Source organism: Aegilops tauschii, chromosome 3 (genome assembly GCF_002575655.3).
Source record: "Aegilops tauschii subsp. strangulata cultivar AL8/78 chromosome 3, Aet v6.0, whole genome shotgun sequence".
Classification (NCBI taxonomy): domain Eukaryota; kingdom Viridiplantae; phylum Streptophyta; class Magnoliopsida; order Poales; family Poaceae; genus Aegilops; species Aegilops tauschii.
In genome coordinates, this window is record NC_053037.3 from 494,352,175 (window position 1) to 494,424,263 (window position 72,089).

Here is a 72,089-nt window from a genome sequence, read left to right on the forward strand (position 1 = left end):
GCCAACCCGAGTGACGAAAGGACTCAAGTGATCCAGATGTGTGGGGGTCTTGGTATTTAGATGAGGGGTAAGAGCTCTTTCCCATCCATAATTCTTCCTGAGTCAGTACGAGGGTTGCAGTCGACCTGGTTTTACTGCAAAGACCAGCCGACTCTAGGTCAGTCGACTGGACTTCCTCCTTTTTCTATGGTTCGCGTAGAGAAGCCCTCCGCCTTGAAAGTGACTTCAGGGGAGAAAGCGGAGGTGAAAGTGCTGGTTGAGCAAGTGGTCTATCTCATCCGTGAGGGTGTAACTGGAATGGATCTGCTGGAAGTCTTCCTCAAACGACGCATTCAGCCACTTCAAGCCCACGACCATCCGACGTGGATGTATTCGGGCATTGAAGATTCCACTCGGGTGCACCCAGAAGAAGTCGACGAGGATACAATGGAGAAGTGGTTGAGGAGTATCACTGGCAACAAGGACAACCCCAGAGGAGCCAGGAGAATCCCTCCACTTGACCAATCCTACGAACCAGACAAGGTCCGATTCCGAATTACTGAGTGTCATCTTGATTTAACATGCAACTGTTTATGCTTCACCGACTAACTTTGTCTTGCTTGTTTTCTTCTAGGCCCTTACTGAAATGTATTCGATGCCCAACGGAGAGCAGGAGTAGGACCCGGAGGGGGAGGCAAGCGGAGGTGAAAGCAGCGAGTGGCATTCCGACGGAGAGGGGGACGAGGAGAGCAACGACCCGAGTGACGAAGAAGAGGTCGACTCTCCTCCCCGCAGGGAAAGGCGATCCAAACTTACTCACGACCCGGCGAGCGCCCGTGACAAGGCGACTGTTCAGACCGGGCAGTCGTCAAAGCGTCCTCGGATGTCCTCTTCGGCACCAACTGAAAAAGCTCCAAAGCAGTCCAAGGTTGTAGTGCAGAAGACTCGGAAGGCGCTGCCGAGAATCAAGATTGACGTTCCCGTTGCTTCTGCGTGAGTGTTCTTCTTTCGCTTTTACTTGACGTTCTATGCTGTTTATTTTTCCCTTGGTTTGACCGAATGAATCTTGAAACTGGCAGTGCCGCTACCTCTGGGACCTCTGCTTATAAGAACGAGGATGAGGAAATGGAAGATGCGGTGACCTCCAATCCGGGTACAATCCTCGTGATTTTATCTTCGATTTGTCGATTGAACTGTGATATATCCAATCGGGTGATGAAACTTTGGCGACTGATCTTTTTATAGCCCTCAACATCATTGACCTCCCCGACGACGACGAGGACGAGCCACAGAGGCCCTTGGGGAGAAGAAACAGGAAAACGTCCGCTGGCAAGACGCTTCAATCGACACCGGTGGCGGAACCGGTAATTCAGGATGCCGGCGATGCCAATCGGACTTCCGTCTCCTTCGCCATACCGCTGTCGAGTGCTCGGCCTTCCTCGTCAGCTGCACAGACTCCCACCGATCCACCTTCACTTTTTGCTACACATCACGTCCCAGAGGACCAAGTGGGTGCTGCAAAAGAGGCTATACGCCAGGCGGGCATTATGATGGAGAAGATGAAGATGGTGCGGGAAGCCAGCCAAGCTGCTTATGATGCCAGCTCCGCTCTCCAGAGCAACGTCCAGGTTAGTAGATCGTCGACTGACTCCTCTGGCTTGTTCTGTTAGGATATGGTACCTGAAAACTTTCTTTCCAAGAATCTTTGCATCTGTCTGCGCCTTGCATCTGTACACCCACTGGGTGTTTTGATTTGTCACTGAACAGATTCGCACTTTGAGTTGATAATGTTGTTGTCGATTGAATCTTTTGACCAGTGGGGGCACGCTGAGTGCACCCACTGGGTGTAGTCCCCGAGACCATAATTGACTGCGGGCAGTCGACTATGGTCTGAGCATCAGAATTTGAATTTCTTCACTCGGTCTGGTCGGGCCATGTCGAGTGGAACTTTGAACCAGTGGGGGCACACTGAGTGCACCCAGTGGGTGTAGTCCTCGAGACCGTGGTCGGCTGCTGGCAGTCGACTATGGTCTGAAGACTGTTTTTTTTTTGCACTCATGCTGGACAGGACTTGTCGAGTGTAAACTGAACCAGTGGGGGCACGCTAAGTGCACCCACTGGGTGTAGTCCCCGAGACTACTGTTGGATGTTTGATTCGGTAGTAGTCTTAGAATTTGTTGGCTTTATCCTTTTACCTCTCCGAAATAACTAATCTTTTCACCAGTCGACTGACCTGTTCTTTGGTTGCAGAAATCTTGTGATCTTGGAGCTCGTTTTGCTGACCTGGAGAAGCAGCAGATTCAGCTCAACCTCGATCTGGAGCTGGCCAAGACAGAACTACAGAAAGCCAAGGATGACGCCGCTGGTAAGGAAGACCTGTCGACGGAGTTTTCCCTGAACCGGATTTCATTCTGCTTTTTCTGAATCCAACATTATTTCTTTCAGAGAAACTAAACCAAGGTCTGGCGAAAAAGGATCAAGATCTGGCGGCCGCGCAGAAAAAAGCTGATGGGAAAACCGCGCTCGCTGAACAGAAGTTGGCTTCAGTCGGCAAATTGGAGGAAGAAAACTCCAGGCTGAAAACTGCCCTTGACGAAGCCAATAAGGAAGCGACTCGCCTGAAGAAGGACAAGGAAAATCTGAACGAGAAGATGGAAGGTATTGCCCGCAGGAGGAACGATCTGGAGAATTATCTGGGAAGCCTTGCTAAGAAGTTGTTCGTCATGCTTGAAGGTGTTTCCTTTGATCCGACTAGTTTGTTCTTGTTGACTTGACATATGATCATTGGCTTACCCTTTGTGTATGCAGAGTTTTGCCGGGACTTCGAGGAAGAGACCGAGCGAATTGAACCAAGCTTGGACCCCATCAACTCTCCAGTGAAGGATGAAGCTGCCATGAACGTGCTCCGACTGGAATCCCGCATCACTGGTGTTGTCGATTATCTCGCCCGACTGAAAGTCGCAATGTCGCGGATTGACACAACTCTCTGGCCCATGGCAACACTTCAGAATGACCTCGAGTCTATGATGGCTCGGCTCAATGAAGCTCCCAGTCGAATTCAAGAATGGAAGAAGTCTTTTGCCCGGTGCGGCGCTGATGTGGCTCTATCTCTGGTTCGCGTCCACTGTCGAGAAGCTCGGGAAGAGAAGCTGACGGCGATTAAAGTTGCTAACACCAAGAGGCACGACTTCCAGTCCTTCATGGAGACTTTCATTGCTGCCGCCACTCGGATCGCTGACGGGATCGACCTGGACGAATTCATCGAGCCTGCCAGCCCTCCTCCTGCGGAGTGAACAAACTTTTATGCTCTGCCTTAAATTTGCCTCGGAATGCCGAGTGATTTTGTAACCGTTAAACTCCTTCGGGCTGAATGCCCGAGTACTTTGATCCGTGGTCTTGGACTTTAGGATTTATCTGAACTTGATTTATTTCTGAATATGCTTGTATTTGTCTTCGAGTGGAATTTGTTCTTCACACGGAATAATCTTTGTGCTTGAGATGTAGCTCTGAGGTTGATGCTCCAGTCGACCCGCACCTCGTCGTCCTTGCGGATAAGGGTGGAGCGCATGTTGTACTTGTGGCGCAGCTCCGAAGGAGAAAGTTGCAGTCGACCTGCACCTCGTCGTCCTTGCGGATAGGGATGGACTTCGAACTTAGGCGAGTACTAGACTGCAGCTAAGCCACCGAGTGGGAGGGTTGCTCACCACTCGGTAGGATTTTTCAAACTTACGCGAGCACTGGACCGCAGCTAAGCCCCCGAGTGGGAGGGTTGCTCACCACTCTGTAGGATTTTTCAAACTTAGGCGAGTACTGGACTGCAGCTAAGCCCCCGAGTGGGAGGGTTGCTCACCACTCGGTAGGATTTTTCAAACTTAGGCGAGTACTGGACTGCTGCTAAGCCCCCGAGTGGGAGGGTTGCTCACCACTCGGTAGGATTTTTCAAACTTAGGCGAGTACTGGACTGCAGCTAAGCCCCCGAGTGGGAGGGTTGCTCACCACTCGGTAGGATTTTTCAAACTTAGGCGAGACGGATTCGCGGCTAAGCCCCCGAGTGAGAGGGTTGCTCACCACTCGGTAGGATTTTACAAACTTAGGCGAGTACTGGACTGTAGCTAAGCCCCCGAGTGGGAGGGTTGCTCACCACTCGGTAGGATTTTACAAACTTAGGCGAAACGGATTCGCGGCTAAGCCCCCGAGTGAGAGGCTTGCTCATCACTTGGTAGGTTTTTTCAGACTTAGGCGAAATGGATTCGCGGCTAAGCCCCCGAGTGAGAGGCTTGCTCATCACTCGGTAGGTTTTTTCAAACTTAGGCGAAACGGATTCACGGCTAAGCCCCCGAGTGAGAGGCTTGCTCATCACTCGGTAGGTTTTTTCAGACTTAGGCGAAATGGATTCACGGCTAAGCCCCCGAGTGAGAGGCTTGCTCATCACTCGGTAGGTTTTTTCAAACTTAGGCGAAACGGATTCACGGCTAAGCCCCCGAGTGAGAGGCTTGCTCATCACTCGGTAGGATTTTTCAAACTTTAGGTGAAACGGATTCGCGGCAAAGTCACCCACTGGGGGATTTCAGACGCAAACAAAAGCAACAACAACCATTTAGGAAGACTGTAAAGCTCTTGTCTTTGATAAACAAACTACAAAGGTATTTCTTATTACATCTCATCCGAATGAGTACTTAAGTATAAAAGGGGCGGAGCAGCTCCGCGTTCCAAGCCCGTGGCTCGTCTCTCTGATGCTCGACATTGTAAAGATGGTATGCTCCATTGTGGAGAACTCTGGTGACAATGAAGGGACCTTCCCAAGAAGGGTCGAGCTTGTGTGGTTTCTGCTGATCCACTCGAAGAACCAAGTCTCCCTCTTGAAAGGCTCGGCCCCTCACGTTTCTGGCGTGGAATCGACGCAAGTCTTGCTGATAAATGGTCGACCGGATTAAGGCCATTTCTCTTTCATCCTCTAGGAGATCGACTGCGTCCTGTCGGGCCTGTTCTGCTTCATCTTCAAAGAAGAGCTCGACTCGGGGTGCATTGTGAAGCAAGTCACTCGTTAGAACAGCTTCAGCTCCATAAACCAAGAAGAATGGAGTTCGGCCAGTCGACCGATTGGGAGTTGTCCTCAATCCCCAAAGAACTGATGGAAGTTCATCGACCCAGGCGCCTGCTGCGTGCTTGAGATCACGCATCAGTCGGGGTTTCAGTCCTTTGAGAATCAAGCCATTTGCTCTTTTTGCTTGTCCATTCGACTGGGGATGGGCGACTGAAGCATAGTCGACTCGTGTGCCTTGGGAAGCACAGAAGGCTCTGAACTCATCAGAATCAAAGTTAGACCCATTGTCAGTGATGATGTTGTGCAGAACTCCATATCTGAATGTCAATTCTCTGATGAAGCTGACGGCAATACTGGCTTCAAGATTCTTGATAGGCTTGGCTTCAATCCATTTGGTAAACTTGTCGACTGCTACAAGCACATGAGTGAAGCCACTCCTACCAGTCCTCAAGGGTCCAACCATATCCAATTCCCAAATAGCAAAGGGCCAGACGAGTGGAATAGTCTTCAGGGCTGACGCAGGCTTGTGGGACATATTGGAGTAAAACTGGCAGCCTTCACATTTGTCGACTATATCTTTCGCCATTTCATTTGCTAGTGGCCAATAAAATCCAGCTCGGTATGCTTTGGCCACAATGGTCCGAGAGGACACATGGTGACCACATGTCCCCGAGTGGATGTCGTTGAGGATCACTCGACCTTCTTCTGGTGTTATGCATTTCTGGCTGACTCCGGTTACGCTTTCCCTGAACAATTGTCCTCTTATCATAGTAAAGGCTTTGGATCGACGGACGATCTGTCGAGCCTCTTCTTCATCCTCTAGGAGTTCCTTCCTAAGGATATACGCAATGTATGGCACTGTCTAGTCGGGAGTGATGACCAAAACCTACGTGATCAGGTCGACCACGGCTGGGACTTCGACTTCAGTCGGATCTGTGGCACTCTTAGGCTGCGGGGGCTCTTCGGTGAAAGGATCTTCTTGAACTGAAGGTGTATGAATGTGTTCCAAAAACACGTTTCTGGGAATGGCTTCCCTCTTGGAGCCTATCTTTGCCAAATCATCGGCTGCTTGATTTTTCAGTCGGGGTATATGATGGAGCTCTAACCCCTCAAACTTCTTTTCCAACTTCCTCACCGCATTGCAGTAACCAGTCATAGCTGGGCTTCTGACATCCCACTCCTTCATCACTTGATTGACTACCAAATCTGAGTCACCGTAGACCGTGAGGTGACGGACACCAAGCGAGATGGCCATACGTAACCCATATAAGAGTGCTTCATATTCCGCTTCATTATTGGAGGAATCAAAGTGAATCTGGAGAACATATCTGAGCTTGTCTCCTAGGAGGGATACCAGTACCACCCCAGCACCGGAACCATTCAGCATCTTGGAACCATCAAAGAACATGGTCCAGTGCTTCGAGTGGACTTGAGTCGGCAGTTGCTGTTCGATCCACTCGGCGAGGAAATCTGCTATTGCTTGGGACTTGATAGCTTTCTTTGCCTCAAACTTAATATCCAAGGGAAGGAGTTCAATCGCCCACTTTGCCACTCGACCGATTGCATCTCTGTTGTTCAGAATCTCTGATAATGGAGCGTCGCTGACGACTGTAATGGAGTGGTCAGAGAAATAATGTGCAACCTTCTTCGTGGTCATATAAATCCCATAAACAAGCTTCTGATAATGTGGATATCTTTGCTTTGATGGAGTCAAAACTTCAGAAACATAGTATACTGGGCGCTGAACTTTATAGGCTTTTCCTTCTTCTTCCCGCTCGACCGTAAGTATTGTACTGACGACTTGTCCAGTGGCTGCAATGTAAAGCAGTAAAGGCTCTTTGCTGATTGGGGCAGCAAGCACCGGCTGGGTGGAAAGCAGGGCTTTGAGCTCTGCAAATGCTGCATCAGCTTCAGGAGTTCACTCGAACTTATCAGACTTCTTCATCAGTCGGTAAAGAGTCAATGCCTTTCCACCGAGGCGAGAAATGAATCGACTTAAGGCGGCCAAACAACCTGTAAGCTTCTGGACATCGTGCACACGCACAGGGCGTTTCATTCGGAGAATGGCACCAACTTTCTCTGGGTTAGCGTCGATCCCCCGTTCGGAAATGAGGAATCCGAGTAACTTTCCGCCCGGAACTCCGAATGTGCACTTTGATGGATTAAGCTTGATATCATACCTTCTGAGGTTGGCAAAAGTTTCAGCAAGGTCAGCCAACAGGTTGGAACCTTTACATGACTTGACCACAATGCCATCCATGTATGCTTCCACATTCCGATTGATTTGAGTGAGTAAACACTTCTGAATCATCCTCATGAATGTGGCTCCAGCATTCTTCAGGCCGAATGGCATGGTGACATAACAGAAGCACCCAAATGGAGTGATGAAAGCTGTTTTTATCTCATCGGGTCCATACAGTCGGATCTAATGATACCCGGAATAAGTGTCCAAAAAGGACAAGCGCTCACACCCTGCAGTCGAGTCGACTATTTGATCGATGCGGGGGAGAGGAAAGTGATCTTTCGGGCAGGCCCGATTGATATGCTTGAAGTCAATGCACATGCGAAGTGAGTCGTCCTTCTTGGGGACCATGACAACATTGCGTAGCCACTCGGAGTGGTAAATCTCTCGGATAAACTCAGCTGCTAGGAGCCGAGCCACTTCTTCACCGATTGCTTTTCTCTTCTGTACGGCGGACCGTCGAAGATGTTCTTTGACTGCTTTCACTTTTGGGTCGACTCGCAAACGGTGCTCAGCCAGCCCCCTGGGAACACCCGGCATGTCAGAAGGTTTCCATGCAAAGATGTCCCAGTTCTCACGGAGGAACTGGATGAGCGCTTCTTCCTATTTGGAGTCGAGTGTTGTCGAAATGTGAGTCAGAGCAGCATTGGGATCGGTCGGGTGAATATGAATCGGCTTCGTTTCACCAGACTACTGAAATGCTGAATCCGTGGCAGGCTTCTTAGCTCGCAAAAAATCACTCGGATCTGCATTTTTTTGATACTCCTGCAATTCCACTACTGCCATTTGCGCATCGGCGATCTTTGAGCCCTTCTGGAAGCACTCTTCTGCCTTCTTCCGATTGCCAGTGATAGTGATCACTCCTTTAGGACCAGGCATCTTCAATTTGAGGTAAACGTAACATGGTCGAGCCATGAAACGTGCATAAGCCGGCCTGCCCAGAATAGCATGATAAGCACTCTGGAAATCGACGACTTCAAACGTCAACTTTTCTTTGCGGTAATTCTTGGAATCACCGAAAACCACATCGAGGGCGATCTGGCCGAGTGACTCAGCCTTCTTGCCAGGAATAACCCCATGGAAACTCATATTGCTTTCACTGAGTCTGGACATCGGAATGCCCATTCCTTTCAAGGTCTCTGCATAAAGTATATTCAGGCCACTGCCACCATCCATCAGAACCTTAGTCAACCGAGTGCCTTCGACGACTGGGTCGACCACCAACACTTGCCTCCCAGGGGTGGCTATGTGTGTCGGGTGATCAGACTGGTCAAATGTAATGGCAGTCTGAGACCACTTCAAATAACTGGGCGTCGCCGGAGCGACCATGTTCACTTCTCTGTTGATGACTTTCAGTCGACTCTTGCTCTCAACATCAGCAAAAATCATCAGAGTGGAATTGACGTGGGGGTAACCATCATCGTCCTCTTCCTTATCCTCAACTTTGTCTGATTCTTTCTCCTTTTCTTTGGGTTGTTTCTCTCGGAACTGCTGGATTAGGAGCCGACATTGTCGAGTGGTATGTTTCGGATAAATGAGATTACCCTCCTCATCCTTTTTGGTGTGAATGTGGCATGGTAAATCCAACACATCATTTCCATCTTGATCTTTTACTTTCTTGGGGTTCCATGGCCCTTTGGGCTTCCCCTTGAACTTTCCTTGAGTCACGGCTAAGGCTTCTCCGTGAACAGTGGCTCGGCTTTACGCTTCTGCTTCCGACTGGAGTTCCCTCCCCCAGTTTCGTGGGCGACTGTTTTGTGCTTGCCACTCCGGAGCCGATCCTCCTCTTCACCATTAGCATACTTGGTGGCAATTTCCATCATTCGACTCAGAGACATATCTCCGGTCCGACCGAACTTCAGATTCAATTCTCGATACTTGACGCCTTCCTTGAAGGCACAAACTGCTTGGTGATCAGACACATTCTCCACCGTGTGGTGCAACGTGATCCATCTCTGGATATAATCTCTCAAAGTTTCATTCGACTTCTGCACATAGGACTGTAGCTCTGTTAGCCCTGCTTGCCGTTTGCATGTACCTTCGAATGTTCTGACAAACACTCGGGCAAGCTCTTCCCAGCTATAAATACTGCTAGGTGCTAACTGATTCAACCACGCTCTGGCCGAGCCCTCTAACATCAGAGGAAGGTGCTTCATGGCCACTTCATCATTGCCACCACCAATCTGCACAGCCACTCGGTAGTCCTCAAGTCAAGTGTCAGGCTTGGACTCACCAGTGAACTTGCTGACTCCAGTCGCCAACCTGAAGTTGGGAGGAATCACTGCTGTTCTGATGGCTCTGCTGAAACACTCGGGACCTGAAACATGCACCCTGCTGGCGGTCGGGTAATCTCTATCGTGGCCATCTCTGTGTGCTCTGTTCCTGTCAACCAGACCTTGAACGAGAATGGATCTCGCGTCAAAGCCCGGCTCCCGGGGTCGACTGGAATCCTTCGCCCACCACTGTGAGGGCGCCTGTCATCGTGTTGCCAAGGCGCGTATGACCCACTCCTTGGGGGAGGCGTGGGTACTCGACGACGATCATACTGCTCACGGTTTCTGTACTGATCCTGTCGATCTCCACGTCCCTCACGCCTTGGAGGTGATCTTGGGCTGTGAGCCGACTGAACTCTGTCTGCCATTACAGATCTACTATGAATCCTATTCTGAGATTGTGACACTGCTGTGTTCTGCTCCCCCGCCGCCCGGAGCAAAGCCCGGATCTGCATCAAACCCCTACCAGCCTCCGACTGGGAAGGCTGAATCGACTCTGCTATTCGGGCAGCAGCTGTGAGATTCTGGATCGTCGTCGACTGGATTGGAGGCGGAAAAAGTTGTCGTCGACTGGATTCAGGAACTCGCTACCGAGCACGCTCGTCGAGTGCGTGCTGGAGATTCTCCGGTCGAGTGCGCTCAGCCAAGTTGGCCAGGCGCACCTCCTCCAAGGCCCGGGCCTCGGGGGTTTCTCCAACGATAGGAGTGTGAAGTGCATCCATGTTACGGCGGCGAAGCTCTTCCCTCTGCTGCGAAGAGAGGGGCTCGGGGCGGTACTCCTCGTGGACACGCGACGGATCGCCTCCGCCATCACCACCGTAGTCGCGGGGGAAGCCAGGAGGACTGCGCGGTCCGTTGACCATCAGGACTTCTGCCGCGGGGTCACTGCTGTCGCACTCGGATACGGTCTCAACGGAGCCAGTCGAACAGGCCGTAGTGAGTTTCGTCGGGCTCGATTGCCGCAACTTGGGGGTGGCCGACTGGCGAGCCACCGCGTGCCTCACCCACCGCTGGAGCCTCGACCGACCGGAACGCTTGTGCCGGCGGGCAGCAGGGAGTGAAGACGCCACCGGAGCCGACCGATACTAGGTCGACGGCTGCCGCAGGAGGACGCCGCGGACGCACGCGCGAAAGTGCATTGCCCCGCGGACGGGGAGCGCCTCGACGTCGAGTGGAGCTTCTTGGAGCCAAGCGGAGTCGTCGGCGACGAACACGAGCGCGCTGAGACGGATCTCGCGGCCCTCGGCCAATCCTCCGCTTGAAACCATGCTGATTGGGGTCGGAAAAATTGCAACTTCTCCAACAAGTCGCTAAGACACCTGCCCCATGGTGCGCGCCAACTGTCGTGGTTCTAAGTCTGACAGTAGAATGGGGGTAGGGATGTAGAGGCAAGATCCTAGCTATGGAGAAGTTGTACGCACGAGTTTTACGAGTTCAGGCCCTTCTCGGAGGAAGTAACAGCCCTACGTCTTGGAGCCCGAAGGCGGTCGACTGGATTATATGCGTGTGTGTTACAGGGGGTGCGAACCCTTGTGCATGTGGAGGGGGGTGGCTTATATAGAGTGCGCCAGGACCCCGGCCAGCCCATGTTACAAGGGATTTAAGGTACATCAAGAGGGGGGCGTTACTGGTAACGTCTGTAATAAAGTGTTATAAATGGCTATTAAGTCTAGGAGTTAATGCTCGACCGTTGCTGTGTAGAGTGACTTTAGGTCTTCTGTCCGTCGAGTGTTTCTTGTTACAGTCGAGTGATCTTGATTCCTCCGAGTGGAAATGTTTCTGGTCGAGTGGGTGATGGTACCCCTCGAATGCTTCTGGCTTTAGAGTGATGTCCTTGGGGGGGTATTTAGGTCAGGCCTATGACCCTACCCTAGGTACATGTCCTCGTCACATAGTTCCTATTTGCAACAATAAGAACATCATTAATTCTTCCCATAGGTTTCTTAATGGTGGAATCCGCAAGGTGCAAGTTTAAAGAGCAATCATCAAAATCACGGAAACCTAACAAATCGCACAAAGTTTTGGGAATAGTGGAAACACTAGCACCCAAATCACACAAAGCATAGCATTCATGATCTTTAATTTTAATTTTAATAGTAGGTTCCCACTCATCATAAAGTTTTCTAGGGATAGAGACTTCCAACTCAAGCTTTTCTTCATAAGATTGCATCAAAGCATCAACGATATGTTTGGTAAAAGCTTTATTTTGACTATAAGCATGAGGAGAATTTAGCACGGATTGCAACAAGGAAATACAATCTATCAAAGAGCAATTATCATAATTAAATTCCTTGAAATCCAAAATAGTGGGTTTATTAACATCTAATGTTTTGATTTCTTCAATCCCACTTTTATCAATTTTAGCATCAAGATCTAAAAACTCCGAATTTTTGGAACGCCTTCTAGGTAAAGGTGGATCATATTCAGTCCCATCATTATCAAGATTCATATTGCAAAACAAAGATTTAATAGGGGACACATCAATAACTTTTAGACCTTCATCTTTATTTTCATAGGAACTAGAAGAACACGCTTTCATAAAGCAATCTTTCTTAGCACGTATCCTAGCGGTTCTTTCCTTGCACTCATCAATGGAAATTCTCATGGCTTTGAGAGACTCGTTGATACCATGCTTAGGAGGAATAGATCTAAGTTTTAAAGAATCAACATCAAGAGAAATTCTATCAACGCTCCTAGCCAATTCATCAACTTTAAGCAATTTCTCTTCAAGCAAAGCATTGAAATTCTTTTGCGAATTCATAAACTCTTTAACACTAGTCTCAAATTCAGAGGGCATCTTATTAAAATTTCCATAAGAATTGTTGTAGGAATTACCATAATTATTAGAGGAATTGCTAGGATAAGGCCTAGGATTAAAGTTTCCTCTATACGCGTTGTTACCAAAATTATTCCTACCAACAAAATTCACATCCATAGATTCATTATTATTCTCAATCAAAGTAGACAAAGGCATATCATTAGGATCAGAAGAAACACTCTTACTAGCAAATAATTTCATAAGTTCATCCATCTTTCCACTCAAAACATTAATTTCTTCCATCGCATGCACTTTTTTATTAGTAGATCTTTCAGTGTGCCATTGAGAATAATTAACCATAATATTATCTAGCAGTTTAGTAGCTTCTCCTAAAGTGATTTCCATAAAAGTGCCTCCCGCGGCCGAATCTAAAAGATTTCTAGAAGCAAAATTCAATCCGGCATAAATTTTTTGTATAATCATCCACAAATTCAAACCATGCTTGGGGCAATTACGTATCATTAATTTCATCCTCTCCCAAGATTGTGCAACATGTTCATGATCAAGTTGCTTAAAATTCATAATATCGTTTCTAAGAGAGATAATCTTAGCGGGAGGAAAATACTTAGAGATAAAAGCATCTTTGCACTTATTCCAAGAATCAATACTATTTTTAGGCAAAGACGAAAACCAAGCTTTAGCACGATCTCTAAGCGAAAAAGGAAATAGCTTCAATTTAACAATATCATTGTAAACATCTTTCTTCTTTTGCATATCACACAAATCAACGAAGCTATTTAGATGAGTAGCGGCATCTTCACTAGGAAGGCCAGCGAATTGATCTTTCATGACAAGATTCAACAAAGCAGCATTGATTTCACAAGATTCGGTATCGGTAAGAGGAGCAATCGGAGTGCTAAGGAAATCATTATTGTTGGTATTGGTAAAGTCACATAATTTGGTATTATCTTGAGCCATCGTGACAAACAAGCAATCCAACACACGAGCAAACAAGAGACGGGCAAAAAGAGGCAAACGGAAAAGAGAGGGCGAATAAAACGGCAAGGGTGAAGTGGGGAGAGGAAAACGAAAGGCAAATGGCAAATAATGTAATGCGGGAGATAAGGGTTTGTGATGGGTACTTGGTGTGTTTGACTTTTGCGTAGACCTCCCCAGCAACGGCGCCAGAAATCCTTCTTGCTACCTCTTGAGCACTGCGTTGGTTTTCCCTTGAAGAGGAAAGGGTGATGCAGCAAAGTAGCGTAAGTATTTCCCTCAGTTTTTGAGAACCAAGGTATCAATCCAGTAGGAGGCTACGTGCGAGTCCCTCGCACCTACACAAACAAATAAATCCTCGCAACCAACGTGATAAGGGGTTGTCAATCCCTACACGGTCACTTACGAGAGTGAGATCTGATAGATATGATAGGATAATATTTTTGGTATTTTTATGATAAAGATGCAAAGTAAAATAAAAGCAACAGAAATAACTAAGTGTTGAAAGATTAATATGATGGAAAATAGACCCGGGGGCCATATGTTTCACTAGTGGCTTCTCTCAAGAGCATAAGTATTTTACGGTGGGTGAACAAATTACTGTTGAGCAATTGACAGAATTGAGCATAGTTATGAGAATATCTAGGTATGATCATGTATATAGGCATCACGTCCGAGACAAGTAGACCGACTGAAAGAACATGCGGTGCCCCCATGTTTGGTTTTGGTAATTGATGACAATCTCTATGGACTAATGGTTGCCTTGAGTTATATTTGAAGGATTTGTCCATAGGCATTTCTTGAAGTCCATGTGTTAGTTTCAAGGAGTTTATGTGGTGACCAAGGTGTTATTAAGGAATTATCCAAATGAAGATTGGTCATGTGAGAGTTGAGCTTATTGCAAGCATGTCTTGGAGAAGAAGATTGTGTGATCATTCATGTATATCTTCAAGACATCATCCAAATGAAGAGAGTTGAAAAGATTCAAGGTTGATCAAGACTAAGTCAAGAGTGAATCAACTTGATCAACTCACAAAGCGTAGAAGATGTACCGAGAGGGATCAAGCGATCCCATGGTGTGGTAAGCATTGTCAATTACGCTTTGTGTACTAACCCATGATCTTCGTGAGAGTTCTTTGTGGGGTTAGGTGGCGGTGTGCGTGTGCAAGTTCAAGTGAAGCATCATGAAGAGATCAAATGCTTGAAGCTTGCCGTCCATTGTGGTGACAATGGACTTGTGAAGATGTGCGGAAGGGTGGCTCACCTATAGTGGAGTATGGGGGAGCAATCAACTAGTCTTCATCGAGCCAACGCAATCAAGAAAGGTGGTACATCTTTAGGGAGTCAAGATCGTCATCATCTAGCTCAAGTGAACCATGTGCAAGGCAAAGGTTTGCCCTTGATAGGTTTTATATTTTACCGGTCTCATGATGGTAGTTGGGAGACCGGGTTATAGGATCGATTGCCGTACTATCAAGGGGGGCTCTCGATGAGTAGCTTGATCGTATCATTCGTAGAGAGCTCAAACCATTGCATCCTTGCATCATCTTTATTGGTTCTTGTTTGGTTCTTCTCTTTGTGAGTTTTGGAGCTTATGGTCATCTTGATGACAAGCTCGAGTTCATCGAAAACGGAGTTCACTCGCATCTTCTATGATGTTTTCGATGTTGGAGGTTATGCCGGTTCTTCTCGGTTGGAGGTTTCACTCCTCTATTTGTTGGCATACCTCCCTGCCTCTTCTTACTATAACCAGTCGCTGTTTTGATGCTACTCGTCTTCCTCTATCCAACAAGCTTGAGTTTGCTCAATTCGGACCTCATATGCAGAAGTTATGGCAGTTTTGGTGTCCTAGAGGTAGTACCGCGGGCCGGAGCGGTAGTACCGCTTGGGTGCTACAAGCGGTAGTACCGCTCCAGAGCGGTAGTACTGCTGGTAGCCCCCAACCGTAGTACCGCTGCGGTTTCATACTAGTACCGCCTCGATTCAAGGGGTCTTTTTTCGTGTCGGGTTTTACAGTACTAGCCGCGGCTGTGGGGGCCGTAGTACCGCTCGTTTGCGGTAGTATCGCCCTGCCACCGCGGTAGTACCGCTCTGGGCCCAGCGGCAGTACCGCGAAGGGGAGCGGTAGTACCGCTTATAGGGGCAAGCGGTAGTACGCTGGCCAAGCGGTAGTACCGCTCTCTGCGGGGCTGAAGTGGGGGTAACGGTTGGATTGTTCCCCCCACTATATAAGGAGGTCTTCTTACCCAATGAACCTTATCTCTTGAGCTCGTGTTCTTCCCCCATTCTTGACCTTCTTCGAGCTTGCTAACTCTCAATCCCTCCATGGATTCTTCCTAGTTTTTGAGGGAAAAGAGAGAGGAGATCTAGATCCACATTTCCACCAATCACTTTCTCCTCTATGTGAGGGGAACCCCTTGGATCTAGATCTTGGAGTTCTTGGTGTTCTCCATCTTGTTCTTCCTCTCTTTTTCCTCCCTAGCATTAGTTGCTTCGGTGGGATTTGAGAGAGAAGGACTTGGGCACTCCGTGTGCCCTTGCCATTGCATTTGGTGCATCGGTTTGAGTTCTCCACGGTGATACGTGGAAGTTACAAGTTGAGAAGCTTATTACTCTTGGGTGCTTGGTACCCTTGAGCTTGTTCCTCTTGGGTGCTTGGGCGCCCTAGACGGTTGGTGGTGTTCGGAGCTCAATCATTGTGGTGTAAAGCTCCGGGCAAGCGTCGGGGTCTCCAATTAGGTTGTGGAGATCGCCCCGAGCAATTTGACGGGTACCGGTGACCGCCCCCAAGGGTTGCCAAAGTGTACGGGTTCGGTGACCGCCCCCAAGGGTTGCCATTTGTACGGGTTCGGTGACCTCCCTCAAGGGTCCCTTAGTGGAATCACGGCATCTTGCATTGTGCGAGGGCGTGAGGAGATTACGGTGGCCCTAGTGGCTTCTTGGGGAGCATTGTGCCTCCACACCGCTCCAAACGGAGATTAGCATCCGCAAGGGTGTGAACTTCGGGATACATCGTCGTCTCCGCGTGCCTCGGTTATCTCTTCCCGAACCCTTTACTTATGCACTTTACTTTGTGATAGCCATTTTGTTTCTTGTCATATATCTTGCTATCACTTAGTTGTTTATCTTGCTTAGCATTAGTTGTTGGTGCACATAGGTGAGCCTAGTTGTTGTAGGTTTTGTGCTTGTCAAATTAACCGCTAGGTTTATTCCGCATTTGTTCAAGCCTAAACCGTAATTATTTTAAAGCGCCTATTCACCCCCCTCTAGGCGACATCCACGATCTTTCACCGACTCCTGCCTGCATCTACTACTATTACTCCACACATCGACCGCTATCCAGCATGCATCTAGAGTATTAAGTTCATAAGAACAGAGTAACGCTTTAAGCAAGATGACATGATGTAGAGGGATAAATTCATGCAATATGATAAAAACCCCATCTTGTTATCCTCGATGGCAACAATACAATACGTGCCTTGCTGCCCCTACTGTCACTGGGAAAGGACACCGCAAGATTGAACCCAAAGCTAAGCACTTCTCCCATTGCAAGAAAGATCAATCTAGTAGGCCAAACCAAACTGATAATTCGAAGAGACTTGCAAAGATAACCAATCATACATAAAAGAATTCAGAAGATTCAAATATTGTTCATAGATAAACTTGATCATAAACCCACAATTCATCGGTCTCAACAAACACACCGCAAAAGAAGATTACATCGAATAGATCTCCACAAGAGAGGGGGGGAACATTGTATTGAGATCCAAAAAGAGAGAGGAAGCCATCTAGCTAATAACTATGGACCCGAAGGTCTGAGGTAAACTACTCACACTTCATCGGAGAAGCTATGGTGTTGATGTAGAAGCCCTCCGTGATCGATGCCCCCTCCGGCGGAGCTCCGGAACAGGCCCCAAGATGGGATCTCGTGGGTACAAAAGGTTGCGGCGGTGGAATTAGGTTTTTGGCTCCGTATCTGATCGTTTGGGGGTACGTAGGTATATATGGGAGGAAGGAGTACGTCGATGGAGCAACGTGGGGCCCACGAGGGTGGAGGGCGCGCCTGGGGGGGGGTAGGCGCGCCCCCTACCTCGTGGCTTCCTGGTAGCTTTCTTGACGTAGGGTCCAAGTCCTCTGGATCATGTTCGTTTCGAAAATCACGTTCCCGAAGGTTTCATTCCGTTTGGACTCCGTTTGATATTCTTTTTCTGCGAAACTCTGAAATAGGCAAAAAAACAGCAATTTTGGGTTGGGCCTGCGATTAATAGGTTAGTCCCAAAAATAATGTAAAAGTGAATAATAAAGCCCAATAATGTCCAAAACAGAAGATAATATAGCATGGAGCAATCAAAAATTATAGATACGTTGGAGACGTATCATATGCTAGTTGATTATTGTTCCCATAAATTGTTCGCTCACAAAATCCCTATGCATAGGAAGTGGGTTAGGCTTAAATGTGCTAGTCATATTCTTCATGATGCTCTCTTTATGTTTCAATTCTTATCTTTTATGTGAGCATCATTGAAATCATCATGCCTAGCTAAAAGGCATTAAAGAAAAGCAGTTGTTGGGAGACAACCCAATATTTACCCCTACTTTTTTTGTGTGTTCACATGATTAAGCTACTGTAGTAATCATGTTTTATAGCTTTTTTTTCAATAAAGTGCTAAGTAAAACCTATAGGATCTTCTTGGATGATAATTATTTGATCTTGCTGAAAAAGACAGAAACTTTCTGCTCGCGAAAACAATTGTTAAAAATCACCAGAAAGTGATAAAATACTGATTCTAATTGCAGTAGATCAATAAACAAATTATCTAGGTCGTCCTATTTTGGTAGAAGTTTTGGAGTTCTAGAAGTATACGTTTGATACAGATTACTGCAGACTGTTCTGTTTTTGACAGATTCTGTTTTCTATGTGTTGTTTGCTTATTTTGATGAATCTATGAGTAGTATCGGAGGGTATGAACCATAGAGAAGTTGGAATACAGTAGATATTACACCAATAAAATAAATAATGTGTTCATTACAGTACCTTGAAGTGGTGTTTTGTTTTCTTTCGCTAACGGAGCTCATGAGATTTTCTGTTAAGTTTTGTGTCGTGAAGTTTTCAAGTTTTGGGTAAAGATTCGATGGACTATGGAATAAGGAGTGGCAAGAGCCTAATATTGGGGATGCCCAAGGCACCCCAAGGTAATATTCAAGGACAACCAAGAGCCTAAGCTTGGGGATGCCCCGGAAGGCATCCCCTCTTTCGTCTTCGTTCATCGGTAACTTTACTTGGAGCTATATTTTTATTCACCACATGATATGTGTTTTGCTTGGAGCATCATTTTATTTTCTTTTGTTTTTCTTGCTGTATGAATAAAATAATAAGATCTGAAATTATTAAATGGGAGAGTCTTCACATAGCTACATAATTATTTTACTACTCATTGATCTTCACTTATATCTTTTTGGAGTAGTTTGTCATTTACTCGTGTGCTTCACTTATATCCTATGAGTAAATGGTTGAATGAATTGAATATCATAAATCTGAAACTATATATGTTTTATATGCTTATCCCATGGGGAGTAATGACTTTACATATAGGAAGTAGAGGTGGTAAATTTATTGAAGGTTAGCAAACATTGTATTGGTCACTTGAACAATTCATGAAAGAATATTAAAGGAAGAGAGATTTCACATATAAATATACTATCTTGGACATCTTTTGTAATTGTGAGCACTCATTAAGATATGACATGATAAAAGGTTGATGTTGGACAAGGAAGACAACGTAATCGGTTATGTTTTCTTATATTCGAAATAAAGTATATTGTCATGGATCGCCCAACGCGTTGAGCTTGCCTTTCCCCCTCATGCTAGCCAAATTCCTTGCACCAAGTAGAGATACTACTTGTGCTTCCAAACATCCCTTAAACCAGTATTGCCATGAGAGTCCATCATACCTACCTATGGATTGAGTAAGATCCTTCAAGTAAGTTGTCATCGGTGCATGCAATAAAAATTGCTCTCTAAATATGTATGATCTTTTAGTGTGGAGAAAATAAGCTTTATACGATCTTGTGATATGGAAGAAATAAAAGCGACGGACTGCATAATAAAGGTCCCTATCACAAGTGGCAATATAAAGTGACGTTCCCTCGCATTAAGATTTTGTGCATCCAACTATAAAAGCGCATGGCAACCTCTGCTTCCCTCTGCGAAGGGCCTATCTTTTACTTTTATGCAAGAGTCATGGTGATCTTCACCTTTTCTTTTTACATTTTATCCTTTGGCAAGCACCTCGTGTTGGAAAGATTCTGATATATATATATATATATATATATATATATATATATATATATATATATATATATATATATATATATCCAATTGGATGTAAGGCATCATGAACTATTATTGTTAACATTACCCTTGAGGTAAAAGGTTGGGAGGCGAATCTATAAGCCCCTATCTTTCTCTGTGTCTGATTAAAACTTTGAACCCATAAATATCGCGTGAGTGTTAGCAATTGTGAAAGACTAAATGATAGTTGAGTATGTGGAGTTTGCTAAATCAAAGCTCTGATATAGACTCTTCCTGAAAATAAGATGAATTGTAATTGTTTGATGACTAATAACACGGTTTGTTAGTTTTCAAGAAAGTTTATGATCTATACTTTAACATGTGAATAGCTTGTTACTTGATCATGAGAAGTTTTATGAGATGAGCTACTGTTATGATATATAATGATGCTAGAAAAGGTGATTGAAATTATCATTGATCAAACTTATGCACCTGCTAGCATTCACACTTCATAAATTATTTCTTTTATCATTTGCCTACTCGAGGACGAGCATGAATTAAGCTTGGGGATGCTGATACGTCTCCAACGTATCTATAATTTATGAAGTATTCATGCTATTATATTATCTGTTTTGGATGTTTATGGGCTTTATTAAACACTTTTATATTATTTTTGGGACTAACCTATTAACCCAGAGCCCAGTGCCAGTTCCTGTTTTTTCCCCTTGTTTCAGTGTTTCGAAGAAAAGGAATATCAAATGGAGTCCAAACGGAATGAAACCTTCGGGAGAAGTTATTTTTGGAAAGAAAGCAATCCAGGAGACTTGGAGTGCACGTTAGGGGATCAACGAGGAGAGCACGAGGCAGGGGGCGCGCCCTCCACCCTCGTGGGCCCCTCGTGGCTCCCTTGACCGACTTCTTTCGCCTATTGTTGGGGAACGTAGTAATTTCAAAAAATTTCCTACGCACACGCAAGATCATGGTGATGCATAGCAACGAGAGGGAAGAGTGTTGTCCACGTACCCTCGTAGACCGAAAGCGGAATCGTTATCACAACGCGGTTGATGTAGTCGTACGTCTTCACGATCCGACCGATCAAGTACCGAACGTACGGCACCTCCGAGTTCTACACCCGTTCAGCTCGATGACGTCCCTCGAACTCCGATCCAGCCGAGTGTTGAGGGAGAGTTTCGTCAGCACGACGGCGTGGTGACGATGATGATGTTCCACCGACGCAGGGCTTCGCCTAAGCTCCGCAACGGTATTATCGAGGTGTAATATGATGGAGAGGGGCACCGCACACGGCTAAGAGATCTCAAGGATCAATTGTTGTGTCTTTGGGGTGCCCCCTGCCCCCGTATATAAAGGAGCAAGGGGGAGGCCGCCGGCCAAGGGGAGAGGCGCGCCATAGGGGGGAGTGGGAGTAGGACTCCTCCTTTCCTTGTGGGAGTAGGAGAAGGGAAGGGGGAAGGAGAAAGGAGGAAGGGTGCGCCCCCCTTCCCTAGTCCAATTCGGACCAGACCAAGGGGAGGGGTGCGGCCACCCTTGAGGCCCTTTTTCTTCTTTCCCGTATGGCCCAATAAGGCCCAATACGTATTCCCGTAACTCTCCGGTACTCCGAAAAATACCCGAATCACTCGGAACCTTTCCGAAGTCCGAATATAGTCGTCCAATATATCGATCTTTACGTCTCGACCATTTCGAAACTCCTCGTCATATCCCCGATCTCATCCGGGACTCCGAACTCCTTCGGTACATCAAAACTCAATAAAACTGTCATCGTAACGTTAAGCGTGCGGACCCTACGGGTTCGAGAACTATGTAGACATGACCGAGACACGTCTCCGGTCAATAACCAATAGCGGGACCTGGATGCCCATATTGGCTCCCACATATTCTATGAAGATCTTTATCGGTCAGACCGCATAACAACATACGTTGTTCCCTTTGTCACCGGTATGTTACTTGCCCAAGATTTGATCGTCCAATCTCGTTACCGGCAAGTCTCTTTACTCGTTCCGTAACACATCATCCCGCAACTAACTCATTAGTCACAATGCTTGCAAGGCTTATAGTGATGTGCATTACCGAGTGGGCCCAGAGATACCTCTCCGACAATTGGAGTGACAAATCCTAATCTCGAAATACGCCAACCCCACAAGTACCTTTGGAGACACCTGTAGAGTACCTTTATAATCACCCATTTACGTTGTGACGTTTGGTAGCACACAAAGTGTTCCTCCGGTAAACGGGAGTTGCATAATCTCATAGTCATAGGAACATGTATAAGTCATGAAGAAAGCAATAGCAACATACTAAACGATCGAGTGCTAAGCTAACGGAATGGGTCAAGTCAATCACGTCATTCTCCTAATGAGGTGATCTCGTTAATCAAATGACAACTTATGTCTATGGCTAGGAAACATAACCATCTTTGATTAACGAGCTAGTCAAGTATAAGCATACTAGTGACACTCTGTTTGTCTATATATTCACACATGTATTATGTTTCCGGTTAATACAATTCTAGCATGAATAATAAACATTTATCATGATATAAGGAAATAACTAATACTTTATTATTGCCTCTAGGGCATATTTCCTTCACCTATATATGTCCATATACCCTGAAACCATCGGGGAACAGAATAGATCGGGAGTTCCGCCGCCACAAGCCTCTATAGCCACCAAAAACCAATCGGGACCCTGTTCCGGCACCCTGCCGGAGGGGGGAACCCTCACCGGTGGCCATCTTCATCATCCCGGCGCTCTCCATGACGAGGAGGGAGTAGTTCACCCTCGGGGCTGAGGGTATGTACCAGTAGCAATGTGTTTGATCTCTCTCTCTCGTGTTCTTGAGGTGATACGATCTTGATGTATCACGAGCTTTGCTATTGTAGTTGGATCTTATGATGTTTCTCCCCCTCTACTCTCTTGTAATGGATTGAGTTTTCCCTTTGAAATGATCTTATCGTATTGAGTCTTTAAGGACTTGAGAACACTTTATGTATGTCTTGCATGTGCTTATCTGTGGTGACAATGGGATATCACGTGATCCACTTGATGTATGTTTTGGTGATCAACTTGCGGGTTCCGTCCATGAACCTATGCATAGGGGTTGGCACACGTTTTTGTCTTGACTCTCCGGTAGAAACTTTGGGGCACTCTTTGAAGTTCTTTGTGTTGGTTGAATAGATGAATTTGAGATTGTGTGATGCATATCGTATAATCATACCCACGGATACTTGAGGTGACATTGGAGTATCTAGGTGACATTAGGGTTTTGGTTGATATGTGTCTTAAGGTGTTATTCTAGTACGAACTCTTGAATAGATCGATCCGAAAGAATAACTTTGAGGTGGTTTCGTACCCTACCATAATCTCTTCGTTTGTTCTCCGCTGTTAGTGACTTTGAGTGACTCTTTGTTCCATATTGAGGGATAGTTATATGATCCAATTATGTTATTATTGTTGAGAGAACTTGCACTAGTGAAAGTATGAACCCTAGGCCTTGTTTCCTAGCATTGCAATACCGTTTGTGCTCACTTTTAGCATTAGTTACCTTGCTGTTTTTATATTTTCAGATTACAAAAACCTATATCTATCATCCATATTGCACTCGTATCACCATCTCTTCGCCGAACTAGTGCACCTATACAATTTACCATTGTATTGGGTGTGTTGGGGACACAAGAGACTCTTTGTTATTTGGTTGCAGGGTTGTTTGAGAGAGACCATCTTCATCCTACGCCTCCCACGTATTGATAAACCTTAGGTCATCCACTTGAGGGAAATTTGCTACTGTTCTACAAACCTCTGCACTTGGAGGCCCAACAACGTCTACAAGAAGAAGGTTGCGTAGTAGACATCATTGTTGTCCCCTTAATATCTCCCCTGATTTTTGTTACAGGACCACCCCCTGGATTAAGCACGGGCTTCCACCCAGAGCATAGCTATCTTCGTAAAAACACCCTATAGGTGTAGCATTACTCTTGTCCATATTATGCAAGCTGCGAATAACGCTGATATGCATTTCTTATTCAAGAGACAACTCATGGTCTATAGTCTTGAAGGGCTATTTGTATCGTAGTACTCCCTCCATTCCCAAATATGAGATGTTCTAATGTTTTTCTGAATCGAATGTATACATGCACGTTTTAGTGTGTTTGTTCACTTATTTCAGTTTGTATATAGTCCATGTTGAAATATGCAAAAGACAAATCATCTCCTATGGTGCTGAATCTATGTTCATATTTACTATGGCGTTGTTTGCACCACATGACATGTTTAGCATACTTTCTACTTTACCGGAAATGATCAGCTAGTGCCATCTATAGCCGGAGTCACCATCTGTTCTCTGGTGGCATGCCCACATACTTATGTAGCTGGTAAAATCAGAATTCCAAAAATTTAGAAAGAACCAAATGCTGATAATGAAAAGAACAAGATTGCATAATCTAAAAAAACAGAAACTCAAGGATATGAAAAATTTATTGTTGTATAGATGTGCCTCACAAGACGTTTATAGGAATTTGAAGAGAAAAATGCTCTGGCCAATGTAGAGCGAAAGAGAATCAGTGCTACTAGGCATCACCCCATTTAGGTGCTACGTGCTATCAACCCACGGGAGCACCACCGAGAGGTTTTTTCAAAAAAAATAAATTAGTACCCCCTCGGATCTTTGGGGCCATCTCAACAAATTATCTTCTATCTGGGTACATTTTTTTATATAAAAAAATATAGATTGGAACTAAACAATCGAATCTCTTCTTTACCCTTTCAAAAAATCTCAACTCTCCTCTTAATTATGCCAACCCTTCTGGTTTTAATGCCTAGAGGAATGATCAACAAACTAGATAGAGCGAGATGCCCATACGGCTTACAAGTCAATTAATGGTAGTATGTGTTGCTCTTATTCAAAACTTCTATTTTGTTGACACGCTCTTATAGAAAATATTGGATGTGGTAGTTTGTGGTTGTGTGCGCGCATGTTGTTTTAAGAGGTGTGTGTTAAATTGTATGTGGGTTGCGTTGATGTTTTCTCAGCCGAAAACAAGAACACTATTAGTAGGTATAAAGAACATAAATGCCATGATATTGGCGTATAAAAAATTAGCTCGCCAACACTAACTTACCAAAAAAAATGTCATTTATCACCCGTATCATTTAGAAATAGTTGCCAACCATATGATAGGTAACTATGTATACTATGATGTATCTAGTTATACAATGTATACACTAACAAAAACATAATAGGGAAAATAATCATAAATTCTATTTGTTTTTGTGAGAGCCATAATGTAGGGAAGTGATCCACAAAAATTCTATTCAAGAGTACCAAAATAAATAAAAATATAAATTTTAGTGAACAATGTCTTCTTATTTTCTTGTAGTTACATAAATTCGCACGGGCATGCGTGCATGCGACCACACATTTTATTTAAGATTGGTGGAGTTGTTTATGTCATTAGCCCTTAATTGTTGCGCTGGTTCCATGCATGCCAACTTTTCACAGAGTTGCATGCGTCATCCACCCCACCTCCCATATTTTTTCATTTTATCTCCAAATTTGAATCTATTGTATCTTTTGAATCGAAAGTCCAAATTAAGTTCCATTTGCAATTCTTGTTTCTTTCTTTTGAACACAGTACAAACGCAAGCGCTCATATACACGCGTATACACTCACCCCTATGAACGCACACACGCACACCCTACCCCTATGAGCACCTCCGAAAGATTGAGCCGACATATCATCTTGAAATTTACGAAGTCACTGTAGGCACCTCGTCGTCGACAGGAACATCTCCTCCCACTGCATGCACATCGTCGGAAATCCTGAAATAAATCCAGAAATAAATGCGAGTACCAGGATTTGAACCCTGGTGGACTGGGGATATCATAGTCCCTCTAACCATCAAACCACAGGTTGGTTCACAGCAATTCTTGTTCCTTGCAACTACAACCTTTCAAACAAGACTAACTATAAATACACTTTGACAACTTTATTTCTTTTACCAAGCTTCAAATATTAAAACTTGATAGTCGTAATATTAAGTTTTTACAAAGTTTCACCAACTTTATCAAGTTTCATTTGTTTTTAGGGCTTATGGCTTAGTTTTTGAAACTTGCTGAATTTATCTTTTGTTCCTTCAAATTTTATTAGTTGAAACTTGGTGAAGTTTTTAAAACTTATGAAACAATATTCAAAAGTGGGCTTATTTCAGACTACTCGTCATAAGCAATGCGAATATGCAAATGAAATATAAATTAGACTTTTGGTTCAAAAGATATAATAGATTCAAATTTTAGAAGTCAAAAAGAAAATCATGAGAGGTAAAAAAAGGTGGGTGGGGCATGACCCACTATGTGCCAAAAGTTGTATCAAAAGCTGAATGCATAGAGTAATTAAGCTCTAATCACTAAACAACACGTGAGTGCTACTAATCCTCATCTCTTGTAGTTATGTTTTTTTACATGCCTTGTTTTAATTTGTCGATTACCACCTCGAGTCTCAATAAAGGTGATGCTTGACACATAACACGATATATATAAATTGCAGTTTACTACTATGATGTAATTATAAAATTGATAAATTCATCAGATGACCAAACCATTACCAAATGCTTCACACATCCAATCCACATAATTCTGAAAATGTTGATGGTGAAAGCTCAAACTTTTGACCAAAGCTATATCAATCAAAATTCAAAAGTATTGTCTCATCACCTCGAACGTGGTCATAGGGTGTGCGTGCATGCGCTCATAGTGATGAGTGTATTGCGAGCATCTTCGACTGTACCGTGTTAACGGAAAAGTCAAAACGTCACAAATGTTTTTGTGGACCATGGTAAAAGTTTTTTTCGAGAGTACGCCAGTGGCGTACCATATTTTTATAGAAGAGAGAGAAATAATGTATGAGAGTGGGGCCTAGCGATGCGAACAACACTATCCAAACACCACACCCACTTGAAGGAAAACCGCAGAAGTTACTCTCTCACAAAAAGATGCAATCTACCAACACGGACAACATGCCAATGTTTGATCTCATCAAGCACATGCTCCGACAAACTGCCTTGGATTCTTGTGCTCAACCGATCTCCGGAAGACTGTCGCATTGCATTGTTTCCATAACGACCCGATGATAACGATGATGAAAGTGTCGAATCCTCTTTTGTTGGCCGCGTTGGCAGTCTCCCACCACTCGGTGAGTGTGAGGTTAATGTCCGGGCCGAAGATGTGAATGTTCAAGGTCGAACGACAGCGGTACCAGACCTCTCTCGTGAATACACATTGGATGAGGACGTGATCCACCGTATCTTCCTCTTGTAGGCAAAGGTAACACAAAGAATGATCTTGCAACCCATGACGAGCACGGCGGTCAGAAGTCCAGATCCTGTACTGTACCGCTAAGGCTGGTCATAGTGGGGAGTAACTTGTATTAGTGTCATGCATATGACACTAGTCTAAGTTACTACCTCCATAGTGCAAAGTAACATGAGTAAAATGCATCGTAGGTCCTATAACTATCCAAGGTGTGTCACTTTAGTCCTATAACTATCAAAGTGCAGATTTGGGTCCCAAAACTATTTTGAGTCGTTCACTGCAGGTCCTATGGTCGCCCCAGCCGTGATTGTTGGCTGACGTGTCACCTGGACCAGTGCCACAACGACCCAGGGCGCGTGGTGGAAGATTTCCCGCCATTGGTGGTTGATACATTTTGCAATTTGGTCCATCAAACTGTTTGCTCTCCAGCCGCAGCCCTCCTCTCTGCAATCTCATCTCTCTTTCATCAGTTCTGCCATGTTTGGAACAAGCTCGACGGCAGCAAGATGTAGCAGGAACAAGCCAGCGCGGCAAATGATCATGCAAATGACAAATGAATATATATTTCACACCCTCTCACACCCTCTCTCTAAGATTACAAATGATAAATGATACTTGGTCTGGACAATCATAGAAGAGAGAAATGATGTTGCAACTTAACAGGCAAATATATAGATGAGAATTGCCACAATTCCAGGAAGTAGCACATCATATTGTCATTACATAAAGAGTGCTCTTACATAAACATAGATACACACTAAAGCTTGCAACTATGTAATGTGGTACTGGGTTGCACTCTGCATGATGCAGTACCACATTACATAAGTAGTACCTCCGTCCAAAATAAAGCCTTCAATTTGTGAAGGCCCTAACCATCTCTATCTATCCAAAAGAAACCAAACTCTGTTAAAAAAGAAACCATGTTCTGTCCAATAGAAGGCATGTCCACTTCATCTTCTATTTCTTCTTCCTAGGAATAACATTCTCCTTCTCCGTGATCTTCTCCTTCCTTTTCTTCTTCTTTGCTGCTACATGGATTATAGTTGTGGTCTGTTTTGTCATTTGTAGATCCTCTATTTGGCTTGCAAGAAATTGATTGTCAGGAAGAGGTCTTGGTGCCTGGGATTCTTGGGACGGCTGTGACTGCAAATGTGAAAACATGTGTTACATCAGTTTTGGAATAGGAGAGTTTCCATGAGATTTACAAAAGTTGAAAAGAACTTACGGATTGCATCAGTATGTCGAACACAGACATGTTCTGCTCCCACACTTGTATTACACTAGATCCAACCACACTTGCAGAAGATGTGGTCTACAATTCCAGAGTAGTTTTGGATTTAAGTTAGCAACTAACTAACTAGAAGTAACATAAAGGAAATTATCTAGTAATTGTTACCTGATCAGTTGAACTAATCCTTCTCTTCACTGGTAATTTTGCCTTTTTGGCAATATGCCTTGGAATTGAGTTTTGTCCTTGAACTGCCTCACCTTGCTGCACTTGTCCTGCCTCTTGCTGCTCCCCTTGCCTTGCCTCATCTTGTTGCTCCTGTCTACCTTTTTCAGGGCAAGTTCTTTTATTATGATCAACTGACCTACAAATACTGCAGTGAGAAACCGCACCATGCTTGCTCAACTTTCCTTCATCAGTCTCTACAGGGTTCTTCTTTCTTTTATTGCTAGGCCTCCCAACATGCTTTTCGTATAGGGGTGGCAAGATTGGAGCAGCATTCACCTTTTCCCACTCTCTTGGGTCTCTGCAAGGCATAATAACTTCACCATATACTTTCTTGAATGCTGCAATACTATAGCATGGAGAGACAACATTCTCTGGTTTGATTCTTTCACCTCTGAGACAAGAGATGCCATGTCTACATGGTATGCCTGTTAGCTGCCAAGCTTTGCATGAACATGTGTATTTGTTTATGTCAACCTTGTACTCGCCTCTGAGTCCCAAGACAGTAAAGATGCCTTTGCCAGAAGGCAATGCCTGACAATTATTAGCCATTTCTGCATTCTTATCAAGTATCTTTGTGATCTTGGGACAAATTGTTCCACACCACTCTTCACTTTCCTTGTTCTTGCTATAAAACCTTGTCGACAATTGATTTTTGATTTTTTTGAACATGCTCATGACAGGCAGCTCTCTAGCATCAAGTATCCACCTTCATTGAGAAGAAACAAATCAGTTCAGAATGTAAATTCAAACCAGATATATCCCCGACATAGCAGCGAGATAGTGCACTATGTAGAAAAGCGATAGGAAACTTACTTATTAAAGACCTCACAATTATTGTTTAGTAGCAGGTCACACTTTGGTAATTCTTGGAAAAAGGCCCTGCACCAGGAACTTGGTTCAATTGCTTCTAAGTACTCATAAGCTTCCAGATTTAATTCCTTCATGTCATCCATGTTTTTTCTCCAGTCAATTTTATTGTACGACCTTGCAATTGCCCATAACTTGTTCTTCAGGTTCTCACCCTTCCACTTCTTTGCAAAATTTTGGTAAAGGTGCCTCACACAAAACCTGTGTTGTCCATGAGGGAACAAAGCAGTAACGGCATTTATTAGTCCTTTTTGCCTATCACTCATCACTGTCCAAGGTGCTGTGTTCAATATGTGCAGATCATCTTTCAAAGTCTCTAGAAACCACTTCCATGTTGGTGTGTCCTCCACTTCAACTACAGCCATAGCAATGGGGAAAATACAGTTGTTTGGATCAATCCCTACAGCAGTCAACAATTGTCCACCATATTTTGTTTTAAGATGGCACCCATCAACACAAATAACAGGCCTGCATCCAGCCAAAAAGCCTCTTTTACAAGCATCTAATGACATGTAACATTGGTGGAATCTGCCATCTTTGAGTTTGATAAACATGCTACTTCCAGGGTTTGACATTCTGATCTCTTGTGCATAGTCCCACATCATCGAGTATTGTTTCCCCTCATCTCCATGAATCTGCTTTATTGCTATCCTTCTTGCTCTTGCTAGCTTGCTCCTTGTAGGGATCATGTTGTAGTCCTTCTGCACCAACCTTGCAAAATTCATCAATGTCATCTTTTCGTCTGCCCTGAAGTTCTCCAAATACTTGCCTGCTAGATATCTTGATGTGAATCCATTGACCTCCCATTCTTTACTGCAGGTGTGATCCCCCACATAAGTTTTCACCACAAAACTTGTGGTTCTGCTGTCAGGTGCTGCGAATAAATACCATGGACAGTCATCCGAGCAGTGTGCCCTAATTCTTTGTTTATCATTCTTTGCATACTTGATTGCAACTCTATTCTGAATAGCGTACTCTCGAATTGCCCTTCTAAGATCAGCTGCAGTAGGGAACTTCATACCCAATTTGAATATTGGTGCTTTCATGTCCTCTGGCTTGAAAGACCTGAGCTTCACCTTCTTCTTTTTCTTTTTCTTCCCTTTTTCCATAACAACCTCATGTTCTGATTCATTTCCCTCATTCTCTGAAGCTGGCAGTTCTAGCTCATCAGTGTCATAGTCACTATCCCTCTCGTACTGTACTGCTTTATTTTTCTTTGCTCTGAGATCCTTATTGAAGTCATCAACCCACTCCTCAAACAGATTATCATCGCCATTCTTAAAGTCATTGTCTGAGTCAGCCCAATCTTCATAACTACAATCACTATCACTATCATCACTATCACTGTCATTGTTTTTCTGCACTTGTTCTTTAGTTCTCCCTTTTTGTGCCTTGCTCTTGATCCTAGGACTACTCCTAATATAACTCTTTGTACCTTTTCTTGTGGCTTCACAGGACTCATGATATCAGGCATTGTAGGTGAGCCAATTATGCATATGTCATCCATATTCAGCTCGCTATAAATATCACCATGATCCATGTACAACTTGAAATGCTTGAACTTTGGCACAACAACAGTCATACTAAGACAGTCTGCATCTCTATCAATAATTCTCAGTCCATTATCCAAATTCATTCCAGGAAGTAACCAGAAACACTGCACTTTACTTGGATCATAGCCAAGCTGCTGCACAAAATCTTTAATCCACAGGGGCAACCAGGTTTCAACCTCACAATGATCAAAGAAATCTGTTTTGCAATCCATGTATTTCTTGTTTGCTCCAAAGCCGAGAAAAACCCAACCATGATTAATCTCTACTGAGAACAACTCCTCCTTGGGTCCTATTACATGAAAAAAAACAGAGTACATATATACATCAGCAGTACAATTTCTTTTGCATCACCACTAGTACATATATACATCAGCAGTACAATTTCAAATGGTACTATAGGTGTACATGACGAGCTTATAATGCAAAAAAAGATACCACTGTACATAACAAGGCTTCAGTTACAGCAGAGATTATATACTGCAGGAAAAATATTGCCCAAATCACCATACGCACAAGAAGATGCCCAAATCTCCATACGTACAGGAAGATGCCCAACTCTTTTGAAATAGATTTCAGTACAGACAGAAGATTTCAGTACGGGAAGAGAAGCCATATGTACATTCAGACTGAATCGACACAATATCTAAGCTGTAATGCCCAAATCGTGCCAAATCTTTGCTACTCTATTGAAATCTCTAAGCCAAAAGGGGGTGCAGCAGGGGCTGGGGTTAGGGTTCTTACCATACTCCGGAGGAGGGGTGTTGGGAAGCCGCCGTGATGGAGCCATCGGACCAGCGCCGTGGTCGGATTAGCAGCCCCGACTCCCGTCCTGCGCCTCCAATCGCTGGACATCAATCACGAACGCCGCCGGTCGCCACCATATCGCCGCCTCAGAGAGATTCGTTCGTAGAAAAGAGATGGAGGGTCTGAGAATGAGACGAGCTGAGATTTCAAGGGCTTTCCTGCAAATAAACGCTTCATTGTTTAGCCTGGTGGGCCCCTCTGGTCGATGTGGCACCGGTCCAGGTGACACGTCGGACGGTCAACGCTGCTGGGGCGACCATAGGACCTGCAGTGAACGACTCAAAATAGTTTTGGGACCCAAATCTGCACTTTGATAGTTATAGGACTAAAGTGACACACCTTGGATAGTTATAGGACCTATGATGCATTTTACTTAAGTAACATAATAGCAGTGTTATAGATTGCTTCATTTATTAGCTCATAGACTCATTTTGCCTCGGAAAGCGCTATGTTACAGTAACATATTAGAGCCAAGACGCTTTGTGAGGTTGTAAAGTGGGCCAACTAGTAATGAAGTAGTACACATATAGAACTTACTATTGTACATGCCGGCTATAAAGGTTGGCTACAGATGACATGGCAACTCTTTATAGCCGATTTTTTGAACACAGTACAGACGCAAGCGCTCATATTCACGCGCATACAAAGAATGATCTTGCAACCCATGACGAGCACGGCGGTCAGAAGTCCAGATCCTGTACTGTACCGCTAAGGCTGGTCATAGTGGGGAGTAACTTGTATTAGTGTCATGCATATGACACTAGTCTAAGTTACTACCTCCATAGTGCAAAGTAACATAGTAGTAGTGTCATAGATTGCTTCATTTATTAGCTCATAGACTCATTTTGCCTCGGAAAGCGCTATGTTACAGTAACATATTAGAGCCAAGACGCTTTGTGAGGTTGTAAGGTGGGCCAACTACTAATGAAGTAGTACACATATAGAATTTACTATTGTACATGCCAGCTACAAGGTTGGCTACAGATGATATGGCAACTCCTTATAGCCGATTTTTTTTGAACACAATACAGACGCAAGCGCTCATATACATGCGCATACACTCATCCTATGAACGCACACACGCACACCCTATCCCTATGAGCACCTCCGAAAGACTGAGCCGACATATCATCTTCAAATTTACGAAGTCACCGTAGGCACCTCATCGTCGACGGAAACGTCTTCTCTCACTGAATGCACATCGCCGAAAATCCTGAAATAAATCCGGAAATAAATGCGTGCACCAGGATTTGAACCCTGGTGGGCTGGGATACTGCAGTCCCTCTAATCATCCAATCACAGGTTGATTTGCTTGCGAAGATTTTCAGCCCAAGTTGGATATTTATGTCCGAACGAGGCCCAAGTTGCTCTGTTTTTTGTTTTTTGAGGTGAACCTCTTTTTTGCCCGTACGGTCTGCTTGGTCCCGCGAGCACGTTGCCAGCTTCCAGTCGGCCAGGAGTCCATTGACTCCCCCACGCCAGCGAAAACGGCATCTGGACGGGCTCCACCCGTCCGTCGTCGCTCCCGCACCAAACGCCAGCGAGTCCACCTCCACCTCACCCTTCTCGGCAGCGAGCCGGCAGCCTCGTAGCTGCACGTCCCTCTCCGCTCCTCACCTCGCGCCGCGCCCACACTCCCGAGGGCCTCGAAGCTCCCGCCTCCACGCGGCGCGGCGCGGCCAATGCGAACGCGGCGTCGCGGGCGCCTGTAGCAGTAGCACAGCATCTTCCCCGGCCCGGTCAACCCCGTCCTCGCCTTCCACGCGGGGGGCATGGGGTGCAACGGCGAAGCATCGGTGGCCGGAGAGGGGAGCGGGAGCGGCGACCTTCGGAGGAGGAGAGGGGGCCGGGACGGGGCGGGCGCCTCGTCCTCCTCCTCCTTCGCCGAGGGGACGAGGGAGTTCGTGCTGAGCTCCATGGACGAGCGGTTCTCCGGATCGGTCGACGCCGATGGGTTCCCCTCCTCGCGTCGGGAAGGTCCGCTTCGAGATTTTGTTTTTTGCTCTGTGCCCAGTTGGGCGTGTGATTTGGTTAGGAGTCAGCATACATCAGGGGTTTACAGTCAGAAAGTCAAACCTTGCCTTGTGGAGTTGTGGTCACCAAGTTCAGTATCACTGACAACGTAAATGTCTGGCGTATTGGGTGGTTTACTTTATGAAAAAAGGGGGGCTGCCTTTATGCTTTAGCCAAGGTAACCTCCAAATATTGAAGGCAGTTCGAGCCAAGGTGTAAATTGTAGTGTTCAGTGTAGCAGGTTGCTGCTTTCGGTTTTCCAATTTCGCTCCTGCTGTAGAGAACCAGCGGACTGGTTATCATTTTGTTTTTATTTTGATTTCTGAGGTTTACTAGTTATGTTCTTCTATTTATAATTAGTATGTGCATCAATCTATTGTACTTTCAGTTCACCTTACGGAACAATGATGTTTTCAATGGAACTGTAGGGAACACCATGTAGAAATCATTTGTATCAGGTATTCATCAATATTAGTGTTGCAAAATTTGGTTCCCAATTGTATCAGGTGGGTCGACTGATGACGCCACTTTGCACTCTATTCAGAATTAAGTCATTTTCTCTTGTTAAAAAATATCTGGAAAATCGACTAATAGAACAACAGAAATGTCAACGCGCACAGTAGAACTGACTTATTCTGTACATGTGTATTTTTTGCTCTGAAACATCATTGTTCACAGCGCTGTTCTGGTTTTCTACAGGATTCGGGCATAGTAAATCCACAACTGCAACTTCTAGTCGTTTTAGAGGGCAAGATCACGCTTTTGTAAGATCATACTCCGATAGGTTGCTTAAGTGTGACCTCACGTTGGATATGCTATCAGAAAATGAGAAGGTAAGCCTGCTAGCACTTACTTTGATTGATACCTTTCCTTTGCACATTTAGTATTAGTATACCATGTGTCATTTTTCCTCAAAAACTGTTAGCACACTGTGAAATTGGTAGTCAGTCTGTACTTTTACCAGTGATGTAGTAATTTTGTTGACCTTCGAATATTAAGAGCTGGTGCTAGTGCATTCTAGTCTCCTCCAATGGAGTGATATATAGCCGCAGTTATGACTCTGTCTGCTCGGTTATGCTGGTCCTGAAAATAGATTGATGTTTGCTCTGCTGTTTACCACAATCTTGGCGGGCTAGAGCTTGGTTTTAGTTGAGAAGAATTTGTGAACATCCAGGTTCGTCATACTATTTGTTATTTCTTTGTTGTTTGGTCTTTCAGATGAAGATAATTGAGAAATTGGTAAAGATCCAGAAAGATGGCACACTGGAGGTAGATGTGACCCGTAGTGCCCTTGTCGCCTCAGAACTCTCAGAGATTGATGCTTTTGGTTCTGTGCCACGTGATGTTGAAGAAGTTAAATCTGGATTTAGCAAGTCTGTCCCAAAGTTGAAGATTGCTATACTTGTCGTTGGAACACGAGGGGATGTTCAGCCGTTTATAGCATTAGCTAAAAGACTTCAGGCAAGTGAACCTGCAACTGCCTATTAGATATCCCAAATAACAAATGGGCATTCTTGAAAATATATATGATATTTCTGTACTTTATTGGGCATTGCTGTTTAAGTTTTCATTCAAGTATATAACAATAATCATGATGTCCTACAGCATCTTCGGTCTTCGCTAATACGAAGAAATATATCTTACAATGTTGTTCCAGTTTCACGTGTAACTGTCAGAAACTAACATACTGATTTTAGTCTACCTAATATGTACATATGTCATTATATGCTCTTCCTCTTAACAGAAATAATGATATTTTTTCTGCAGGAATTTGGTCACCATGTTAGATTGGCATCTCATGTCAACTTCCGTACTTTTGTGAAGTCAGCTGGTGTGGACTTCTACCCATTGGGTGGTGATCCACGAATTATGGCCCAGTGTATGTTTTGCCGTCTATTGCCCTTATATATGCATTTGGCTATCTTTTCTTGACTAGATTGTTCTACTTTTGAGAATGTTTTGCATGTGATAGTCAACTTTTATTATTAATATAATGATAAGACATCACAACTTTTACATTGTTCTCTAAGAAACAGATGACATCTATTCCCTCCGTCCCAGAATGTAAGACGTTTTTTGGTGTAGATTTAGACGTCTTACATGTTGGGACGGACGGAGTAATTCTTAAGCAAATTAAATGTGTAAATGTGCACATAGTCATACTCGATTAGTAAGATATGCACTTTCAACTGCAGACATGACAAAAAACAAAGGGTTTTTAATGGCCGCGCCCACAGAGATTTCTGTTCAAAGAAAGCAGGTCAAGGAAATCATTTTCTCTCTTCTACCTGCATGCACAGAACCTGATTTGGATACTGGAATACCTTTCAGAGCTCAGGCAATAATAGCAAATCCTCCTGCTTTAGGTTTGTCTATCAATCACTATACTTCTCCTTAGCCTCATGTTATAAGTTTTTTGCAACCTTTGTTGATTTAATTAACATGTTTCTGACTTCTTGTACCAAACTACATGAATATCCTCTGTAATTGTGTGGCTAGTTGCCACAGTAAATACCTTTAACCTGAGAATGGTTTGAAAACCGCACCATACCTCAACCATACCCGCACGAATAAACTTGGGAATCCAACCTCAACTAAACCCATTTGACAATTCTGTCAGTCCAACCAAGACCAAATCAATTCTGTTGAGAGGAGAACTACTTGTATTATTAGGAGGTCAAAGCCAACATATATACACATATATGAGGATGCCAATAGACTAGAATGCAAAAGGCCAAAAGACAATATTAATATAACTCTAACACCCCCCTCAAACTCATGGTGGATCCACAACACTGAGTTTGGAGAGGTGAAATCCATGTTGCGCTCTAGTCTGAGCCTTCGTGAAGAAGTCCGCGAGCTGTAACTCAGAAGGCACATACTGAAGAGCAACAACATGATCCTGCACAGCGGCGCGCACATAAGAAGCATCAACACCAATGTGTTTGGTAAGCTCATGCTTCACAGGGTCCCGCGCAATACTGATAGCACCTGTGCTGTCCGACAGGAGGGTGGTAGGTGTAGTAACAGAAACACCAAAATCCTCCAGTAACCATCGTAACCAAGTCACCTCTGCTGTCAGAAGAGCCATAGCTCGCAACTCGGCCTCTGCACTCGAATGAGAAACTGCAGTCTGTTTCTTTGTCTTCCAGGAAATGAGGGAACCACCAAGAAAGACACAGTAGGCAGAAAGTGAACGGCGATCCGTAGGATCACTAGCCCACGTAGCATCCGAATAGGCCTGGAGCTGTAACGAGCTGGAACGGGGGAAAAAGAGACGATGAGAGATCGTGCCACGAAGATATCGTAGAACACGAAGAAGGTGACTATAGTGAACTGAAGTGGGAGCAGAAACAAACTGACTCAGAATATGGACAGGATAGGAGATATCCGGACGAGTGACAGCAAGATACACAAGACTCCCAACAAGATGACGATAACGTGTCGGATCAGACAAGGGCACACCATCAGAAGCACGAAGGTGAACATTGAGCTCCATAGGAGTCTCAGTAGTGCGCTCATCACTAAGAGCCGCACGAGTAAGAAGATCTTGGATATACTTTTCTTGGGAAATAAAAAAGCCATCAGAGGTGGAGGAAACCTCAATCCCAAGAAAGTAACGAAGAGGACCAAGATCAGACATAAGGAACTGCTCATTAAGACGCGCCTTGACAAAGGCAATGTACTCAGAATCGTCGCCAGTGATGATCATGTCATCAACATATAGAAGAAGAGTGCGACCACGAGCAGAAAGGTGGACAAACAACGCTGGATCGTGATCACTGGGTGAAAACCCAGCAGCAGTGACCACAGAGGCAAAACGCTCAAACCAAGCGCGAGGCGCTTGCTTAAGGCCATATAGAGAGCGACGAAGACGACAAACCATGCCATCGGGAACTGAATACCCAGGTGGTGGCTGCATATAAACCTCCTCACGCAACTCACCATTAAGAAAGGCATTTTTAACATCAAGCTGTGACACACACCAGTGGCGAACAGAGGCCACGGCGAGAAGTGTGCGGACAGTGGTCATATGGGCCACAGGAGCAAAAGTCTCATCATAATCACGACCATGCTCCTGCTGAAAGCCACGAGCCACAAGACGAGCTTTATAACGCTCAAGAGAACCATCAGAGCGAGTCTTAATCTTATAGACCCACTTACAAGTGATGGGACGAATACGGGGAGGAAGAGAAACCAGATCCCATGTGTTGTTGCACTCAAGTGCGGCAATCTCCTCTGCCATCGCAAACTGCCATTCAGGATGAACAACAGCATCACGATAAGAGGTAGGCTCAAGTACAACCGAAAGACCATATTTGCTAGGAGAATAGCGGTCAGGAGGAGGGCAAGGTCGAGCCCGAAGACCATAAGTCGGCTGGGACGAGGAAGACGGTGCACCAGAAGTAGATGGCACATCAGTAGATTCATCCATAACACGTCGACGACGAGTATAATGAAAAGGAAACGTGGGATGAGAAGGAACCACCGGAGGTGATGGAGATGGAGAAGACATCGGTGATGAAGGTGGGGTGTCATGCAATAAGGAAGGAGAAGGAACGATAGGAGAAGACGGTGTCGGATCTGCAATAGTGGGACGATAAGGAGGAGTAGGAATATGAGGCACGGAGGGAGGTGTATCAGGAAACGTGAGAAAAGAGATATCCTCTATTGAAAAGGTCAAAGAGGATGGTCGTGGATAGAATGGACGAGACTCATCAAAAGTCACATCCCTAGAAATACGCATCCGTTGACCGACAGGATCCCAACACCGATAACCCTTATGCTCATCACTGTAGCCCAGAAAAACACACTCGACAGACTGAGCAGTTAGTTTGGTGCGTTCTCGAGGGGCAAGGAGAACATAACAAACACAACCAAACAATCGAAGAGCGGAATAATCAGGATGATGATCAAAAAGACGCTCTAGAGGAATACCTCCCTGTAGAGCAGATGAGGGTTGAATGTTTATGAGATATGTGGCAGTGGAGACAGCCTCAACCCAGAAATGAGGCGGAAGAGAGGCGGCAATCATCATCGCACGAGCTGTCTCAAGAAGGTGGCGATGCTTGCGCTCAGCCACGCCATTCTGAGCGTGAGCATCGGGACAAGAGAACTGCGCAAGAGTACCCTGGTCAGCAAGAAAACCACGCAACATTTTGGAGATATACTCGCCAGCAGAATCAGCACGAAACACACGAATAGGTGTAGAGAACTGAGTGTGGACCATGGCGGCAAAACGCTTATAAATAGAGAGAACCTCGCGACGAGAAGACATGAAGTAAAGCCAAGTGTAGCGAGAGAAATCATCTATAAAAATAATATAGTAGCGATGGCCCCCTTTGGAAGAGAAGGGAGCCGGTCCCCACACATCGGAATGAACTAAATCAAACGGGCGTTGAGACACTGACTCACTTGTAGGATAAGGTAACTGAACCTGTTTACCAAGCCTACAGTAACTGAACCTGTTTACCAAGCCTACAACCCTGACACTGCAAAGAGACATCTCCTGAGACAGGCCCCAGAAGACCACGATGAACTAAAGACGATAGCCGAGAACCACAAAGGTGACCAAGGCGATGATGCCACTGCTGGAAGGAGCTGGTAGCAGAAGCGGCGATGGCAGATGTACTGGCGAGTGTAGTGGCAGCGGAAGGAACATGAAGCCAGTCTAACTCCCAAAGCCCCTGGGAGTCAAGGCGGCGAGGGCCAGCTCCAACCAAAGCCTTCGTGTGACGATCCTGGACAGTGCAAGAATCAACGTCAAGAATGACGCGACAACCAGAATCAGTAAGCTGACTTGCAGAAAATAAGTTCATGGTAAGGCGAGGAACATAAGAAACATCTGGAACATGAAATGAAGAAGTGGAAAGAATGCCTCGACTAGCAACAGGTAGAGGAGTACCATCAGCAGTAAGAACATTAATAGGAAAATCGAGAGATCTAAGAGAGGACAAGACAGAGGAATCAGAAGACATATGAAATGAAGCTCCAGAATCCAGAACCCATGGGGATGTACCAGACCGTGTAGATGGTGGTCGCTCAACACTAGAAGCACCAGTCACTGAGCCTGCAGTACCCGTCGAAGAACCTGAAGCAGCAAGTAGACGCTTAAGCTTCATAATATCCTGCTCAGTCAAGGAGACAGTAGACGACGTCGAGGAAGAAGCGCGAGTCCCAGTAGAAGAATTGCGCTCCCTATTACGCATATCACGCTTCTTCTTGAAGCAATCAGATTCGGGGTGACCATCCTTGTTGCAGTACCCACAATGAGTATGAGGACGAGAGCGGCCCTCACGAGTGCGGCTCTCACTACCAGAAGGAGTGGGTAGTAGCGGCGGAGCACTCGAGCGAGAAGGTACTGGTGGAGCAGCAGCTTGAGCAGCAAGCACAGATGGAACTTGAAGCAGACCGGCACCACGGAGGCGAGTCTCCTCAGCACGAAGCTCAGAAAGCACCTCAGAAATAGGAACACGGCCACGAGCAAACAACTGAGTACGCCGAGGCTCAAACTCCCCACGGAGCCGCGACAGAAACTCATAGACACGCTGAAACTCCAAGTTGGACCTCACAGTCTGGCAACAGGCGCAAGTGCCACAAACAGCAGTGCGAAGGGAGTCAAGCTGGCGCCAGATAGCAGAACTCTGAGTGTAGAACTCATCAATAGTGGAGTCTCCCTGCTGAAGAGCATGCTCCTGACGTACCATAGACAAGTAGAGAGCATCACCAGAGGGCTGATAGCACTGACGAAGACGAGTCCACATCTCAAACACAGTGCCGAGACCCATAAACTCAGAAGCAAACTGTGGTAGAACACTGGCAGTGAGGACAGCAGCTGCACGAGCATCATCATCACACCACTGAGTGTAAGCAGCCAGATCATCACGATAAACAGAAAGAGCATCCGAATAAACCACGACCTGCTGGTCATAAGCAGCAACCGCATCATCAACAGCAACTCGGGCTGCAGCCCTATCATCATCAGAAGCATTTGCGGCAAGATCCGGTGGAGGCGGCGGTGGGATAGGAGCCACAGGAGGAACCGGGCGCTGAGGACAAGGAACCTCGCCGGAAAGAACTCCCCAGAGACGAAGGCCACGCATGTGAATACGCATAAAAGCAGCAAACTCAGCATAGTTAGCCCCATCAAAAATCACCGGGCAGCGCGGAATGGCGAGATAGCCCAACGAGGTCGAAGACATGGTGCGCTCTCTGTACCTCTTTTTTTTTAACCTTCTCTTTTTTTTAATCAATCCACACAACCGATCGATGAATCCAGAGTAAGTCAAACGACAGAAGCAGCGCCCGCAGCGCTCGTACACCAGAATCAGAGGAGCAAAGTTGCGGCGACCCGACCTGGGTGAGCCAAAGGCCAGCGGCGGCGGCCGGACCAGAGCGCCAGTCAGAGACGCAGTGGCGGCGGCCGGACCCGAGCGCCAGTCAGAGACGCGGCGATGACTGCCGGACCTCGAGCACCAGCCCGAGACGCGGAGGCGGCGGCCGGACCCGAGCGTCAGTCAGAGACGCAGCGGCGGCGGCGGCCGGACCTCGAGCACCAGCCCGAGACACGACGGCGGCGGCCCGACCTGGAAGAGCAGAAGGCCGATGGGGGATGCCGGACCTCGAGGCGGCAGGGTGCCTCGAGCGGCTGGACTTCGCTGTCTGGCGGGTAGAGACGAGACGGAGATCAGCTACGAGACGCGTCAGGAGCACTAGCACGATCTGGCAAACGGGATCGGCGGCAGAGCAAAGAGATTGACTTCACGGAGAGGAGCAGCAACGACTGGATCAATGAGACCAAGTCTCGATGGGATCCAACAGCCAGCTATGGATCGATGTGTGGACGCCCGCAGGAGCGGAGGAGCAGAACGGGCCGGTGGAGATTGGATCGAAAAAAAAAAACCTAGAGCTCTAATACCATGTTGAGAGGAGAACTACTTGTATTATTAGGAGGTCAAAGCCAACATATATACACATATACGAGGATGCCAAAAGGCTACAAGAGGATGCCAATAGACTAGAATGCAAAAGGCCAAAAGACAATATTAATATAACTCTAACAAATTCGACATTTCCACCCAAATTGAACTGAACCGAGGGCCAATCTGGATGAAACCGTTTGCTGACATTGGTTGAGAACCGTTCACTCAAATGGGTTGAAGCCTATACATTGCTGGGCTGCACTCTGTCAGCTGCACTAGCTCTCACGGGTGTCGAACAGAGAAAAGACACAGAAGTTCACAGAGCAAGAAGCTAGTTAAATATATTGACTAGAAGCTACAGCTAAGCTAGTGCACTGCCGGTATGCGTGTAGGATTAGGTACTTGCTAAGCACAATATTATCTCGCGTGTAGGATTAGGTACATGCTATCTCAAAGTTGTTGCTGCTCTACTACATCTTCATGGCCGCGCGAGCACTGAACGCCGCTGCCTCTGTCGCCGGTTGCCTGGTGGCAAGCCAGACCAGATCGCCAGAGTGCGCCAGCCATGGCGGCGGATGGCCGCTATGGGTAGCTGTGGAGCCTCAGCTTGCCGCTATCGGCGCTGTCGCGGAGGCGGGATCAGCGAGCCGTGAGCAGCCGCGGCTGAGCAGGAAGAAGAGGCCAGCAGTCAACCAATCTCACCCACCGGGTGTGACCTATGGGTCTAACCTGTTCGGAACTGGAACATTTAAAACCCATACCTAACCACACCCAGTTATTTTCTGCACGAAATCAAACTAAACCAACCTGTAGTCAGACTCAACCTGTTAATAATAACCAAACTATACAAGCACAACAGGGGAAACTGACCCAAAACACCCGGTTAAAGAAAAAACATTCTCAGATTTACCTTTATATATGTGGCTTAAGCCTCATATCGGATCTTAATCTCTACTTTATCTCTTCCATTTCACTGAAGACTGAACTAATTTTAGCTTCAAAGTTCTACCAACTTGAAGAGTAACTCAAACTTTGAAGATATCTATGGTTCATTGACCCAATATCATAGTGTAACCGATTACCTTTCTCCCATGTGTTGTCTTGTGCATTCATACAACATTTACATAGTGTGAGTCTTAATAGTATTGCAGTGATGTGTCCTCCTAACAAAAAATCGTATTATTCCAGGACATCTTCATATTGCCGAGGCACTTGGGGTACCTCTGCACATCTTCTTTACTTTTCCATGGACGTAAGTCTGTACTATTCACTGCCAGCTTGAAAACGTTTCACAATTTTAAACATGTCGTCAACTCGTCATGTTTATCCTGTGACAGCAGATCACCTTTTTTTTTTCTGTGTCTCTTAGTTACTGTTGATTGCATTAGAATATTATGTCTTGTAGAGAATCCCTCTGGAACTGCTCACTATAATACTGCACAAAGAACAATGGAACTTATACTCTTCATACTGTTTACTCACCTAATCGAGAATATTTTGCCCATTCCTTAAGAGTACTTCCAAGAGCTATCACAGTTAACTCCCAGGGAAGGTCCAGTATAGTGAGGACTATCCTTTGTAAAGTATAACGCCAGTCAAGAACCTGAATGAGTTGTTATACCTTAAATTTGCACCTTTTGATCTAAATATCTTAACCTGTAGTGAAAAGCCCCAAATGTGCTAACCTTTAGCTTTGTACAGGATATTAGGCATTTCTCATGCATGCTAGCTTATCTCTTTTGGCTACAGTGCTAACAGGGTCATGAAACATGTAATCTTTGGAGACATTCTCCTGAAAAACCTAAAGAGCCCCCCCCCTTTCTCTCTCGCGACCGCGTCGCCCCCCCGCGGGCGACCGGCCGCGCGTCGGGCCTCCTCCCTCCAGGCTCCCCCCTCCCTTCTTCCTCCTCGCCGCCGTCGCCGGCGCCCGCGGCCGGCTTGGCCCTGGGGCTGCTGGTGGCGGCGGCCTCCTGGCCCTTCCCCTCCCGGTCGCTCTCCGGCGCGGGCGGAGCGGCTCCGGGGGGTGCATCTAGGCGGCGGCGGTCTGGCGTGGCGGCGGGGCTCCGTGGCGCATGCAGGCGAGCAACTGGGCGGCGGCGCCGCCGTTGGCGGCGGGGCGGCGCGGCGGCGGGATCTGTCGTCGTCCGCTCGGCCCAGATCTGGGCCCTTCGGGTCCCATCTGGGCCTGGGCGGGCCGGCGGCGGGGATGGCTCCGGTGTGGCTTCTGGGAGGCGGGGGAGATGCGACGCGTGGCTGGGTGACGGCGGCGACGACGCCGGCCTGCTGCATCGCGGCCGGCGGGGCTTAACGGGCCCGCTTCGGGCCTGGCTGGGCCAGGGGTGGCCCGGCATGCCCCGCTGCCGCGTCCGGACGGCTACCGCGACGGTGCCGGAGGCGCGGGCCTCCCGCACGACGGTGGTGGAGGTGGTTCCCTCCCGCTCGGCGTCGATGTTGCTGCTCCCGTCGTGGTGAGCTTCTCTCCGGTCCTCTTGGCCTCGTGGTGGTGTTCGTAGCAAGGCGGCGTGGGTGGCGGCGTTACTGCGTTGGCGCATGGTGATGGGCGACGGTTTTGGCGGGTCGGTTCCGTTCGGTTGGGCGGTTGGGGTTGGAATGCGGGAGAAATCCCTGCCAGCTTCGGCCCCGACGCGGTGACACCTGCGGGTGCCACCATTCCTCCCTGGAGGGTGTCGGTGGTATCCACCCCCCACCTCCCTCCGCGTGCCCGGGGAAACCTGAGGACTCGTCCGGGCAGCAGCGTCGTCGGCGTCGCATCCCTTCTTGGAGGTGCTGCTTGGTACACGGCGGATCGGAGCCTCGGTTGGTGGTGTTTTGTTTCCGGTGGGCGCCGCGGTGGCGGGTCATCCGCGCTTTGCCAAGCTGCCGTGGTTGGCATTTGTTTCTTCTTCTTTTTCTTTTGGTGTGTTGTGCTGCTCGCCACAGCGTTATCTGTACTCGGTGTTGGTTGCTTTGGAATACAAAGCGGGGGGAAACCCTTTTTCGGTAAACATGTAATCTTTGGAAATTGTAGTGACTCAATGATACTGCAAAAAATAGAACAACACTCTGCTTACTAATAAATATTTGTGATGTACTACTATTTAAGTGAGGTTGGTATATATATTTCCTAATTGTTAATGTTTGTAGGCAGGCCAACTAATGAGTTCCCTCATCCATTGGCTCGAACGCCTCAGAGTGCAACCTACAGGGTACATCCTTAACCTTTTCACTATTGTGCGCATGCCTTTTAAACATGTGAATTAGCCCATTTCTGTATGTATTGTGAAATTGTTGTGTCTCAGTTTTCCTCCAAAATGCGGATATTCCGATTCTGACATCCCTTGGCTTCAGCTATCCTATCTTATTGTGGATTTAATAATTTGGTGGGGCACAAGAGGATTCATAAATGATTTCAGAAAGAAGTTAAACTTGCCCCCTATTGCTTACTTCAGCACGTACCATGGATCCATATCACACTTACCTACAGGATACATGTGGAGTCCTCACCTTATGCCGAAGCCAAATGGTATCCTGATATTACTTCAGTTAATTTTGCGATCTTCAGTATTTACCAGTTAATAAATTTGAAATTGTTTATCACACCTGTACCCATTATGAAACAAGCTTCCACATGCATATGGCATAATATCTATTCTTTCCTATGTATCCTCACTTTTGGGGTTTATGTTGAGTGTAAACACATGCCTATACTATCTTTATTCCGATAGATTCCTTTCTGGTTTATAAATTTCGGTTAGCTGTATCTTACCCATGAACTTTTCGAGGAGACACAAGTTGAAACTTTATGTTGGGTCTAGGAAAGGTTAATTATCCAAGGTTTCACTGAATAAGCATCATTTGGAAGATTATTACGAACTGAACTGGAATGGCTGAACGCTAGAATGCCCAAGCAGATGACTGAACTCCATCTAATTGGATAGATTAATGGCATCAAATGAAGGTTTATTTTGTATGCACTTTGTGTAGGAAGAGGAGGATTAGTTGGTTGTGTTTTAAGAAGAAACTTCATACGAAGTTTATCCTGTTTCTTAGCTGGGCCAGATTGACTTGCCATGTGTTTGTAGCTTTTTCTTTGGATCCTTGGCTCTTACTGTCGTACATTATTAGTAATATATTTATGTAGGGCCCTACCCTTCCATTTACATGAAAATAGAAGTTTTTTTAGATTAGTCATTTGTTAAGTTTTAGCTGATAGAAACCTCATGTTGTTGCAAAGTTTATGCTTTAAGTAATTGGATTTATGTTGGCCGCACTAACTATATTCTTGTCTGCAGATTGGGGTTCTCTTGTGGATGTCGTGGGTTATTGCTTCTTAAATCTTGGCACAAAATATCAACCGCCGCTAGAGCTCTCACAGTGGCTTCAACAAGGTTCCAAACCGATATACCTCGGTTTTGGTAGCATGGTATGAACTTTATGTGAAAAGGTCTTACGATGATTATAAAGGCTTTTCTTTGCTTTATTTGTACATATAATTTATGAGAAAATTTATAAAAATGCACTGTAGAAACCGGGTAAAAAAAAAGTAATCCTGACTGTAATGCATCTCTTTTTTGCTACATGTAGTTACACCTGTTTCTTTGGTTCCTTGAACTGTAATTATCTTTCATGAGCATGATTTCACCATTCTTGATCACAATCCATATATATTTTATCTTTTTCCCCATGATGAATGTACTAGCTATGAAATATATTTTTTTCTAATCTTTTACTTAGATTCTTTTATCTAGGAAGTAAGACCTGCAAATCATGCCAACGGTGGTCATTATTTGATATACTAATCATGTCATGACTTATTATGATGTTAATGTCTCTGTTGCTACTTAATAATGTATAACCTACATAGATTGTAAGGCCAGACGTCTTCAGATTTAATAGAGAAGTAGTGGAATTGTTGATTCATCCCTTCATGCGCATCTCGATCTCAATCCTTTAGTTCCATATCATTAGGATTCTGTTTACTTTGCAAGTTAGCCAAGATTATCTGATAAATAAAGGGTGATAGATTGCACAATGAAGTCATAAGTCATAGACCATAAAAGTTGCCAACTCAGAGTCCCACTCAGGGTCTTACGCACCATACTGGGTAGGAAGTCCATGCGCACTAGGTCGAGCCATGCCTCCATCTTCATCTCCCCCTTCAGTGGTGGAGCCAGGATTCCGAGGAAAGGTATCAGAAGTTGAAACCAGTTACAACTAAAAAATGTGTCTGAACACCCCAGTGCTGGAAAACAAATTTCAAGAGTTGGATCATCTGGCTACCTTTTTTTTATCTCCTTTCAATCTAAATTTATTTTCATCTAAAAACCTGCTATAATAACTAGAATGTACCAAAAACTGAGTTACCAATGTTATGTCTGGAGTACAAACGAGATGGGTTCTCCAAAAGTTATAAAAAGAAGAAGCAACAACACTATGCAGTAGAATTTACCTCAAAGTAAAATGGGTTAGAATATTAGCATACAATTTTCCTCTGCTTTTGTTTTGTTATCTAATTCTTATCATGTGCTGTATTTTATGCTTGAAGCCTCTTGATGATGAAAAAAAAGTCACTGCTATCATTTTGGATGCACTAAGAGAAACGGGACAGAGAGGAATCATTAGCCGTGGTTGGGGAGATCTTGGAAGCTGTAAGTTACCTATTCATCATTTTTAAATTGTGGGGCCAACCAGCGGAGAGGGGAAACCCTCTTAGATAGGGCAATAGCCCGGTTGTTCTTAAATATTCTGTCCAGTGCTTTGAGGAATCTTTATATTGTACTCGAACATGTGGGCACTCTTCTATAGCATTGTTGTCGCAGACTGATGTTTCGTTCAGCTTGTAGAAACTTACACAGGTTGATAGAAAAGATTTATCATTAGTACTCCCCCCGTTCCAAGAATTATGGAACAGAGGGAGTACATAGTTTGCCCCTCTGCCTTGTTATTTATCTATGCAACATGCATCTGCAGTTTCAGAAGTTCCAGCTGACGTCTTCATTTTGGAGGATTGCCCTCATGACTGGTTGTTTCCTCGCTGTACGGCAGTAGTGAGTTTACTATTTCAACACCACTATTTGTTGACTTCAGTAATTTTCATAAAGTGGTTCAGCATGATGATAATGAATTTTGTGCATTTTTGTAATGTCAAATTAAAATTAGAAAGTCGTGAAACAAATTTTCTCTAACTGTCAGAAGTCATTAATATCATGTCAGCAGCTTAGTCATTCAAGCATGTCAAAAATAAATTTCTTCATGGCTCTGTCTTGCTTACAATAATTTTGGGTTGCTGGGGAGTGGGGAGTGGGGAGTGTCTAATAGATGAAAGCATGAAGTAAAATGATAAGTGTCTTCTTCTCTACAACCATTACCTTTCTGCTCCCATTATGTGCTATACTTTCATGACACCGACTTCTATAAAAAAAGCGTGCTAAAATTATTTAATACAACCCTCCAATTAGCAGCAATATATTCGTTGAACCGGTACTTTCAGTTAAAATCTTGCTTCGGACTGATCTTGTAACAGACCCAGTAGTAACAATGTACTGCTTCCATTTCTGGATACAGTTACTAATCAGGTTGTTTGCTTGTTTATAAGGTGCATCATGGTGGAGCAGGTACCACAGCTGCGGGCCTGATAGCTGGGGTAAGCTACTAGTCTGCACTACTGATAGAAACTGAACGAGTGAAGTGCACTGTAGGTCCCTGAACTGTTTTAGGGTGTCATGTAGTCCTCGAACTATGAAAAATTGTCATCCAAGTCCTCAAAATGCAATAAGCGTGTCTGCTAGGCAAAATATAGGTCCTCAGACTATTCTAGTGCTGAACTAGTTGGACCCGGATGGCACACTTATTGCACCTCGAGAACCTAGATGACGATTTTCATAGTTCGAGGGTCTACATGACGCCCCTGAAATAGTTCAGGGACCTAGTTCACTTCACTCAAACTGAATGAACATAAGATGTCTTTGGACATGATACCTTCAAACTTTTTTACACAAAACATGGCACTCACCAGCCACCGCTGGAACAAAACCATATGAAAGGTTCAGCTGACAATATAATCTGCAATGTTTGTAAAATAAAACACTTAGGTCCAACTAGTTCAGCACTAGAAACTGAACGAGTGAAGTGCACTGTAGGTCCCTGAACTGTTTTAGGGGTGTCATGTAGTCCTCGAACTATGAAAAATTGTCGTCCAAGTCCTCAAAATGCAATAAGCTTGTCATGCTAGGCAAAATATAGGTCCTCAGACTATTAGTGTTGAACTAGTTGGACCCGGATGGCACACTTATTGCACCTCGAGAACCTAGATGACGATTTTCATGGTTCGAGGGTCTACATGACGCCCCTGAAATAGTTCAGGGACCTAGTTCACTTCACTCAAACTGAATGAACATAAGATGTCTTTGGACATGATACCTTCAAACTTTTTTTACACAAAACATGGCATTCACCAGCCACCACTGGAACAAAACCATATGAAAGGTTCAGCTGACAATATAATCTGCAATGTTTGTAAAATAAAACACTTATTTTCTCATGCTTGTTATGCACGGCATCCCCGATGTATAAGACCTCTTGTAGTTGGTACTGAGAAACCTACATTTGTTTATCATTTACTATCACCATTCTTTTGTGAATGTACTTGACTGCCCTTTGTGCTGTTAACAGTGTCCAACCACCGTAGTGCCTTTTTTTGGCGATCAGTTCTTCTGGGGTGAGATAGTTCATGCGCGTGGTGTGGGTCCTGCACCTATCCGTGTAACAGAGCTTACTACTGAGGCACTTTCAAATGCAATCAGATTTATGCTTGATCCTGAGGTATCACTACTTTTCTTGCTCTTTATATAATCTGTGTTTCTAGGCATTTATGATGTGGTCATTGCCATCTTCACTACACAGGGAATGCTCAAACACATTCCTTGGTTATGAGCAGATGCAATGTTGTGCTAACTGATCCTGCTACTTTGCTGAAGGTAAAATCACGATCATTGGAACTGGCAATAGCAATAGGGAATGAAGATGGTGTCGCAGCCGCTGTAGACTCGTTTCACCGACACCTGCCTTCAGAACTCCCACTTACTCCACCGCCTGCACCTGTAGAAGAAGAGCGGCTAGACCTGCTTCAATTGCTTTCTCGATATCTTGAGAAGTGTTGTCTCCCGTTCAATTCTTAGTTGTCCATAGCGTAGATATGGGTTCAATTTATTTATTTATTTATGTGGTTAGGAAACAGAAATGGGTGTCTTGTAAAATTTGAGGGAGTGAAACAAACTCTAGTTCATCATCCAGGCCAATCGTCCAATTTCTCTTTTTCAGTGTGAATATCGGTAATAAGGGCGTGTTGTAGCTTTGGCGAATTTTTTGGTGTATCACAAATAAGCAGCTTTCCTGTACATGAAAATTCCGATCGCAAAGAATTGTTGTACACATTCACTGATTCACCTTTCCCACCTCTGTGTATCTTGGGGTCTTGGGGAGTCGAGTATATCTTTGACATTGGTACTTCCAAAATGCAAGTCGGAGATAAAGATCCTATACTTTCCAAGCCTGTTCTATTTACCGCCCACCCCTCTCTTTTTCTTAATAATAAGGGCATATGTTTCGGGTGAGGGCTTTTGGAGGCCGAGCTCCACGGAGCTCGTTTTCAAAATACAAATTTCCACAAGGTGAATTTTTTTTGAAATTGTTTGTATACACTTCCACACATGTGTATTGCGTCTGTGCAAAAATTCCAAACCAAATACTTTCACATGTGCGTACAGAAAAAAGACAAACGTATTTCTAGAATGGGCCAATATTTTTTGTTGTTGGGCCGGATTTTTGTTTTTTTGTACAGCCTCAAATCACAACAAATTCAAATAATTTTCTTACACGTTTGTGTGGAAATCTATTAAGTTACCGTGGAATTTTGTTTTGAATTTTTCTGAAACTTTGAAATATAAATTTTGATTTTTTCAAAATACCGAGCTCCCTGGAGCTCGGCCTCCGTTGGCATTTTCCGCATATGTTTCCTCTTATTTTGACAAATACATCCTCCCTCGGAAACTTGGCTATATTCGCTTCATTCCTGGCAATCCACGCAATCAATCAATCATTAATAATTTCTTATATGTGTGGTTTGATTTGTTTATTACATTACCACAGATAGCCAACTAAGAGCATCTCTACCCTTTCTCCTCCCCCATCCTTTAGGCTGGTCATAGGCCATGTTTGGATACTCTAACTCAGTTAGAGGTTAGAGTTAGATTCTAACCCTGAACTAACTCTAACCAAAGAGGTGTTTGGATGGCAGGGTTAGATCGACAATAAATGCTCCTTTTCAATCATTTGGCTACTTTGGACCCTATTACCTGCCGGATTTGGCGGAGCGAGCCCTGGCCGAGGCAGACGGGGACGCGCTCGGCAAGGAGCCGCGCTGGCCTCTCGCGCAGCCCGCCGACCGAATCCGCCGTCCCTGCGCAAGGAGTCGCACTGGCCGAGGCCGACGGGGACGGGCCGCGCAAGCAGCCGTGACTGCTTACCGGCTGGCGGACGGGCCGCGGGGAGGCGAGGGGGTTGGAACGGGAGGATAGGGCGGGGATGCTTACCGGCGGCGGACGGGAGCGCGGATACGGCGAGGCGCCTTCACGGGCGGTGCGAGAGGGATGGGGGAGAGGACGAGAAGCTTCGAGAAAGTGGGGAGGGATCTGCTGCGGGGAGAGCGAGAGAAAAAAGGTGGTTTTTTAGTGGTCCCAAGAAAAACTAACCCAAATAAGCACCTCTTGAATGGGTTAGATTTTTTGGATGGGTTAGATGCATCTAACCCAAACTAACCCTCCTGTTTGGATATTTTTGGGTTAGTTGAGTCCAAACTAACCCAAACTAACTCTAACTCGTCGAACCAAACAGGGCCATAGTGGGAGTAACATAGGTAGTAACATATATGTCACATAAGCAAAGAAGATGATGTGTCAAGTATAATTAAATAATTAATAAGGAGAGAGGCAAATAGAGTAACATAATATGTTACCATCACATAGCGCTTCCTAATGCAAAATGAGTGTACAAAGCAATAAATGAAGATCTATATGTTATCACACTCATGTTACTACCTACTATGAAGATAGTAATATAGACTAGTAACATGTGCATGTTACTACTCTAAGTTACTCCTCACTATGACTAGCCTTAATCTCCAATATATAAGGCACTGAACTTTTGGCGCACCTAGCCCTTCTAAGACTAGCCACAATGGGTAGTAACATAGACTAGTAACATGCATCTATAGTGGGGAGTAACATATATGTGGTAACATGCAACACTTCATTTATTAAGCTATAGACTCATCTTGCCTTGATATGTGTGATGTTACTCATTACTAGTAACTAGCTATGTTACCACTTTCCTCTCTTTCTTCATTTATTGCTTGCCACATCATCTATTTTATCTAGATATGTGTGATGTTACTACCTATATTACTCCCACTGTGGGTAGTCTAAAAGATTTACCGTTCGGGCAATTGGTCGAACACCTTCTTTGTGGAGGAGCTCCTAGTTCTGGCGGCTGATGATGGAGCTCGGGCGGGGACTGATTCCCGAGATCGCCGGCACTTTAACACACGTTAACAGATATTCCCTTCGTCCGCGAATAAGTGTACATCTAGCTTTTGTTCTAAGTCAAAGTTTTAAATATTTGACCAGCTTTATAGAAAATAGTAGTAACATATATGACATCAAATTGATATATTATTAAAGTACATTTCAAAACGAATCTAGTGATACTAATTTGGTGCCATAAATGCTTATACTTTTTTCTAGAAAGGTGGTCAAAGTATTAAAATTTTGACTTAAGACAAAAGCTAGATGTACACTTATTCGCCGACGGAGGGAGTATAATTCAAATTTGACTATCAGCCCACCCCCATAGAAAAGAATAGCAAACAAACAAAGAAAAGTAAATAAAGGAAAAAAAGAGAGAGAAAAAGGTTGTCGTGTGCAATAAATAAACACATGCACTCCGCAAAGACCTTGCGTTCTGGTTGGTCCAGTAGACCCTCCCACGACTCATGCCTCACAATCGTCAAATTCCCATGGATCTGACGGATGCGTGCATGCTCTCCCCCCACCGTGTCGATGTTGACCACTGCGCAACCTTCCATGCCACCACATCCGGCCGGCCCCGACCACCCTCCGCCACATCTGGTAGGCCACGCGCCCACGCCCCCTCCCTTCGCCGGTAATATTGACAATTTTGACCTGTGGACGAAATCAAATCACAGAATGAACTGACCACAAAACTAATTCACACGGCTGACCTTTTTGAGTGGCGCCCGACACGCAGGCGCCACACCTTACGGTGCAACGCCTAGCTTTGGGGCGTTGCACCTCTGTCCACCGTGGCAGCTGTCGGTGTCAAAACCGGCGGATCTCGGGTAGAGGGTCCCGAATTGTGCGTCTAAGGCGGATGGTAACAGGAGGCGGGGGACACAATGTTTACCCAGGTTCGGGCCCTCTCGATGGAGGTAATACCCTACTTCCTGCTTGATTGATCTTGATGATATGAGTATTACAAGAGTTGATCTACCACGAGATCATAGAGGCTAAACCCTAGAAGCTAGCCTATGGTATGATTGTTGTTGTCCTACGGACTAAACCCTCCGGTTTATATAGACACCGGAGGGGGCTAGGGTTACACAGAGTCGGTTACAAGGGAGGAGATCTACATATCCGTATTGCCAAGCTTGCCTTCCACGCCAAGGAGAGTCCCATCCGGACACGGGACGAAGTCTTCAATCTTGTATCTTCATAGTCCAACAGTCCGGCTGTCCGAGGACCCCCTAATCCAGGACTCCCTCAGCAGCCCCTGAACCAGACTTCAACGACGATGAGTCCGGCGCGCAGATTGTCTTCGGCATTGCAAGGCTGGTTCCTCCTCCAAATATTCCATAGAAGATTTTGAACACAAGGATAGTGTCCGGCTCTGCAAAATAAATTCCACATACCACCGTAGAGAGAATAATATTTCCACAAATCTAAGCTGCTGACACATTCTGCAGCATGACATCACACCATGGCCCGGTCATTATTCGAACCGTTTTTCTCAACCAGCCACTGCACATATCGCGAGGTGGTTTTCTTGGCACGTCTTGTCGAAGCAGAGATCGTGTCCCCTTATCACGGGATTCTCATCAATACGGGTGTGGGTAACCTAACCACGCCATCAATTACGGCGCTTGGGGAATAAGCGAGTTTACCAGGCAGGTGGGGAGGCGCATAGTTCCTTCCGCCCTTATAAAGAGACAAGGATTCATCTTTTTCACCCACGCCCTCTTCCTCCTTGCTCATCCGTTCTTGCGCACTTGAGCTCCAACACCCAAGTTCGCATTCTCTCCTCAAACCACTCCAAGCATGTCCGGAGCAAGAGGCAAGTGGATGGTCTCCTCCGTTATGGAGGAGGACATCACAAAGCTACGGGGAGCCGGATACCTGGCCGCGGATATCGCGCACCGGCTACCAGATGCGGGGAAGATCGTCCCTACTCCAGAACCCCATGAGAGGGTGGTATTTCTTACCCACTTCGTCCGTGGACTGGGATTTCCCCTCCACCCGTTTGTCCGTGGGCTCATGTTCTACTACGGGCTGGACTTTCACGATCTGACCCCCAATTTCATCCTCAACATCTCGGCGTTTATCGTCGTGTGCGAGGACTTCCTCCGCATCAAGCCCCACTTCGGCCTGTGGCTGAAGACCTTCAACGTTAAACCGAAGGTGGTGGTCGGCCAGCAAGCGGAGTGCGGAGGCGCCATGGTGGGCAAAATGCCCAACGTCACCTGGCTCGAAGGCTCCTATGTGGAGACCGTAAAGGGGTGGCAATCGGGGTGGTTCTACATCACCGAGCCGCGCGACACCAACTGGGTGGCGGCCCCCGAATTTCGATCCGGAATCCCCATGCGGCTCACCTCCTGGAAAGAGAAGGGCCTATCCTGGGGTTCCTCAGTAGAGCTGACCGGACTCCAGACCTGCGTCAAAAACATGATGAGCAAGAAAATCAAGCTTGTCAACGTGGTCCAAGTCATGCTCTTCCGCCGGATCCTCCCGTGTCAAAGACGGGCATTCAATTTGTGGGAGTTCGACCCGGCCGAGCACCAGACGTTGCGAGAGCTCTTCGACACGACGCACAAGGACGTCTGGAAGGTGTTGTTCAAGGGCGCCGAGGTACCTCCTCCCCTTACCGAGGACCGCGGACTCAGCGCAAAGCGTCCTGCCAATCCGGTAAGTCTTTTATATCTCATAAGATGTTCTTTTCCCCAGTATAACCACGCGCGGGACCTAAGCCTCCACGCCATTTAACAGGACTGGGTAGCGACAGCGGAGCAGATCGATTGTCCAGCCCCCCTGCCCGAAGATCCAGCGGATGCTCTCCTAACGGAGATGCTGGTTCCGGCGCCTTATGAGGTGCCGGAGAAGAAGGCCAAGAAGAAGGCCGCGGGGACCAGGAAGGGTCTCCGGCGCAAGGTTATATCGGACTCATCGTCCGAGAACACCGAGGTGCACTCCTCCCACGAAAACGAGGAGGAGGAAGAGGAAAGTTCTCCCCCCCAGCCGGGGGGGGGGGGGGGACAGGAAAAGGAAGGCCGCCCCATCAGGGGAGGCCGAAGGGTCCAAGAAGGGAAGGACCCTCCTCCCGGACTGCTCCACGACGGCCGCTTTCAGCGACGAGGAGTGGTTACCCAGGGACAAGCCCCTGGCAAAGTCGTGAGTATCCGGATACCATAATAATTCTTGGTACGTCTTATTGTACTGTTTCTTATCACGCCGCGCATGATTATGCAGTCCGTCACGAGCCCATATCGACGTATCTTTGTCGGATGATTCTTTGGGCCCGTCAGATATGAACAACGATTCACTCCCGACCGCCTCCTCCCCCCGCCCTACGGACGACGCCGAGGTGTTGACTCAAAGGGAACTGAACCAAGGGGAGACAGTTCCGGAGGCGCCCCAAGGCGACATTCCAGGCGCTAGGCGCACGAGGGGCAAGACTCCTCTAGGCCCTAACGCCGGGGGCAGCAAGTCTAGCCCCAAGCCGAATACGGCGCCGGAACCTCCAGTGGTTCCGGATTCTGTTAGGCAACCCCTCGCTAAGGGGGGCAAGCCGTCTGTGCCGATGGCCTCTGTCCATCCAGAGGCATCGGACAACTTGCTGGAAGTGCTTTGTGGCGCTTCCATTGACGAAGAGCACCGCACTATTATGAGTGCGGTAGTCAAGAAGGTTCAGTCCGCTAAGAGCGGACTAACTGAAGCCTGTGCCAGCCTCCTAACCGGCTTTGAGGTAAGTAATCAAATTGTAAGAAAATGTTACAGCACAGACAGTAGCCCCTGATGCTCTGTTTGGCGTTCGTGAAGAAAGGCCGAATAGAGGATCAAATAATAATCGCAGGAGTCTAATCAGAATGTGTCTATGTGAATAAGCAGGCTTCACTGCTGGCCGCCGCCGCTCGTACTGCGGAGGTCGCCGCACTGAAGCGGGACCTTGAGCGGTCCAAGGAAGAGCTCGGCCTTACCAAGAGGCAGCTCGAAGAGAACAAAGGTAAGTGACACCCGGTCTGAATATTGATAAAGAAAAATTTGGTTTTGGAATAATAGGATCGTCATGAATTTTGCTAGGGGCCACGACCGAAGTGGCGGCCCTGCAGAAGGTGCTATCCGAGGCCGAAGACAAAGCGGCCAAGGAGCGCATCAAGCGAGAGAAACAAGAGGCCCGAGTAGGCGAGGTGCAGCAAGAGCTCCAGGCTCTCGTCAAGAAACACGAGTCCTTGGAGCTTGACTCTAAGACGCAAGGGTCCGAGCTTGCGAAGGCCCTCGAAAGCGCACAACACGCCAAGACCGAAGCCCAAAAGGCCCTCCAGGAAATTGAGGCAGTTAAGAAGATAGCGGCGGGTAAGGCATTCATTATGCAAAGCAAGCATGTGAAGGAAACTTTCTTTTTACCTACCTGAGTTCGGAGCTCTCCAGGAGCGTTCGTAGATCTACCCCGCAGTGTGTCGGATGCCGCGGAGTTCTACTGGGCTGAGGAGGGGAGCTCGACGAAGAAGTTGTTCTGGTCTCAGTATACTGGGACCGAACACCCAATGCCCTTGAGCGACCAGTTGAAGCAACTGGTCGAGCTTCACAAGGCGGCCGAACAGGCCATGAAGGGTCTTATAGTCCGGATGTGGCCTGGCGAGCCCCTGCCTGGTAGCTACTTCGGTCTGGTGAGGCGGCTTGTGAATGCCTGCCCACGGTTTGAAGTCATAAAGCGGTCCGCCTGCATTGAGGGTGCGCGCAGGGCTTTTGCCCGGGTGAAGGTGCACTGGGCGAAGCTGGACGCCGAAAAGCTGGTGAAGGAGGGACTGCCGGAGGGCAAGGAGCATCGCCACCCCGAAAAGTATTATGACAGTGTCCTGAAGGGTGCTCGCCTTGTGGCGGAGGAATGTGCTAAGGATGTAATATTTGAATGAATGTACTCATCTGATCCTGTAATATGAAACGAGTTCATTTGCGCTATGCAACGCTTGTTAATTTAAAATATTACCTTCTGTGCGGCCGTTTATAAAATCTGAGAGTTGGCCAGTCGTCGGCTTCTGCCCCCATGTAACTAGTACTGAGGTGTTCGGGATAAACCTGAGCACTCTTTATCCCAATTTTGGGTCCTTCGAAGGAGGTGTTCAGCACAACGAACCAGGCAATCGGACTATAAAGCTTTATCACTGTCACTTAGCCATAGAAGTCTACAATTTTAAATTTTGGCGAAGCCCCTAGTATTCGGAAGGCCGAATTTGGGGCGCTATATACGCCTAAGTCGGGCAAGGCCGACTCCTCGCCCGAAGCGGAGAAAGTCTTTAAGGACTTGAGACCTCTCGAACAGCGACCAGCTCTCGCCTCATCATGACAGTCAGTTTTCGACTTTCTCTACTGAGGTGCTCGTCCGGAAGAACCGGGACACAATCGCAGTAGTTCTCCCAGTGCTACCTTAGCCGATATTGCGGAACGTAAGGTACCAAAACATGGGAGCCGGGCAAACCCAACTATTGACCCAAGACATGATTCGGAGCTAATGCATATAATGCTATAAGTTCGGGGTGCCGCACTGTCGAAAGTGTTCGGACTTCTCACGCCGTATTATGGGGTATACTGAAGGCCCTGGCGCACTAGTCGTACCAGAATGTACGGGTGCAATTTGTCGTAAATAAGCAGACAAGGGAAAAAAAGAGAAAGGGGAACGCAATAATAGACTAACACTATGCATTGTTATTAAATAATACGTCAAAGCGTACGGATACAAGTAGTGCAATAAGCAAAAAATAGAACTATTTGACATGTCCTATCCAAGGGCAAGCTGCGTATGGGTATGTAAAACAGGTATTTTGATCGTTATCAGAGACCACCTGGGGATTCCCTTGTACGTCAGAGCGTCTTGCTTCCTTGGTATTTCCTTACCGCGACGGGGTCCAACAATTAGACTGTCGGACAGGGCTTCCAGAGAGTAAGGTCCTGAAAGAGAGAAAATGATAAAGGTATATGGCCCCTGTGGCGGTTGAGCCGCATTGTGGGACGTGCCGTAGCGGTGCCTCCGCCTATGCCCATGGTATCTTGAGTGCGTAGTTATGTGCGCGCGGCGCAAATTTCGCCACTTGACTGTGACTAGGACGGAGGCCGAATTGCTAGGCAAGCTCAAAACGTGCCTGGCGATCCTCCTGCGGGGTACTCCGGACTCGCTTGAAGGTGTCCGGGGTCTTTTTCGCCGAGTTGGCGGTTTGCCTAATAAGGCTGCTTTGCGCTTCTGCTGCGAGGGCCGCAGTGTGCTCCTCCGTGCGGAGCGAGCGCTCTGTGTTTCCATTAACTGTTATAACCCCGCGTGGTCCTGGCATTTTGAGTTTGAGGTATGCATAATACGGTACCGCATTGAATCTGGCAAATGCGGTTCGTCCGAGCAGTGCGTGATAGCCGCTGCGAAAGGGGACGATGTCGAAGATTAACTCCTCGCTTCGAAAGTTGTCCGGAGATCCGAAGACCACTTCCAGTGTGATTGAGCCCGTGCAGCATGCCTCTACACTTGGGATTACACCTTTAAAGGTGGTTTTGGTGGGTTTGATCCTCGAGGGGTCTATGCCCATTTTGCGCACTATATCCTGATAGAGCAGGTTCAGGCTGCTGCCACTGTCCATAAGGACGCGAGTGAGGTGAAATCCGTCAATGATGGGGTCAAGGACAAATGCGGCATATCCGCCATGACGGATACTAGTGGGGTGGTCCCTGCGATCGAAGGTGATCGGGCAAGAGGACCATGGGTTGAACTTTGGGGCGACTGGCTCCATCACATAGACGTCCCTTAGTGCACGCTTCCGTTCCCTCTTGAGAATATGGGTTGCGTATATCATGTTCACCATTTTCACTTGTGGAGGGAACCTCTTCTGTCCTCCTGTGTTCGGCGGCCGAGGCTCATCCTCATCGTCGCTATGTAGCCCCTTGTCCTTGTTTTCGGCATTCAACTGGCCGGCCTGCTTGAATACCCAGCATTCTCTGTTGGTGTGATTGGCCGGCTTATCGCGGGTGCCGTGAATTTGACACGAGCGATCGAGTATGCGGTCCAAACTGGACGGGCCCGGATTGCTTCTTTTGAACGGCTTCTTCCGCTGACCGGATTTAGGGCCACTGAATCCGGCATTGACTGCCGTGTCTTCAGCGTTGTCGCCGTTGTTGCAGCGCTTGTGTCTGTTGCGACGTGGTCTGCCGTTAGTATCTTTGGCGTCTGAATTGCCAGGATTTCTTGATGTGCTGTTGCTGCAAGCCAGCCAGCTGTCCTCGCCCGCGCAAAAGCGGGTCATGAGTGTCGTGAGGGCTGCCATGGACTTCAGCTTCTATTCGCCGAGGTGTCGGGCGAGCCACTCGTCCCGGATGTTATGTTTAAATGCCGCTAAGGCCTCGGCATCTGGACAGTCGACAATTTGGTTCTTTTTAGTTAGGAACCGAGTCCAGAATTTCCTGGCCGATTCCCCTGGCTGTTGGGTTATGTGGCTCAAGTCATCAACATCTGGTGGTCGCACATAAGTGCCCTGGAAGTTGTCAAGGAATGCATCTTCCAAATTCTCCCAACTGCCAATGGAGTTTGCTGGCAGGCTATTCAGCCAATGCCGAGCTGGTCCTCTGAGTTTTAGTGGGAGGTACTTGATGGCATGTAGATCGTCACCGTGGGCCATGTGGATGTGGAGGAGGAAATCCTCGATCTATACCGCGGGGTCTGTTGTGCCGTCGTATGACTCAATGTTCACGGGTTTGAATCCTTCTGGGAATTCATGATCCATTACTTCATCGGTGAAGCATAGGGGGTGTGCGGCGCCTCTGTGACGGGCTATGTCACGACGCAGTTCATACGAGTCTTGTCTGCTGTATTCGGCCCGACCAGATTTGCTTTTAGTGTATCCGGCGTGATGATCATCGTCACGCATTGGGGCGCGACCCCATGATCCGTAGATCGATCTTGTATGTCCTGCTTTGTTTTCCAATACGTCTCGCAGGTCCCGCGTGTTGCCCCGGGCCTTGGTATTTTTGTTTGAATGGCCGCGGGGTGCGGGCTGGACTTCGGGCTGATATGCCCCTCTATCTTGGTCACGAGGTGGCCGATCAGCCACATCATATGCTGGTGATGTAGGTTTTAATGCTTCCTCCTCGAGTTGGGGTAGCAACTTGCGCTTTGGGTAACTCTTGGTTGGGCGCTCGAGTTATTATTCCTCGGCCGCCAGGACTTCAGTCCATCTATCCGCTAGCAGATCTTGATCAGCTCGAAGCTGTTATTGCTTTTTCTTCAGGCTGTTTGCTGTGGCTATAAGCCGGCGCTTGAAGCGCTCCTGCTCGACGGGATCCTCAGGCACGATAAATTCTTCGTCGCCGAGGCTCACCTCGTCTTTGGAGAGAGGCATGTAATTGTCATCCTCTGTTTCTCCGTCTGCTGCCTGTTCCGGAGGGCTAGCTTGTTCATCCTCCCGCTCGAGGTCTGGCTGGAGGGGATTGTCGTCGTCTTCGGCACTATCCGGAGCGTTATTGTCTCTTGTGCCGGTATCGCTGCTTTTGCTATGGCGGGACTTAGAGCGGCGCCGCTGACGTTGGTGCTTGGATTGCTTCTTGGAGGGATTACCCTCCATTGTCTTATCGCCATTGCCTTCTTTGGGGGTGTCCACCATGTATATATCATATGATGAGGTGGCAGTCCAGCGTCCTGTGGGCGGTGGTTCCTGTTCGTCTCCTGCATTGTCGTCCATACCGTCGATGTCTTCGGAGCCGAAATCGAGCATGTCGGTTAAATTGTCGACAGTGGCTACTAAGTGGGTGGTGGGTGGGCGGCGAATTTCTTCGTCGTCCGCATCCCATTCTAGCCGGACATAGTTCGGCCAAGGGTCTCCTGACAAGGAGAGAGACCTCAAAGAGTTTAGCACGTCGCCCAATGGTGAGTGCTGAAAGATATCCGTGGAGGAAAACTCCATGATCGGTGCCCAATCAGATTCGATAGGCACGGACACAGGCGGTTCGGAGCCCGTGGTCGGGGACGAATCCAAGTGTCCGGCAACACGGGTCTCATAGGAAGTGAAGTCAGCGTTCGGCTCTATCGCCGCTGCGTGCGCAGCCTTCCTGGCGGGGTCTATCCACCCGTCCTCGGACGGCATGATCTGCTCCGGATTGAGGGCCGGAGTAGTTGTAGGTGTGATCTCCCGAACACTGTCCGACGACAGAGCTAAGTCATGCTTGTCGTGGCTGTGCGGCGCACCTGTCATGGGCTCGAATCCGTCGAAGATCAAGTCTCCGCGGATGTTGGCGGTATAGTTCAAGTTTCCAAACCTGACCTGATGGCCAGGGGCGTAGCTCTCGATCTGCTCCAGATGGCCAAGCGAGTTGGCCCGCAGTGCGAAGCCGCCGAACACGAAGATCTGTCCGGGGAGGAAAACCTCACCCTGGATCGCATCGTTGCCGATGATTGAAGGGGCCATCAAACCTTGTGGTGACGACACAGTGGAACTCTCAATGAAAGCACCAATGTCGGTGTCAAAACCGGCGGATCTCGGGTAGGGGGTCCCGAACTGTGCGTCTAAGGCGGATGGTAACAGGAGGCGGGGGACACAATGTTTACCCAGGTTCGGGCCCTCTCGATGGAGGTAATACCCTACTTCTTGCTTGATTGATCTTGATGATATGAGTATTACAAGAATTGATCTACCACGAGATCGTAGAGGCTAAACCCTAGAAGCTAGCCTATGGTATGATTGTTGTTGTCCTACGGACTAAACCCTCCAGTTTATATAGACACCGGAGGGGGCTAGGGTTACACAGAGTCGGTTACAAGGGAGGAGATCTACATATCCGTATTGCCAAGCTTGCCTTCCACGCCAAGGAGAGTCCCATCCGGACACGGGACGAAGTCTTCAATCTTGTATCTTCATAGTCCAACAGTCCGGCCAAAGGATATAGTCTGGCTGTCCGAGGACCCCCTAATCCAGGACTCCCTCAGCAGCCCCTGGGCCCGCACCCAGCAGTGTAGCGCCTCCGAGCTAGGCGCCACACATGTAATGTGCATCGCCTAGCCCTTAGGCGCTGCACTGTGACTTAGATGCAGCCATCGCGGCCCTCTCCTCCCCCACCCTCCCCATTGTTCTAGCAGCAGTTAGAGAAGCAGCGGCGGCGGCAGCCCTCTCCTCTCCCCCTCTACATCCCCTCCCAAGAATGAAGCAGATCTGAAGTTTTTGGCCTTGAGTTCTTCCCTAATCCCTCATACAAGGTAAACTCCTCCGATCCCTTTCTTTTTCTCTGTAAATTCGTTCACATTTGTGTCATTTAGCCAAGTTTTGGTGGAACACTTGATTTGCTTGGATTTGCTTGGATTATATGATAAATTGAAATAGTTTGGTGTGATTTAGGATTTGTAGTCATTGTGGAACCTAGATTGTCCAAGATTTGGTGGTACCCTTGTGTAGATTTGTAATATTGATATAGATTTGTGTGATTAGGATTAGTAGATGATTTGTAAGGGATCCATTTATTGTTTACCGATTGTTGAATATGTAAGATATTTACCGATTGTAGATTTGTGGTACCATTGTGTAGATTTGTGTGGTACCCTTGTATATCTTAGATTAGTATTCAACTTTACTTTTATTGTTTACCGATTGTTGAATATGTAAGATATTTGTATTGAATGCTTTGTTTGAAATTGTTAGGATGGTTTGGCTTCTCGATGATCACTGGGACCATCAACACCGGTCGTACGCTATGTCGGTGGAGCAGCAGGTAATAATGAAACTGCCCGGTATTATGAATTTCGTGTTTATTTCAAACACAAATACCCCATATGTAATTTTCTGGTTTTCTTGTTTGTAGGAGCTTCAACCTCTGAAGATTCGGTCTCACGGGGTCAACCTTGGGGGGATGCACCATGATGAGCAATACACACCGTATGTAAGGAGTGGCAAGAGCCTAAGCTTAGTATTCAAGTTTTCTGTTGAGTTTTGTGTTGTGAAGTTTTCAAGTTTTGGGTAAAGCTTCGATGGACTATGGAATAAGGAGTGGCAAGAGCCTAAGCTTGGGGATGCCCAAGGCACCCCAAGGTAATATTCAAGGATGACCAAGAGCCTAAGCTTGGGGATGCCTCGGAAGGCATCCCCTCTTTCGTCTTCGTTCATCGGTAACTTTACTTGGAGCTATATTTTTATTCACCACATGATATGTGTTTTGCTTGGAGCGTCATTTTGTTTTCTTTTGTTTTGCTTGCTGTTTGAATAAAATACCAAGATCTGAAATTCTTAAATGTTAGATATTCTTCACATAGTTGCATAATTATTCAACTACTCATTGATCTTCACTTATATCTTTCGGAGTAGTTTTGCTCTAGTTCTTCACTTATATCTTTTTAGAGCATGGCGGTAGTTTTATTTTGAAGAAATAGATGAACTCTCATGCTTCACTTATATTATTTTGTGAATCTTTTAGAACAGCATGGTAATTTGCTTTGGTTATGAAAACTAGTCCTAATATGATAGGCATCCAAGAGGGATATAATAAAAACTTTCATATAAAGTGCATTGAATACTATGAGAAGTTTGATTCCTTATGATTGTTTTGAGATATGAAGATGGTGATATTAGAGTCATGCTAGTTGAGTAGTTGTGAATTTTAGAGATACTTGTGTTAAAGTTTGTAGCATGCACGTATGGTGAACCGTTATGTGATGAAGTCGGAGCATGATTTATTTATCGATTGTCCTCCTTATGAGTGGCGGTTGGGGACGAGCGACGGTCTTTTCCTACCAATCTATCCCCCTAGGAGCATGCGCGTAGTACTTTGTTTTGATAACTAATAGATTTTTGCAATAAGTATGTGAGTTCTTTATGACTAATGTTGAGTCCATGGATTATACACACTCTCATCCTTCCACCATTGCTAGCCTCTCTAATACCGCGCACCTTTCGCCGGTATCATATACCCACCATATACCTTCATCAAAACAACCACCATACCTACCTATTATGGCATTTCCATAGCCATTCCGAGATATATTGCCATGCAACTTTCCACCGTTCCGTTTATTATGACACGCTCCATCATTGTCATATTGCTTTGCATGATCATGTAGTTGACATTGTATTTGTGGAAAAGCCACCATTCATAATTCTTTCATACATGTCAGTCTTGATTCATTGCATATCCCGGTACACCGCCGGAGGCATTCATATAGAGTCATATTTGTTCTAAGTATCGAGTTGTAATTCTTGAGTTGTAAGTAAATAAAAGTGTGATGATCATCATTATTAGAGCATTGTCCCAAGTGAAGAAAGGATGATGGAGACTATGATTCCCCCATAAGTCGGGATGAGACCCCGGACTAAAAAAAAGAGAAAAGGCCAAATAAAAAAAATGAGAGAAAAAGAGAGAAGGGACAATGCTACTATCCTTTTACCACACTTGTGCTTCAAAGTAGCACCATGATCTTCATGATAGAGAGTCTCTTATGTTGTCACTTTAATATACTAGTGGGAAATTTTCATTATAGAACTCGGCTTGTATATTCCAATGATGCGCTTCCTCAAAATGCCCTAGGTCTTCGTGAGCAAGCGAGTTGGATGCACACCCACTTAGTTTCTTTTGTTGAGCTTTCATACACTTATAGCTATAGTGCATCCGTTGCATGGCAATCCCTACTCACTCACATTGATATCTATTGATGGGCATATCCATAGCCCGTTGATACGCCTAGTTGATGTGAGACTATCTTCCCCTTTTTGTCTTCTCCACAACCACCATTCTATTCCACCTATAGTGCTATGTCCATGGCTCACGCTCATGTATTGCGTGAAGATTGAAAAAGTTTGAGAACATCACAAGTATGAAACATTGCTTGGCTTGTCATCGGGGTTGTGCATGATTTAAATATTTTGTGTGATGAAGATAGAGCATAGCCAGACTATATGATTTTGTAGGGATAGCTTGCTTTGGCCATGTTATTTTGAGAAGACATGATTACTTTGTTAGTATGCTTGAAGTATTATTGTTTTCATGTCAATATTAAACTTTTGTTTTGAATCTTATGGATCTGAATATTCTTGCCACAATAATAAATATTACATGGATAAATATGTTAGGTAGCATTCCACATCAAAAATTCTGTTTTTATCATTTACCTACTCGAGGACGAGCAGGAATTAAGCTTGCGGATGCTGATACATCTCCAACGTATCTATAATTTTTGATTGTTCCATGCTATTATATTATCTGTTTTGGATGTTTATGGGCTTTATTATACACTTTTATATTATTTTTGGGACTAACCTATTAACCCAGAGCCCAGTGCTAGTTTCTGTTTTTCCCTTGTTTTAGTGTTTCGCAGAAAAGGAATATCAAACGGAGTCCAAACGGAATGAAACCTTCGGGAGAGTTATTTTTGGAACGGAAGCAATCCAGAAGACTTGGAGTGTACGTAAGGGAAGCAACGAGGAAGGCACGAGGCAGGGGGGCGCGCCCACCCCCTGGGCACGCCCTCCACCCTCATGGGCCCCTCGTGGCTCCCCTGATGTATTTCTTTCGCCTATATATATCCATATACCCTAAAACCATCGGGGAACAGAATAGATCGGGAGTTCCGCCGCCGCAAGCCTCTGTAGCCACCAAAAACCAATCGGGACCCTGTTCCGGCACCCTGCCGGAGGGGGGGGGGGATCCCTCACCGGTGGCCATCTTCATTATCCCGGCGCTCTCCATGACGAGGAGGGAGTAGTTCACCCTCGGGGCTGAGGGTATGTACCAGTAGCTATGTGTTTGATCTCTCTCTCTCTCTCTCGTGTTCTTGAGGTGATACGATCTTGATGTATCGCGAGCTTTGCTATTATAGTTGGATCTTATGATGTTTCTCCCCCTCTACTCTCTTGTAATGGATTGAGTTTTCCCTTTGAAGTTATCTTATCGGATTGAGTCTTTAAGGATTTGAGAACACTTGATGTATGTCTTGCCGTGCTTATCTGTGGTGACAATGGGATATCACGTGATCCACTTGATGCATGTTTTGGTGATCAACTTGCGGGTTCCGTCCATGAACCTATGCATAGGGGTTGGCACACGTTTTCGTCTTGACTCTCCGGTAGAAACTTTGGGGCACTCTTTGAAGTACTTTGTGTTGGTTTGAATAGATGAATCTGAGGTTGTGTGATGCATATCGTATAATCATACCCACGGATACTTGAGGTGACATTGGAGTATCTAGGTGACATTAGGGTTTTGGTTGATTTGTGTCTTAAGGTGTTATTCTAGTACGAACTCTATGATAGATTGAACCGAAAGAATAGCTTCGTGTTATTTTACTATGGACTCTTGAATAGATCGATCAGAAAGGATAACTTTGAGGTAGTTTCGTACCCTACCATAATCTCTTTGTTTGTTCTCCGCTATTAGTGACTTTGGAGTGACTCTTTGTTGCATGTTGAGGGATAGTTATATGATCCAATTATGTTATTATTGTTGAGAGAACTTGCACTAGTGAAAGTATGAACCCTAGGCCTTGTTTCCTACCATTGCAATACCGTTTGTGCTCACTTTTATCATTTGTTACCTTGCTGTTTTTATATTTCCAAATTACAAAAACCTATATCTACCATCCATATTGCACTTGTATCACCATCTCTTCGCCGAACTAGTGCACCTATACAATTTACCATTGTATTGGGTGTGTTGGGGACACAAGAGACTGTTTGTTATTTGGTTGCAGGGTTGTTTGAGAGAGACCATCTTCATCCTACGCCTCCCACGGATTGATAAACCTTAGGTCATCCACTTGAGGGAAATTTGCTACTGTCCTACAAACCTCTGCACTTGGAGGCCCAACAACGTCTACAAGAAGAAGGTTGCGTAGTAGACATCAGCGACCATCTACCACGGCTTCATCCGCGAGACTAACATCCTTGAACAATGTAGTCTGATGATCCCGACCGAATACCTTCTCGAAAGCTTCGGCCTCCTTCACCGTGAACCCCTCCACATCAACTTGTTCATCGGGACCTTCGTCATCCGAATCCGATGCATAGCCATGGGAATAAGGGATGGAATGGTCCATTGTCTCTTGCAAATGATATTTGTCGAGATCACCCACATTGTTGTCATGGAGATCAACTTCATTGTCATCGTCCGCATACTCATCATTCTCCTCTTGCAAAGCTTCATTTTGGTTGTTTGGAAACGTGCTCAATGTTGGCCTCATTTCTTGGGTCAAAACAGGTTCAACAATTTCATCTCGGTTCAAGGGTGGGGGGCTACTAGCAACCAAAGGGGAGGGGTTCCGGTTCAAGTCCAAATGCAAACTTGAATCAACCTTCTTCGTTGCAAATAACTCAAGAGCCTTGTCTAGTGATTCGGCCACCGTCTCCTTGTATGCAACCCAACGTTGCTCTGAGTTGACACGCATTGTCTTCCAACGGATGTGCATTCCAAAACCAACATTATGCCTTCCCTCCAACTCAACGATATCACTAGGGTCCATCCAATTCAAATCTTTCCTCACTTCTTGCAAGAGCTCCGCATAGCTAGGACTACTATCAAACACCATGTCAAGCTCATCCGGGTCCGGTTCAATATTGCCTTTCAAGAAGGCATCTTTGTCCCCATGATGAACAAACACACATGTTCTTCCCATCCCTATAAGCATTCAAACAACACAACGTAACATTGCTTCCATGATTACTAATCCAAGGATTAACACGGAATACAAAGCCTAAAATATATATGAAACAACAACCCTAACCCTAACTCTAACCCTAACCCTAGCACCAACATAAGAACACCCATAAGAATAACCCTAACATACTAACAAAGCCTAATCATAGGAAATTGGTAAACAAACATCTCACATCTCCATGCAAATCTCTACATCCATACAAAACTAGGGTTTCCCCAAACTAGCAACAAATGAGCAATTTGTTAACATTACTTGGATCAAAACAAGGGGATCAGAGAAGATTACCTTGAGGGAGGGTTTGACTTCGAAATCCACGGACAAAATCTTCAAATTTGGAAGATTTGGGGAAGGATTTGAGAGGGGGAGAGGGGCAAATCTCGGGTCGGATGCTATGGGGGTTGGGGTGTGTGTGGGGGGGGGGGGGAGTGGGGCCCAGCCAACTAGTAACAGACAGTGCAGCGCCTAAGGGCTAGGCGCTGCACATTACATCACTACTAGGGAAAACGTTACCAGTGGCGTTGGTTTTTGAGCTACCAGTAGCGCGGGTGCCCGCGCTACTGCTACGGTGCTACAGCTATTTTGTAGCAGTAGCGCTTGTTTAAGCCAGCGCTACTGGTATGTTCAGATACTAGTAGCGCGCCTCTGGAAAGCGCTACTGTTAAATGAGCGCTGCTGGTAATATTTTGGCCCGCGCCACTGCTAAAATTTATGTTTTTTTTGTATTTTGGCGCTGTACATGTTTAAACAGATATATCTTTTATACAATAACAACTCATCATGAACTAGTCTGTTTAAATAGCATATTCATTGCCACTAGTCATCACCATCAAACAATGTTCGTCAATGAGACAACATATAACAAGTTGGTCACTAGTCATAATCACAACTCCTCCTCCTCATCAACTCTAACACATTGTAGCACATAATAACACATTCTACCTAGGACCTACCCCTCTCATAGGACCTACTCTACCCTCTCTTAGGTAAAATATCATAAAACAAGATAGGCATTGACTCTCCATTAAGGAAAATGGACTCTCCATAATGAAGAACGGAGATCATCCTGTCTCCAAGTCTTGGCCTACGCACAATGTTGCTTCCAAGTAGCTCTCTACGATGGTCGAAACATTTTTTCCAATCATTTATTATCATGGCTTCCTCGCTTTTAGAAATCCGGTATGGACATGAGTGATGTGGATACTGCGGCTGACCTGGCCGTGGTGGCCGTAAGCTCATAACATCAGCGACCTCTCGGCAAGATCAGATGAGGCACACAACCCATCGGGATTTTCTGTTCAAAAATATAGTAATAACTTTGTAGTTAGCAATGTAGTTTAGTTTTAGAAGAATTTATGCAAAAGATGCACGGATGTCGTAATAGTAGAAAATCTTACCATGCTATCTCCATTGATGTTGCCGTAGCACACCGCATACACTAGTGGCACATATTGACCATAATTTTGAGGAATTCGATAATAGCTATTGTAATTCTCAAGATCAGTAAAAAATGCGATAAGACCATCTTTCTCCTTATAAGTTAATTGTGCTTCATCATTGTAGTAGTAGGTTCTATCTACCATCTTCCGTACATTTTTTGAAGAATGAAAATAAGCTGTCAATGGAAATAAGCTGTCAACTATTTTGAAATAAACAATATAAATTACTTAATAAATATGTTTGAGAAACTCACACAGCGGTAGAACTGGAAGCGTGTCAACAAGGACCCAAGTGGTCATATTCTTTTCGTCGATGTCAGGATCACCAAGACCGAAGGTGAGAAGCATACCCTCATGAAAATCATACGCCTTGCAAAGTGCTTCCCAATTCAGGCAACCAAAATTGGATGAGTTCACAGAATTGTATAGATTTACAGCAAAATCATAACCATGATGGGTCCTTAGTTGAATTATCTTTGTCTCCATGCTTTGATGATCTTCAAAACCCATCTTCTCCAAGACATAGCGTCTTGCATGGCATGGGATAAGCTAGTCGAATTGTAAAAGACGAAAATTACACGTTGAAGAAGCAGAGAAGTCGTGCAAAAAATAACAAAAAACACTTGTCGTCGTTGCGTACCGTTTCAACATCGAAGGTCTCTTGGAGCTTGAGGAAGCGCCGACCTTCTACCAGGTGAGGCCTGTCGCACAGACCGCGCTCATCTTCGCAGTACTCGCACATAGCGAATTCCCTTTCGTCGTCAGACATTTCCTAATAGGTAATTAATAATCCATCATCGAATACATATATAGTAGTTTGTAGCAAAGATCATCATATAAGAACTAAAGCCCCTAAAATTTGTAGTTTGTAGTAGTTTGTAGCAAAGATCATCATATAATCCATCATCGAATACATATATAGTAGTTTGTAGCACAGACCGCGCTCATCTTTTGCATTCAATAAGCAAATAATTAATAGGTAATTAATAATCCATCATCGAATACATATATAGTAGTTTGTAGCAAAGATCATCATATAATATCACTAATACATCTCGAATAATAGCTCCTGTAGGTTCAGTGGGCCGCGGTGGACACCCAAAGAGAAGGAACCATCACAGGATCATAGCTCCGGTGAGATCCTTGAAGAATCTGCCAGGTATTAGAGAACCCGCCGTCCGCCAACGCAACCATGTAGCGCTGGACGTGGGCGTCCTCCTCCGTGACACGGTGCTGTACCACTTGCGCGGGGGACTCAAGCCTCTGCACCGATGCAGGCCCACGTGACCGCCACCAAAGACGCTCCGGGTCGACGACGGGCTGGCTCCTCACTAAGCTGCGCTCACTAGAAGGTAGCACAACCCAGTACCAGCCCGGCGGAGCCCAATCCCAGACATGGCCCCTCGGCTCAAGCAGGAATCCTCCGCCGAGTCGACGACGAGGATGCGGGATAGGCATCGTCGACGTCGAGAACAAAATGCTTAATTCTGAAAACAAAATTAATAAACACTTAGCAAAATCCGGCATGACCTTTGCTAAAAGCAGGACGTATCGAGCGCCTGAAATTTGCCGGAACGTAAACGAATCGACATTTCTGGCAAAACATGGGCCACTCGGAAAAATATGACCTTTAAAAAAGTGACATGTTCAAAATATGACATGTCCACTCCAAATTTGCATATAACAGGAAAAAATGCTTTAACTAAAAAAATAACAACAATTGCTTTAACTAAAAAAATACCTAGAATTCTGTTAACTACACCTAAAATAACTAAAATACCTAAAATTCTGTTAACTACACCTAAAACAACTAAAACACCTAAAATTATGTTAAATACACCTAAAACACCTAAATTCTATTAATTACACCTAATTAAAAACCTAGCTAAATTTCTGTCCTAACTTTAAAACCTAGCTAAATTTAAAAACCTAGGGTTCATACGAATTAACTAGGGTTCATACTACCTAATCTGTCCTAGCTAGGGTTCGATCATAACCTACATTATTCTAAGAACCTACATTTTTTCAACTATATAGGATTCAAAATAACTACTCTCTAATAACTATAACTAGGGAGGGAGGGAGGAGGAGGAAGGAGGGAGGAGTACCTCTCGGTGGAGGAGGGCCAGCGCGGGGGGGGGGGGGGGGACCGGCGGGGGAGGATGGCCGGTGTGTGTGTGTGGGGGGGGGGGCAGGGGAGGAAGGCCGGCGCGGGGAAGGGCGGCCGACGGGGGAAGAGGGCCCGCACGGGGGAGGGCGGCCGGAGTAGGACGCAGGGGCGGCATCCGGATCGGGGGATTGAGGGATTCTGTGAGTGTGAGCGTGTGAGTGAGTGAGGGGAGGGGCGAGCGGGCCGACGCGGAGGAAGCAGAGGTGGGCTTAGCGGCAGCGCGGGGGAGGAGGCCCAGCGCTATAGCTATAGCTGCAACAGGGGGCCGAGAGCGTGGCCCATCAACAACAGCGCTGGCCTGGAAATCCCGCGCTACTGCTAACGTGCGCTTGCAGCGCGGGTGTTGTCCGGCGCTACTGCTATAGCAGTAGCGTGGGGTCTTTAACCAACGCTACTGCTAAATGTCTACCTATAAGCATTTTCCTAGTAGTGCATGTGTGGCGCCTAGCTCGGAGGCACTGCAATGCTAGGTGCGGGCCCAGGGGCTGCCATGGTGGACAGAGGTGCAACGCCCCAGAGCTAGGCGCTGCATCATAGGGTGTGGCGCCTGCTTGTTGGGCGCCACACAAAAAGGTCAGCCACGTGAATTAGTTTTGTGGACAGTTCATTCTATGATTTGATTTCGTTCACATGTCAAAATTGTCAAATTTTCTCCCCTCCCGTGCCCCGATGCCCTGTCCTCTCAACCTCAAAGTTGGCGGTCGAAGGGAAGCACGAGGTGACTGAGCGATAGAGGCCTC

The 72,089-nt window shown here is 46.0% G+C and overlaps 2 protein-coding genes across 3 annotated transcripts; one reads left to right on the plus strand and one right to left on the minus strand.

Annotated features, from left to right (window-relative positions):
• Positions 1-27,496: 27,496 nt before the first annotated feature.
• LOC141042473 (uncharacterized) lies at positions 27,497-31,450 on the minus strand. Of its 2 annotated transcripts, XR_012205430.1 has the most exons (3): positions 29,178-31,450; positions 28,134-29,070; positions 27,497-28,051 (listed from the first exon to the last, which is right to left on the minus strand). XR_012205430.1 is itself a non-coding variant. In XM_073510904.1 (2 exons), exons 1-2 carry the CDS (start codon positions 30,338-30,340, stop codon positions 28,287-28,289), a joined length of 1,947 nt encoding a protein of 648 aa, XP_073367005.1. In that variant the 5' UTR covers positions 30,341-31,450; the 3' UTR covers positions 27,497-28,286. The 2 variants fall into 2 exon arrangements, 1 of the variants encoding a protein (XP_073367005.1); XM_073510904.1 differs by having other exon boundaries at positions 27,497-29,070.
• Positions 31,451-33,016: 1,566 nt separating this feature from the next.
• On the plus strand, positions 33,017-49,953 carry LOC109783228 (sterol 3-beta-glucosyltransferase UGT80B1). The gene is made up of 14 exons (XM_020341828.4): positions 33,017-33,565; positions 34,301-34,434; positions 34,820-35,062; positions 35,369-35,480; positions 35,797-35,967; positions 42,712-42,775; positions 44,672-44,729; positions 44,872-45,046; positions 45,816-45,946; positions 47,069-47,171; positions 47,494-47,570; positions 48,119-48,166; positions 49,195-49,344; positions 49,500-49,953. Exons 1-14 carry the CDS (start codon positions 33,361-33,363, stop codon positions 49,698-49,700), a joined length of 1,872 nt encoding a protein of 623 aa, XP_020197417.1. The 5' UTR covers positions 33,017-33,360; the 3' UTR covers positions 49,701-49,953.
• Positions 49,954-72,089: the final 22,136 nt, after the last annotated feature.

Bases quoted from the DNA above. Each gene is read 5' to 3' on its own strand.
- LOC109783228 (XM_020341828.4), top strand. From the start codon at position 33,361: ATGGGGTGCAACGGCGAAGCATCGGTGGCCGGAGAGGGGAGCGGGAGC. The intron at 33,566-34,300 runs GTCCGCTTCGAG...GGTTTTCTACAG, and splicing joins CCCCTCCTCGCGTCGGGAAG to GATTCGGGCATAGTAAATCC. The intron at 48,167-49,194 runs GTAAGCTACTAG...TGCTGTTAACAG, and splicing joins CTGCGGGCCTGATAGCTGGG to TGTCCAACCACCGTAGTGCC.
- LOC141042473 (XM_073510904.1), bottom strand. From the start codon at position 30,340: ATGGAAAAAGGGAAGAAAAAGAAAAAGAAGAAGGTGAAGCTCAGGTCT. The intron at 29,071-29,177 runs GTAAGTTTCCTA...TTCTCAATGAAG, and splicing joins AATTGTGAGGTCTTTAATAA to GTGGATACTTGATGCTAGAG.